The 72,089-nt window shown below is 32.3% G+C and overlaps 4 protein-coding genes across 15 annotated transcripts in view; 1 reads left to right on the top strand and 3 right to left on the bottom strand.

Annotated features, from left to right (window-relative positions):
- LOC102669375 (F-box/kelch-repeat protein At3g23880) overlaps positions 1-1,084 on the bottom strand; it is a 1,161-nt gene extending 77 nt beyond the window's left edge. Inside the window, exon 1 of the mRNA XM_014778533.2 lies at positions 1-1,084. This exon is cut by the window's left edge and continues 77 nt beyond it. Within this exon, the coding sequence (XP_014634019.1) occupies positions 1-1,084 (1,084 nt within the window).
- Positions 1,085-6,633: 5,549 nt separating this feature from the next.
- On the bottom strand, positions 6,634-7,815 carry LOC102661597 (F-box/kelch-repeat protein At3g23880). The gene has a single exon (XM_006586537.3). The coding sequence runs from the start codon at positions 7,813-7,815 to the stop codon at positions 6,634-6,636; it is 1,182 nt and encodes a 393-aa protein (XP_006586600.1).
- Positions 7,816-19,527: 11,712 nt separating this feature from the next.
- Positions 19,528-29,319, top strand: LOC100780520 (phosphatidylinositol/phosphatidylcholine transfer protein SFH9). 8 transcript variants are annotated; one of them, XR_003267976.2, is made up of 16 exons: positions 19,530-19,769; positions 20,607-20,649; positions 20,770-21,070; positions 21,604-21,703; positions 21,953-22,219; positions 22,310-22,387; positions 23,016-23,117; positions 23,198-23,247; positions 23,349-23,448; positions 23,549-23,638; positions 23,748-23,840; positions 26,209-26,296; positions 27,603-27,985; positions 28,076-28,150; positions 28,750-28,916; positions 29,009-29,319. XR_003267976.2 is itself a non-coding variant. In XM_014779503.3 (15 exons), the coding sequence occupies exons 2-15, from the start codon at positions 20,643-20,645 to the stop codon at positions 28,798-28,800; spliced, it is 1,785 nt and encodes a 594-aa protein (XP_014634989.1). In that variant the 5' UTR covers positions 19,529-19,888; positions 20,607-20,642; the 3' UTR covers positions 28,801-29,319. The 8 variants fall into 8 exon arrangements, 2 of the variants coding, with proteins under 2 accessions (XP_014634989.1, XP_040873634.1); XR_003267975.2 differs by having other exon boundaries at positions 19,530-19,888; XR_003267977.2 differs by lacking the exon at positions 19,530-19,769 and adding an exon at positions 19,910-19,981.
- A 15,831-nt stretch (positions 29,320-45,150) lies between these two features.
- On the bottom strand, positions 45,151-67,951 carry LOC100779997 (chromatin modification-related protein EAF1 B). Of its 5 annotated transcripts, none has more exons than XM_006586181.4 (23): positions 67,406-67,951; positions 65,247-65,435; positions 65,088-65,142; positions 64,902-64,999; positions 63,357-64,761; positions 63,145-63,264; positions 62,734-63,006; positions 62,155-62,346; positions 61,468-61,548; positions 61,229-61,286; positions 60,569-61,080; positions 60,403-60,456; positions 57,107-57,164; positions 56,810-57,006; positions 56,656-56,709; positions 56,466-56,546; positions 53,909-54,046; positions 53,446-53,565; positions 51,826-51,917; positions 51,412-51,624; positions 50,945-51,320; positions 48,877-50,609; positions 45,151-45,540 (listed from the first exon to the last, which is right to left on the bottom strand). In XM_006586181.4, the coding sequence occupies exons 2-22, from the start codon at positions 65,387-65,389 to the stop codon at positions 48,960-48,962; spliced, it is 5,970 nt and encodes a 1,989-aa protein (XP_006586244.1). In that variant the 5' UTR covers positions 65,390-65,435; positions 67,406-67,951; the 3' UTR covers positions 45,151-45,540; positions 48,877-48,959. The 5 variants fall into 5 exon arrangements, with proteins under 5 accessions (XP_006586244.1, XP_006586240.1, XP_006586243.1 ...); XM_006586177.4 differs by having other exon boundaries at positions 48,877-50,666; positions 67,406-67,949; XM_006586180.4 differs by having other exon boundaries at positions 48,877-50,666; positions 63,357-64,704; positions 67,406-67,949.
- Between the last annotated feature and the right edge of the window lie 4,138 nt (positions 67,952-72,089).

Here is a 72,089-nt window from a genome sequence, read left to right as displayed (position 1 = left end):
CAATATCGTCCATTCTGTTATCTCTCTTATTAACCAGAACAAATTCCTTACGTCCATAGCTTGCCAGCAACATGACATCTTCATCTTCAGACATGCACAAAGGTATCATTGAAGTAGATGGGAATGGAAATTGATCAAGTTGAAGATGCTCATAACTTACGTTCAACAATTGAGTCCAAGATTTTTCAACTCCAAATTCCCTCATTAGCCAAACAACAAAATGGGTTCTCCCATGATCACAAGAAAGACAGAGGTAACCCTTCAAAATCCCAAGACGAGGCTCAGGAAAAGAGACTTCAGACATACCATCAGGCTTCAACAAATATCTGTATGTCTCATTCTTCATATCGTACGAAAAAATTACTAATTCATATCTCCAAATATAATCAGAACTCAACTTTCGAAGTGCTAACCAGTTAACGGTGCCATTCACAAACTGTCCATCGCACTGCTGCAGAAAGTGAAAATCAAGGCAAGTTAAAATCTTTCTCCAACAAGTGTCACCCAAACAGTGAACTCTCACCTCCATTTTCTGTGATTTAATATCAGAAAGGACTACGGCCACCTTGTAAGTTTCACTCAAATCATCATACCCAAGAGCACACTTCACATGATACCATTTTGTTTTATAATTGGACGAATGGAGACGCAAGGGTGGTGAATCTATGGACATGACCCTTGTGGCTGGGTTCCAAAATCGAAACCAATATTCCTGAAATTCATGTCCAGCAAAAGAATCACGCAAGCAAACCAACCCATTGCAAACGCCAGAGACAAGGTAATTGGCATTGAATCGGTGGCAACCATGGTCAACCGTGGATGATGGGTTCTCAAGTAAATGACGTATCGAACAGGGTGCGACACAGGCAACGAGTTTATCATCCTCCGCGTTAATGTCCTTATACATTACTAGGATGTGGCTGTTTTTGGATGACCTATGAAGGTGCAATTTGACGAATGTAGGATGTAAGATGAGGGAATTCCAAGTCTTAGAAACGCACCTGAATTGCATGAGAGCCTTCACCGGAACCCATGACAGAATTTCCGCAATGAGTTCCTCAGGGAGTAAAGAAGCATTAGGCATTTCAGGATACACGAGTCCAATGTGAGAAGAAAACCCTAATTATATAAACTTATGGTACCCAATCTTTGAAAGACTAAGAGCAAATACACTCTGCATTTTACTCCTATTAAAAGTATTCCTATATTTCTTGTAACTAAGACCAAGAAAATATTTCTTTCTTTATTAGGACCGGATGTAATACGAGTAAACCTGTAAAACACGGTACTCTAAAAAATAAGAAAACATTAAATTGGAGTTTTTTTTTCTGAATCTTTAAATCGGAGTTAATTGTATAGGAAAATACATTTAATAATTTTTGAATAATTAATGAGGGAATTAATGTAGTCATTTAAGAGGATTTAAATTATTAACTTCTCTTTGAGAATAACTTTACTGAAAACTTTGTTTTTTTTTCTTTATCAATGAGTTTTTTTTCCAAGCACAAGTGCTCTACCATGTGCAACCTTGTTTGTTTAGTTTACCAACAAATTGCTAGTTCGAGTTTCGAGTTCAATCCTTGTAATACTTAGCAGCAATGCTATGACGATCCAAAAACATTGTTTAGTTTTATTTTATTTTAATTTTTAAGCATCACCATTTTATACTGTCAATCAATAAAAAATAATACTATTAATTACTATATATGATCTTGATTAAAAAAATAAAATAAATTAGTATGACTAGATATAATTATTGTAAAGATTAATAAAATTTTATTTATATATATATATATATATATATATGATAAATTATTATGAGTTTAATGTCTATTTTAACATTATAAAATAATTTTATATATAGTATCATCTAATCACAATTAATATATAAGAAAAATTACCATTTTAAATTACATTAATATCATTATTTAAAAAATTAATAAATTTATCATACATAATAGATTGTGATTGAATGAATATATAAAAAATTTACACAATTAATATATAACATTTTAGCTCAATTATTATTAGATTATAATGTGAAAAATCTTTGTATCATGCATTAATTTATTCAAACTTATAGTAAGACCAATTGTTCTAGTTGGAAACGTCCAGGATAAAATTAATACATCATCATTTCTTAAAAGTTCTTTAAACAATAAATATTACATTAATGAATGATTTTAAATTATTATAAAACTTTATATATATATATATATATATATATATATAGAGAGAGAGAGAGAGAGAGTATTCATGGACACATAATATGAAAACATTAATTCAATGCGTTATATTAAATGTTTTGCATCACTTAATTTAGTTTATAAGAATAAATTTATCTTAAATTTATAACATTTTTCAAAATTATTATTATCATTAATAATCATCTCTTTTAATGTGGGGTATTTCTAATCTAAAAATAATTCATGCAAAAAATACTATAAATTCAATCTTATAAGTAAACATAATGAGTCTTAAAATTGAAAGTATAAAGTAAACATTAAATATTTCTTAATGAAAATTTTATGATTTTAATTTTTCAGTGTGCTAGTGGGCCCACCATGGACAAATTATATATAAATATTTAAAATAATGATAAAAATATAAATTAAGATAGAAAAAGTTAAGTTTACGAAGAGATAGTTTAGGATTCGAATTTTTATTGATGCTTATGCTATTTTGTTTATCCAACAAAATAAAATAAGTAAAATTGATGAAATAAACTTAAGGTACCTATGAGCACACTGATCAATCCATCACATGACTTCTTACAAGTCAAGTGCATTTTTTTATAAGCAAGTTACACTCACGCGCTCCTTAAGTTTTATTTATATTATGGGCGATGCTTCTATGTTTTTTTTAAGTCATGTAAAAATCATATATTAAATAAAAATAATTTATTGCTCAAAGTGAAATTAATAATTTATTTTGAATAAAATAAATAATACAGTTGTTACTCAAAGAGAAATTAATATAATTCAAAACCTCTTAAATAACAAATTCAACTCTCTCACTGATTTATTTAAAAAGTTATTAAATGCATTTTTCTATAAAAGCAACTCTAATTTAATATTTTTGAATAAATTATCACTTTCCTTCTGTGTAAAACAGTAATAATTTAGTTGTTGAAAAAAAATTGATATAATCATTTTTTTATATTCTAATATAATCATTGAAAGTGTAAAAAGTATGTCAAAAACACCCCACCTTTAATTTAGAACCATAACTATTCATAATAATGATTTATGGTGATCAAATAATATTCTCACATTTTTAACAAAAATCGAATTCTACAAGTTTGTATGTATGCTTTCCTTATATGAAAGTTTCATTTTCACATATTTTAACTCATTACGAACTTAGTTCCAACCATCCTGAATGCACCATATTGTCATTATTCAGATAGACAAACTAAAAATTCTCACTAGAATTTTGTGATCAATATCATCTATAAAAAGATATGTACAATTTCTACAGAAATGGGGCATTACATATGTTAAAATATGATTAAAACCATATCTTAGATTTTTCAGATATCTCTACATACATTATCTTCTACTAGATCAGAAAAAAAAATCACAATACAGTAGTATAAAATATCTTTGAAGGAGAGGTAATTATTTCAGCAAGCAAATATATTTAGTCAAACATTGCATGCATGATTTTTTAAAACTCATGTTTTTAAGCCCAATCTTCACCATCAAAACAAGAACTGATTCTTAAATCAATTTTCACCATAACAGATCACTGATAAGCCAAAAGAAAATTAGCTTTAAATTCACATATATCAGTCTTTACATCAATATTCTACCTTAACAGGTCAGCTAGAACACCAAAATTAAAAGGATAATATAAACTCTCTCATCACAGCAGGTAGAGCAGATACATACTATAATCTTATGTAGACCATGTTTCTTATATGCATCTTTCATACTTTAACTCATTATTAACTTAGTAGTAGCCATCATGACTGCATTAGGATTTTTTTTGGTGAATTCATGACTGTACCAGCTGATGTCATTATTCAGCAATACAAACTGAAAATGGTCACTCAAATTAATTTCATCATCAATGTCATCTAAAAACGACAAGAACATTTTCTAGAGAATTTAGACATTACAACAACAAAATCATATATCTCACCGGGTGAGGTGGGCTACACGTGACAGAATTCACACATTTCATTTAATAAAAATAAGATGAAAACAATCAAATCTTAGACTTTTAAGATATCTTTACATACATTAACTTCTACTGGATCAGCGAGAAAATCATAGTACGGTACTATAAAAAATCCTAGAAGTTCCGTCAAACTGAGTTAAGTATTTCATCAATAACCACAAAATTAAGTCAAACATTCCATTGCATGCATGTTCTCCTCCACACATTAACTCGATACACTATAAACCATGATAAAATTGGAAGCAGTAATACTTTACCAAAATCACAACTCTTAATTTGTTTTACAAATTCCTAAGTTAATTGGAAAATGCACTACACAACTCTTTTTGAATTAGGAGCTAAAACTTGGACTCACGATACTACATTCCTTAAACATTCTATATCCAATGGACGCAACCTGTTTGGTTGGTACATATCAAGTTATGCAAATTTCAAGTTTCTCCACAAAAGCAGAAAATTACATTCAATAAAGCTATTACAATGTCAATCTAAAACTGGGAATGACTCTTAGCTTATATCTCCTGGGTGTGAGAATTTACCATTGTATACTAGACAGGACTACAGCTTAAGATTGCTGAAATCTGAAATTCCTAACCAAAATTATGATCAATCAAAAATATGTTTTCTTAAGCAATGAATGTAAAAAAGAAAGTGAAGAAGTTACAGAATACCTTTTCAATGGAAAATGACTAGTTTGTAAGAACTGTTCTCAGAGATGAGATACATTACCCTATTGACCAAAATGCATGGTTCAAAAGAAAACAATAACTCGTGTGGTTTGAGTGGGTCAGAAATGTATGTTCTTATCTTGCTAGTGTATGGAACTTGGTTGGCCAAAAGGGATGTGTTTTGAATGCAAGACCCTAGACCATGAGCTGGTTATTCACGAGGTCAATGGCCAGGTTCAACTAGCTAGCTAGCCACATGGAGGCCAATGCTTTGGCTCCACAGTCACCAAATGGGTCCTAAATGCACAAGGTGAAAGTAAAACGTACCGGGCTTATAACTCTAAGCGAGAGTCTTTAAAGTTAAATGTGGCAGAAATCAATGACCATGAAATTGAAATTCTTGCCATACTCAGAAGAGGCTGATCTGGCTCTGTATTGACAAATGCACGCCGCACGGAAAACAACAAAGTTTCTGTTTCTAGAGTTTCTGAAACTTAAGGAATGAGATGGGGTTGGGGTTAAGGGGATCTAATTTAATTGGTTGATGGAAAATTCATGAGATGTTGTAAACACTTTAACACTAGTGACGGATAAAAAAACCTTATAAATTAAGGGGAGCTGAATATTTGTTTTCATCTTTTATAATTATTTAAATGTCTAACTCTTAATAAATAATAATTTTTAATAAATTTATTATTTTCACACATAAAATTAAAACTAATTTTATATTAAATGATTATTATAATAAACACATGACTAATTTTACATGAGTTCTCACTTTAAACATTAAAAAAAATACAATTAATTTTATATAATTTTATACTAATTAATGTTAATTATTATTATAATAATTACATATAAAATTAGTTTTATACTAATTAATTTTAAAATATATACATGAAAAGTTCGAGAGGAGATACTCGACCCGTGTTTGCCCCCTTTAGATCTGTTTGACATTGTCTTCAAGTCTCATCGTAGATAAGATATCTTGGAAGTGATTGTTGTGATATATGAAGGTTAACAGAAGCCATCATATTTCGATATAATAGTGGTGGATTGTGTCACCCCAAGCAACCTCTTGCATCAATGTCACTACCAGAAAGGTAAGAAAGTTACACATATTATAGCTATTATATTGGCCACGTTAGATGCTCAATGTTTAAGCAGAATGAAGTTAGTAATACTTTTTTTACTAGATTCTGTTTGAATCAGATATATTTGGAAATAAAAAAGGTTAAAAAAGAATGTCCATTTTACTGCAGAAAAAAATATGGATTTGGCTTGTTTTCTGCTGTTTAGATGTTTAATCGGAAAGTTCATAGTAAAGAAGCCTTTATTAAATCTTCAACAGGTGGAATGCAATTAAAATGGGATGAAACATCTAGAAAATATTAACACAAGGCAAATACAATTTTGGTATTCCGATCCATACAACAAAAAAATGCAGAACAAATGACAATATTATTAAGTAAAGAATTAAAATAACTGTCTTTTTTTAAAAAAAATATTACAAACCGAAGAATATAATATTTCAGAATCAATTTTGTTTTGGTAAGATCATGTACTAGCTTACTACTATAAATATAAATTAAAATAAATTCATTCAAACCAAAGACATTCAACCATTTGCAATAGCCAATATAATCATCTGACAAAGTAATCAAAGCAAAGAACCACCAAAATTATTCATTCTCTTGGTCCCGTCAATACACTTAGTTACAAGGTTTTGAAACCACTTACATGATTAAACATAGATTCAAATAAGCAAATGCAGGATAACTTAATTTGGATACGGAAAAACCAAGCTTTGAACATAATCATAAGAAAAAAATGAAAATTTGCCGTTCTTGAAACCTTCAGTACACTGTACTCTATTATCTTTCCGATTGTAGACAACAAATTCCTCACCTTCATTGTTTGCCAGCAAAAAGAGATCATTATTTTCAGTCATGCACAATGGTATCATTGGACAAGATGGAAAGTCATGAACTTGAAGATGCTGATAACTTACATTCAGCAATTGAGTCCAAGATTTTTCAACTCCAAAGTCCATCATTTGCCAAACAACAAAATGGGTTCTCCTGTGCTCATGAGAAAGACACATGCAGCCCTTCAAAACCCCGAGAATAGGCTCAACATGAGGGACTTCAGAAAGACCATCAGGCAACAACAAATATTTGTATGTCTGGGTGTTTAGATCATACGAAAAAATCACTATCTCATTAACATTAACATCTTCCCATCGATAATAAGAACTCGACATATGGAGTGCTAACCAGTTAACAGTGCCACCCACAAACTTTCCATCAAGTTGTTCCATAAACGGGAAAACAGGACAAGTTAAAGTCTTTCTCCAACGAGTATCACCCACGCAGTGAACTCTCACTTCTGTTCTCTGTAGTTTAACATTCGAAAGGATTATCACCACCTTGTAAGTGTCACTTAAACCGTCGTAGCCAAACCCACACCTAGGATACCCACAGACCCAATCATTCCGCCCAGTTTTATATTTGCGCCAATGGAGACTTAAGCGTGGCGAATCTTCGAACATAGTCCTTGTGGCCGGGTTCCAAAATCGGACCCAGTATTCCTCATAGTCATCCCTATCAAGAGAATTAAGCAAGCAAACCAAGCCATTACAGACACCAACGACAAAGTGATTCTTGTCGTTGAATTGGTAGCAACCATCCTCAACAGTGGATGATGGATTCTCAAGTAAACGACGTATAGAGCAGGTTGCAGCGAAGGAATAACAGTTATCGTTGTTCCTGTTGTTGTCCTCAAATGTTAAGAGGACGTGGGGGTTTTTGGACGACCTTTGGAGGTGCAATTTAACCATGATTGGATGGAAGATTAGGGATTTCCAAGTCTTGGAAACACACCTGAATCGGATCAAAGGCTTCACGGGAAGCCATGACAGAATTTCTACTATTAGTTCTATGGGGAATGTTTCTTTGGCCATTGTTGACTACAGCTTTACTGCTATTCCGAAATGCTACACAAAGACAAAGAGGCCCTGTGAATTTATAATTTTTATAACTCAGTAAAATTTTAATTTGTTTTTGGTACATGAGGAAAGTAAAGAAAGAAAATTTAGGCATCTTGCTTTTTGATTTAGATAGTAGCAAGTAAAATTTAGAAAGAAAATCTTTAGTTCCTTAAAAAAAAAACAAGAAAGAAAATCTTTAGTAATTAATTTGGTTCCAAATCAACTATACTGTGTCAATAAAATCGATTAAATATTAAATGAAAGATCAATTAATTACCAAAATTGAACAATTAATTAAAAGTGGAAGATCCACTAGTTTAACTTAATAATTTAAAACAATTTAATTTTTATGCACTCATGGTAATATAATTTTACACCATCATTTAATCACAAAGTATTATTTCAATTTAATTAAAATAATTATTTTATATGTCAACAAACTTATTATACATGAGTTGTAATTAAATAATTATGTAAAATCTTTTACAATGTTAGTATATAACTTTCTTTCTCATAATTTAATACTAGTAAACTTTTTTAAAATTAAATATGAAATAAATAAATAATAATATTTCTATCGTAACTTTTTAATTTTCAGATTTTTAAAGAATTTTTATTCCTATTTTTGTTTGGCGTGTCAAGTTTAAGATCAGGTTAATTGTTCTTTTATAAACTATACTCTTACTTGTTTCTTTATGTTTAATTAATTTACAAATATATTATTATAGAGTGATAACAGAATTGAAAAGACTAAAATAGAAAACTCAACAAATATTCCATTAGAATCAATGAAATTTATAGTATTTTTAAAAATAACACTAAAAGATAAATAAAAAGGAACGAAAATAATAATAATATTTTACATTTATTATTATGATTATTATTAAAAAAAGAACAAATATGAATTGCAATTAATAAATAGACTTTTTCTTCTGCTTTTCCTCTTTCATAATTGCTTGTAACGTAAAAGTTACACCCCACTTAATGAACAGATATGAATACCAATTAATATACATATAGTTTTTAAGGTGGAAAACATTCTTTTGAGACATGTAATCCTCATGTAAGTGCCTCCACTAGTAAATATTCAATTAGTAGTTTTGGTTCGTTTTCCATTTTAGGAATAAAGTGTTTGTTGATTTTTAAAAATTTTATATTTAATAGGGACAAAAATTACTATTTATTTTTTATATGAAAATTACTGTTTATTATTTAATATTTCTAATTGTAAATTTCTTTTGATTGAAAATCTATTATGCATTTAATATAATATTTTATATATTTATTGTATCTCAAATAATATTATATATATATATATATATATATATATATATATAAGTTTACCTTTTTTTTGGGAGAACAACCTCTCTCCAATGACAATAGAGCTTACTCTCTCTCAAGGCCAGTCCTGATATTTTTAGTGTCTTGGACAAACCAAAAAAATTAAGTTATCATAATTATGAAAATATTGTCCACCTTGAAATTTTTGTTGCAATAAAACTGATTAATAACCTATTTATAATCAAAATTATTTAAAGTAATAATAACATAAATAGTAAATTTATTTAAATCAAAGTAAAATTAATTAATCTATCTTGTGACATAATATATCACTAATAGAATTTTAACATTTTCAATTTGGATATTCTCTACCTTTTTGCTTTGCTGATATTTTCTTAGCCAGAACAACCTCTCACCCCACCATAATAAACTCATTCATTATGTTGCTCTCACTCAACCAAGGTAATCTCTTGCGCTAAGCAAGAACATCTTGTTAGAAAATTTAAATAGTTATGATATTCTCTTAATGTCTCACTACGCGAAGATCATCTAGAACCGAGAAACAAAAATTCTACCAACTGCAAAAGTTGCAAATCTATTAGCTATAGATCTAGGGCAACTCATGGCCCACAAACACTCCTTAGCACTTCAATGAACCTCAATACTTATTTAAATTTATAATTGATTAAATTACCTAATAAATCCATTAATCATGCAACAACAAAAAAAACAAACCCAAACCTAGGGTACAAAGGGAGAAAAAGGGAAGAAGAGGGGAAATCCTGCAATCAAAGGGATATCAATGTATAAGAAGAAAACACTACCTCAAGGATCCTGCAATCCAAGCTTTAGGAATTAGGGTTTGTGATCTTTGTTGCTCCTCCTCTTCTTCTCTACCTCCTTCTTTTGCCTAAATAGTGGTGTGTGTGTGTGTGCGCGCTCTTTGGTGGGCCTCCGCCTACTTAAGTCTTTTCTATTCCTACATAGTCTTAAGGTAAAAGGACCTTATCTTTTGAGTATTTAAGTTTGTGCATTCATTTATTGGTTATTGTTAATTTATTAATTATATTTATGGATTTTAATTTTTAAAATAGAAATATTAAAATCAAGTAATAAAAAAATGTTTTATAATGAAGTCAAAATAAATTAATATTTATATAATTACATGCATTTAAATCTATTCATTTATTTAATATCTTTATGAATTTTAATTGTTTGAAAATTACTATTTATTATTTAGTGTTTCTAATAGTGAATTTCTTTCTATTGAAAATCTATTATGCATTTAATATAATATTTTATGTATTTATTATATCTCAAACAACATATTATATATATGTATGCAATATGGAAGTTAACTTTTATTTTATTTTTTGGAGTAGTTATTAGATGAGTGACATTTTGTAAAGTTTCTTAAAAAACGTGAGTGAGGACAAAGTCCATTAAAAAGTCTCGTATTGATTTGTGAGAATAATCATTGATTCTGAAAGCAATCGAAAAAAATTGTCGAGGTCTTAGAAAGAGCTACACCTACAGAGGGGGTTCTGACCAACAAGAAAGTTGAGTAAAGTGTTACCGTGTTAAATTTCATAGGGTGTGAGCTACCAAGACATCAATAATCAAGGGCTTTACAAATGGTATCAAAGTAGACCTCTCTGAGTACATTGTGGTTTGAGGAAGAACTAGACAAAAGCTAGTAGACATGTTACACCCTATGCGAATCACACTGAAATGAGAAGGATTCAAAGACTATGCAGGTATAAGACTATACAGTTGATGATAACTAAAAGAAATTAATTGGTATTACATATACCAATTAGATGCATTTACTTTTTGATATTCTATCACTTAAAAACTCCACAGTTAAACATGTTTGACCTAGAATAATTATGAAATTGGTAACCTTTTGGGAATGTATGAGTGAAAACAAAACACGTTAAAAAATCTTGTGTTAGTTAGTGGAGACAGTCATTCATCCCAAAAGTAGGTGAAACAGATTGTCGAGATCTCAAAAAGAACTACTAATGAAGAGTTCTGACCGGGGAAGGATTTTGATCAACAAGAAAATTGAATTTTTCTTAAAGCAAAGTTGAGTGAAGTCTCACTGTGTGAAGTGTCATATAGTGAGTCGCCAAGACGTCAATAATCAAGGGCGTTACAATATACATACCAACTCAATGGAGAAAAGAGAGCAACAAATGGCCAAAAGATATATTTCCGTAAATACAAAAAACACCATCTTCCATCACTTTGGCTTAGAGCCTGCCAACAATGAAGGACATGAAATCATATTACACGTGAAAGTTTAAATTGCAATTGCAACAACAAATCTTAATTGAATTGAAGGTCCTATCAACATCAATAAGAAGCACATAGAAATTACAAGTCCGGTCCTGTTTACATAGAAGGAAGTGATCAAATGCTGGAACAAACAATAACGAAACAAAATATGAAATTGCAGCATGCAGGTAAAAAAAAAAAAGATGACCCCAAAGGATAGACATTTCAACTATGAGGTGCTTGAAAAAGAACATTTGGCATATTAATGGCTTTTCATTTAGCTTGCTTCGTGCTTTTTAATTATATTTATTTTTGAGGCATAACTAATCATTTAAAGAAATATGAAGCAGTTAACAGTTAAATCTTTTGTGTCATTGTTCAATTCCTCAAAGTTAATTGTATAATATGCTTGATATATAATCAGGAATTTGTAATTAATTTTGCCATGTATGGTCAGAAACTATGAGGTCATCTCAAAACAAAGCGAATAATCTATTTTTCAAATATTAAGGATGGTCTTCATAGCTAAAAGTCCAGCAGGAAGCTTTACAGCTTTTGATATCCCTTTGGTGTGTACAGCTTCTTTCACTGTTTCAACTTGCTAATGCTTTATATGCTAGCAGGTTTTAAGTTTTTTTTCCTGGTTTATATTCAAGAATTTTTGGCTTTACCATCTTTAATTTTTGTTTATCTGTATTCTACTGATTCAGTAAAAAACGTTGTGGAGATCAAGGTTGAGGACGATGGAGATCTAGATGACATAATCCTGCACTATCTGTTCCATGGTCACCTGGGTTAAGTTTAACAGTAAAGCTGCATAGGATCTAATTCAACAAAATTGAAATTATAAAATTGTAATGCTTTGTACGTCTCAGAGAGATGGATCAAATCTGAAGCATGTAGCTTACATATTTGAAATCTCAATTTTCAAGTTCAAGCTACGCTCTTTAGTCCCAATTATTTTTAAATATGACTGATTTTCAGATAAGTTGAACTGTGAAGACCAAGTGGTTCTAGCTCAATTGATTGAGTAAGGTACATGAATTGTTGTAAATTTCCTGGTACTTATCTTCAATTCCTACATATATAAAAAAAAAAGTTGAATAGTGAAGAATATAAAAAATAGTCATAAAAGGGATAAACTAGCTAGTTATTATAAAAGGAAATGGTTGATTAAATATTAGGCTTGAAAAGTTATAGATGAATGGTATTAAAATGTTACTTAAGTCAGTGATCAACACTTTTTCTCAGTTTTATTTAGAGTTTGGCTCCAGTTGACAGCAGCAGCAATTGAAGAAACACTTCCAACCATAGTGAAGCCTCGGCCCATTTGATCATCTAGCCTGCTTTTGTAGCTCTGCCTATGCATGTATCAGGTTTTTATCAGAATTCTTAAAGCAGTGAAGGCCACATTTTTTAATGCAAGGGTGCCTTAAGCACTGCTACACAGAATTGTTGTGTTCGGCACTCAACCAATTGGTTTATGGTCCAAGCAATCCTAGCAAGGAGCATTGACAAAAATCGGCAAATTGGGTCCACGTGGGTATTAAATTTATTTTTCAAGATCATTGGATCCGGAGTTGAAAACACTTATAAAGACTAGCTACTAGTGCCTCTTCTCATTTATCTCTGGAAGCAAAGAGGATTCAGTTCATTCACTGGTTCATAACAAGTGGAAGAGTTTATATACTAAATAGAATGTGGAATATGCAATGAATTGCGACATAAATTTTACTACAAGATGCTATTGATTCTGGGAACTGAAGCATGATTATTCAAGAGTGAAATATTCTTGAACAGCTATATGGCCTTCTACCTAAGATATATCGCATAGCTAGCTACTTTTTTGTATCTCTTTCTTTGATGGATAGTAGCACTTTTGGTGTGTCAAAAATTCTGTTCTGATAGCCATCTGGTGATGGGTTTATAGCTTCTTTTTTCTTTGCCTTGTTTGCAATGTTTGGTAGCCTAAACCTTGGCACTACACTACTGGTGCTATTGTTTAGTCTTTATCAATAAATTTATTTTGTATATAAAAAAATGTTAGCAGTGCAATTCTGAACTTAATCTTACAAAGGGTAATTATAACACTCTTGTCTTCCATGTTTGGGAAAATGACACTCAACCCCATCCAAGTTAAACAATGTAATTCAAAAAAAATGGTTGCAAGAGATCTGTTTCTTACATTCAGTATAAAAGCCGGGGAAAGCCTTTACCGTCTCTGAATACGCTGGCCTGTAGTTAATTGCCAGTATAAGGTTAGTGCCATATAAAGCCGGTAAAGGGAATACTAATGGCCCCAAAAAGCAATATGTGGTGTAGTGAAGAAACAAAGTGATCACATAAAGTGGTTGCAAGAGAAGAAAAACAGGCATGTCTAAGTTTATTAGTATGCTTTGTGTCATATTTTGCTGTCTTTGAGAAAATATTCTGATTATCTGATTAACTTTGCATTTTGACATTTCAATTGGATATCATTTTATATTGCTATTAGAATGGGATGAAACCCATAATCAAAGAATTTCGTTAAGTTTGTAATCACCATTGCAAAGACTTGGGACATATAGGATTTTTTTAAAGGAATAACTAATTAACTACCCATATTGCTATTTGAATATGCATTGAAATTTTCAAAAGTATTTTCTAAACTTTTATTTAAACAAGCATCAAATAGTTGATTTAGGTGGAATTAAACTTGGATCATGTAGTTAAGAGGAAAAATTCTATTAAAAGTGATTAGACAAATTTTTCAATAAAAATTAGTTTTGAACAAAAACAGTGAATACTTTACACATAAAAATAGTTTAAAATGATAAAATCATTGATTTTAAATAATTATTTTAAAAGCTTATATTTATTATTTAAGATCATTTTTAATTGATTAATAATATAAAAATCTTTACTCCAACCATACATACAAAAGAAAAATTAAACTAAAAAAGATGTATGAGTCAAAGATAACGTGGGTCAATAAATATTATATTATACTAGTGGAATGTTCTTTGTTCACATTTCTTTTTCTTTTTGAAACAAAAATAAAATAGCAAGGGAGGAAGTTGAATAAAAATATGACAGAATGTACAATTATATCTATATTCCTATATATAGCAATAAAAGGTCAGTAGTGCACATTATCAAAACGATATGCCATCTTTTTTTCATTATTACTACTAACTTATTAGATTTCTTCTAATTAAGTAGAAGATTTAGGAATTTTGTAAAAGGTTTTAAGTTCAAATCACAATTGAATTATTTAAAATATATATTATATGATGCTATTAGGAGTAGAGATAAGTCGGATTATTCAACAAAAACCGATGACATGACATACATTTGACCCAGGTCATACTTTTTGAAAAAAGAAATCATAAAAAAATATTATTTAATTTAGTTAAAAAATAAAATCCTAGAAAATCAAAAAAATTTAATTTTTAATAAATTTCACAAAATAACTGACCGTGTTAAAAAAGAGTGTTAGAAAAATTTTCATTTATAAAGTTATCATTTAAAAATACATGTTAGTATGGATTAGAATGAAATAAGCCACGGTAAATATAAAATTATTTCAATATAAATATCTATAATTATATATATGCACACACACTAAATATAAGTTTTGTAAAATTAAAACTAATAAAAACAATATATTTGTATCCTATATAGGTACTACACTAATAAGAGAGAAGATTATAAAAAGTTACACTTAAATACACTTTTTATTCAAAACTTTTTACCTTTTCACAAATTTTGTTCCTTCACTTTTAAAAATCCTAGCTACGAATTTAATTTGTCCTTTGTCATATGTGTCTTAAATTGCAAATGGTGCTAACACTTTATGACGATTAAACGCTACTAAACGAACATATTTAAAATAAATGTTTTTAATATGATGGTGGTTTTAGCCGCCACTATAATTATTTTTCCCCTATCCCAATGATCGTCGTCTTGCTTCTTCCGTGAGTCGTAACTACTGGTGTCGAATGATTTTTGGAGCTCATGATACATGTGAAGAGCCCTGTTGGGGTCTTCGATCGTCGGTGCTGTTGCCAGCGAGGATACACCATTGAAAAACTGTGGTTGTTTGTTTTGTATGATTATGAGCCCTTAATTATTTTTCAACACCTCACCTTTCTCGCATCTATTGGTGTAACCTTCGTTTCCCGTCTCAAAAAACAAAAAGCAAAAAATTACTCAAGAAGAGTGATCGCATTTCCTTTCAGTGACAAATAACCAAGCACGTCTTTTAGCCTTTGTCGAACTCAGTTTCCTTAACTATGATACACTTGTGTTGCGTTGCGTCCTAAAATCTATAATTCAGAAGTTCCTCCCACTTCCCTGCAATCTTCAATGTTTGGAATGGAAGATGATATGAACAAACTCGGTGAAGAAGAAGGATTAAAAACTAAGCAACTTTGAAGCAACACCTTCCAATGCTTAAATTCACACTCATTAATTGCATCTTCTTGCTTAAAATCGGTGAGACTAAAGTCTACAATTTTTGCTTCCCAAACAACGCCACCACGTGTCGGTGTCATGTAGCCTCACTTGTGACGACACCGATGAAGACCTCGTCAAGAGGGTTCTTCATATTGTCGGAACCTCCAACAGTCCTCCGACACCAGCAACTATGACTCGTAAAAGAAGAAAGACGATAACAAAGAGGGGAAAAGAAAAAAAAAATAAAACATAATAATAGTAGCAATTTTTAGCCCTCAAACGCGTGCGTTTAGTGACATTGGAAAACAACTAGAAATTGTTAATGTTGTTTGCAATTTATATAATGAAGATATGGCATAAGGTAATTAAAATTTGCAAGGTTTTTAAAAGTAGTGGCTAAAACGCGCCAATATAATTTTTTGTTGGGAACAAAATTTGCTTAAATGTAAAAAATTGTGGATGAATAGTTTAATTAAACCTAAAAAATATTATAAAAACATATTATGAATATACCACTGTTCTAAAACTAAGTTTATATTTCTCTAAAATGTACATTTTGATTTCTTATATTTTATTTTTTTATAGACTAGCTTTTGATTTGTATTTCAAAATAAAATGATTCCATAATTTTTTTATATTCAATTTTTTTATTTTCCTGTTTAAAAAGTCTTTTGTTAAAATAGTATATAATTTAAATAACATTACGGTAATTAACCCTTAAATCATCTTTTTTTAAAAATTATTTAACGAGTTAAAGTCAATGAAGGAGAGTTATGACATGGTTATTTTATTATTATTTTTTAAATTATCTTAAAATGAATTATTTTGATATTTTAAAATTAATTAAAATTTGATAAAAACAAAACATAAACTCTTGATAATAATAATAATAATAATAATAATAATAATAATAATAATAATAATAATAATAAGTATCATTATTATAGCGTTGTTGACTAAAAATATAAAAATAAATAAATTATTACAAATTAAATAGCCATTCAAATAAAAACAAATCAAATACATTCACATATATAATACTGTATAAAATATTAAAATTCCAATTTTTATGTAAAATTAATGTTATAATCAACGACTAGAACCGTACTTCTCTTTTTTAATTTTTAAAGCACGTCTCCGTACTTAAACCTAATAATAGTTGTGAAAAAAAAAACTTTTCATTCGACCTCTTGGCTAAGTTAACACCAAAAGTCAGATTGAAAAGTGTTCACCAAATATCCTTGATTGCCCATGACCCTATGTCTAAGACTGATGATTTAGAGAAACCTAACCATTTTTGTTACATGTGAAATTATTTATGATATAACTTTTCTTAAAACTTATTTTTACACTTTGCTTTTCTGAAACATTTTTTTTTACATGTATGTATCATTCCTGAAAATTCTTTGGATCACGTAGACCATTTATTCATAGTTCATACCCCATCTATATATCCCATCTCAACGAAATTTGAGAGTGTATTTTTATTTTATTTTCTTTTTCATTTCACAACCTGAAATAAAATATTGTAGGGTAGTTGATGATTCGCTATTCCACAACGTCACCGACCAGTTGTTGTGGGCCACGTGGAGGCACGACGCCGATGATGATATTAAAGGCAACTCTTATGTAAAAGGGTGCAAAATTGCACATTATGTGGGTGACCTCCACGTGAGATCAACCCTTTACTGGGACCCTCTTACCATACTCAATTATTAATAACAAATGAAATATAAGAAAGCAAAAAAATAGATACTTTTATTTGACTAGTGCTGTGTTTTTTTGCGTTTGGCTTTTGACTATTACATTGTGTTTGTTCTTCGGATCTTACGCCTCACCTCACGAATCTAGGTGTTGGCAAGGGATATGCTTACATACTTAGTTAAATTTTTTAGTTAATGTTAATCCAATAAGTTGGCTTAAATGGTAAGATTAGGAACTTTGACGTCCAAGACTAGGAATCAAGTTGGGTGATAGAGATGGCAAATTTTTTAACTGGTCTTCAAGTGGAATGTGACTGAAAAAATCACCTACAAACACTCAAATAAGTATGTGTAGAGATATAATGTTGATTAGTTAAAAACAAAAAAAATTAAAAAAAAATCAGATTTAATATCTTCTGTTAACTTAACAAATTAATAATTAATATTTATAAAAAAAAAGTAAGCATTAGAATTAAGAGAAGAGCAGGGTCAAAATTATGATTGGTATGTATTGTTAGGTCCTCCTTATAGATGATATAAATAAACTTTAGTTGTTGTTGTAGTTAATGGACTTCCATTGGAAATGATATGAGAGCTTTTCTACATCGGTTTTTGAACTCATGTAAATAGAAGGACATGCTAAAGGGGTTGTAAAAAGTAAGACCTTTTACATTAGTTGTTCACCCGAAGTAGTGTTTAATTTATAATTGAGATTATTTGCACGATGGATATAAAACAAAATTAATCAAGAAGGGTGAGAAGATGGAGGAGGGTGGGTGCATTTAGAGGGTTCAAGGTGGATGAATTACACATGGTCATATTTATTGTTCATTAAGTCATTAAACTCCATTATTTTAGCATGTGATAAAATTAATTTGTATCAATAAGTGCAAGTTTGGGCTTCCAAAAGAAGTGCGTGTTTGGATTTCAACCAAAAAGCTCAACAATTTCTTCCTTCTTTGTTTTGTATTTTGGATTTCAAAAATCTGCATTCAAAAGTATTTCTTAACTTTTATTTAAACTTGCACTAAATCGCTTATTTGAGCGGATAAAATATAATTGAACTCCATTAGGAGGAAATATTCTATTTAAAGTGACTAGACAATTCAAAATGAATACTTTATATTTATAACATAATTATAAATGATAAAATTGTTAATTTTAAATAATTACTTTAAAAAGTTATATTTATTATTTAAGATGATTTTTGATTGATTAATAATATAAAAATCTTCACTCCAACCATACATACAACATAAAAATTAAAGTAAAATAAAGGTACGTGGAAAAAATAACGTGGGTCAATAAATATTATATTGTATACTAGTGGAATGTTCACTGTTCTCATTTGTTTTTCTTTTTAAATAATAATAAAAAAGCAAGGGTGGAAGTTGAATAAAAATATGAAAAAATGTACACTTATATCTATAGCCTGTAGCAATTAAAGGTAAAAAATGCACACTTATTACTACTATTATATTATAAGATTATAAAATTATAAATAACTTATAAGATTTCGTCTAACTAGAAGATTTAGGTAATTCCTAAAAGTTTGAAGTTTAAACTCTAATTGAATCAATTACTAAAAGATTTAGTTTCATGTAATCATGATTTTTAATGTTCTAATGGAATCTCTAGATATTTTTACAAAATTATATATTCTTTAAGTTGATTTTGAGATTAATTTTTTTTCAGGACTTTATCGTTATTTCTTAAGAATAAATTTTATTAAGAATTAAGCTTAAATTTTTTTCTCTCAAAGTTTAACTTGCATTACTAATTGAGTTACACCAATTAAATAAATAAAAGATTTAATTTATAAGTATATTTTAATTATTTAATTTTTTTTAATTTAGGAGTGGAGCTGAGCTGATGTTATTATTATGAAATTTATTAGAAAAAGCACATATGTGCTGGGAGTGTAATAATAAAGACCAAACAAAACAACAAAAGTCTCTCAACTTCTTTTTATATTTATTTATTCCGTTCCCACGCTCGTATTCTAGAATCGCCAGCACCCGATTCCCCCCTCCGTTAACAAACGGCACTACCAGAATTCCACCAACAAACAAACCAAACAGCCGCCGTTAGCGCGTTGCAGCAGATCAGAAGCGGCCGTTGCACGCCACTCCTAACGCTTTTGATAACGACGTTTGTTCCTACTTCCTACGTTCCCTTCTCTCTCTGCGTGTCTCTGTCTCTGTCTGCGGCTCCGTACGGGTTTCGGTACGTTCCATTTTTTCGATCTCACACAGAAAGCGATACCCACTTTGCCTTTTTCCTCTCTCACTCTCCTCATCTGCATCGTTGTTATTTATCGTTGAACCGACGTCGTTTTGATTCGGGTACGTGAATGAATGCAATGCCGTTCCTTGTCTCTCTTACGATCTGAAATCCGCCTCGATTGATTCGTTTGTTGATTGATCTGTGATTCTTCGGTTCTGACTTTTTCCTTTTCGGGATTCCTTTGATCCAGCTTGGTTGTGGTGTTTCGATTTAAAATTAAGATTTTGTTTTTGTTTTGTTTGGTTCTGATGTTGTTTTATTGGATTCTCTCGAAATTGCTTTTGTTGTTGTCAAATGTAGGTCCTTTTCTTTCTTGGTGTTAATGTTTTCTTTCCTCTTCTTTATTGATTGATCTATGGTTTTGGGTTTTGATCATTTGGGGAACGGATTCAGCTGCACAATCGTGTTTTTTATGGATTTCTTCTAGTGTAAGTCTCAGCTGTGGAAAGTTCTAGATTCCCTAAAGTTTGGGATTGCTGTTCTCTGTTTTTCCTTGATGCAGGGGTAATCTGAGTGATGTTGTAATCCAATATTAGTCTTGTTGTTTGGAGGGTAAAGGGTTTAGTTTGTTGATTGATCTGTAAACTTGGGTTAGTTTTTTATTTTGTATTTTTTTTTTGGATTTTGTTCCCTAATTTAATCCAGTTGAATAATTTGATTAATTGTGTTATACATGAATGCTTGATAAAGGTTGTAATGGCTTAGCTGGTGAGTATTCTTGATCCTGGGTTGGATTTGTTGTTATTAAAGGTGGTTCTTGTTTTTCCCTTGGTGCAGAGGCAATCTAGGTGCAAATTGCTTGTCTTGAATAGAATGCCAGGTACAAAGCTGTAGTCCTGTGTGGCGCTGAGATGTTGATTTTGGGAACATATTTTTGTTATTCTGGTTGTGTTTTTGGGACTGTGGTTTAGGTATTGACTATTGATTTCTATGGGTTTAGGAGAAGAAGTATTAGCTCAAGAAGATGAGAGGGGTAGATGTTTTGAGCCTGAAACCTCTGAGGATGAGTGGCGGAAGTCTCGAGCTAGATCTCTTAGGAGAAAAGCAATGACTGCTTCAACCAGACTCGCTTATAGTCTCAGGAAGCGTAATACACGTGTAGCAAATAGTGACTTTGCTTCAATTTTCATAGAAGATGTCCGCGATGCTAACGAGGAAAAAGCTGTGAATTCATTTCGTCAGGTGCTACTTACAAGAGATCTGCTTCCAGATTCCCATGATGATTATCATGAAATGCTGAGGTAAATGAATTTGTCATAGAAGTTTCTTTTCTATTTGTGTGCTTTTTCTCTTTTAACTGCTCAATGTTATTGCTTTAGAGGTGTTAAATAAATGGAATATTATGGTCTATGTTGTTCATATCCTGCACTTAAGGTAAAATAGAAACTGCTCAATGTTATTGCTTTAGAGGTTTCTATTTTACCTTAATTGAGGAATATTAATCATGCAAAGTGCATCTAAAACATTGTCTGGAGTGGCATTTTGTAGCGTCTTCCTCAATAATTTACATGATTTTTCTTTCTTTGAAGTATTCTTTATCTTTTCAATAGAGATCCCGATATTTGATTATTATTGATGTTCATTACAGAGATTCAGTAAATGCGCTATTAAAGGATTGTTCGTCTAAATTGCCATTCTTTGATGTTTGAAACCTTTTTTTCCTACAACTTCTGGCGAAAATTAAAATATGTATTTTTCTAGACATGTTGTTGTACAAAAGAAATATTTTTAGACTTGCAGTATATTAAAGGCTGGTGATGTTTTCATGCTGCAGGTTTCTGAAAGCCAGAAAGTTCGACATTGATAAAACAGTCCAGATGTGGGCAGATATGTTGCATTGGAGGAAGGAGTATGGAGTAGATTCTATTTTACAGGTAAAGTTTGGTAATTGGTTGTTTACACCTTTTACTTTTTAAAGAAGCCATTGTTTACTAATTGTTGCAGAAAGATTGAAGGAGCTTAGCAGAGTTTTGAACTAACAGCCACCCGTAGTGTGTAATTCTAGAGAGGAGAAACCCTGCATATATCCCTTTTGGAAGATTTTCCAACATTATTTGTTTGATCATGAATCACTATAATCTTTCAATTACTGAATCATGAGTTTTGTGATAAATAATATGTAGGAATTTGTATATAAGGAGTATGAAGAGGTACAGTGTTATTATCCTCATGGCTACCATGGTGTGGACAAAGAGGGCCAACCGGTTTATATTGAAAGACTTGGCAAAGTTGAACCCAGCAAGTTGATGAGTGTCACGACAGTTGATCGATTTTTAAAATATCATGTTCAGGGATTTGAGAAAATGTTTAAAGAGAAATTCCCAGCATGTTCTATTGCAGCAAAGAGGCATATAGATAAAACAACAACAATACTTGATGTGCATGGAGTGGTAAATTCTATGCTTACAACAACATATCTGAATAATTAAAATAGCATTATGAAGAAGTCTAAACGTTTTATTACTTGGTATATTTTGCAGAATTGGGTCAGCTTTAGCAAAGTTGCACATGATCTTGTTATGCGTATGCAAAAAATTGATGGTGATAACTACCCTGAGGTAAGTAAATGTTATAAGAACTTGAATCTATCTTGATGAACAAATCATAGTTTATGCACTTCCTTTTTTCTTTTTTTCTTTTTTTTGGTTTAGTGATCTTTAAAGTGACATTCTCAACTTAAGAATTTGATTCTGAGATCTTTTAAGGAAAATTCTTAAAAGAAAGAAAGAAAATTAAACAAGTTTATGTTTGTTTGTAAATGGAGAGGAAAAAGGAGGCAAGCTATTCATGACAGAGGAAGGTGAATTTAGTACTAAGTAGGCCTCTGTATGTGGGTGCTTCTGCATATTCTTTTCTTTTCCTCCAAAGTTCAGTTTTTATTTGTTTTTTCTTTTATTTCCTTAAACATGCATATTATCGTGCAATATGTTCACAGGGTGCATGCATGTACATGAACTCAACTGCATGTAGGATTTAGGTCTGGAACCTGAATTAGGGATACAAATTGCAATTGTGTTCAATGAACCCACAATGCCATCCTAACATACTTCCTACAAATACAATAATACAATGATAATACTTAAATCATAGCATGCTCTGTAACCCCTACTGCAAAAACAAGGTTGCCATAGGTAATTTAGGTATACAGTCATTGTGCACTTCTTAAGTTGCTCATTTTCTTTTCAGACATTAAACCAAATGTTCATTGTTAATGCTGGTAGTGGGTTCAAGCTACTATGGAATACTGCAAAAGGTTTTCTTGATCCAATGACCACAGCCAAAATACATGTATTTATCTATTTTTCTTTGTATCTTTTCTCTTTAGAAAGGAACAAGCATTGTATAAATGATTCATGCTGAATCTACAGGTTTTAGGCAACAAGTTTCAGAGCAGACTGTTACAGATTATAGACTCAAGGTTTGTGTTTATGTTTGTACTGCCCCAGTTAATTAAGGGCTTCTATGTCTATTATAATGCCTATCATGTGAGCATTCCTTTTTTTGTCTTTTTTTCAACAGCCAACTTCCAGATTTCCTCGGCGGCAGTTGTTCGTGCCCAAATGATGGAGGGTGTCTTAGATCTGATAAGGGACCTTGGAATGATCCTGACATTTTGAAAGTATGGTATTATTAGGATTATGTATCCCACATTTGTATGAAATCACATTTAAGAATTATTGCTCAATTGCACAGCTAATACTCCCTTGTTCTATTTACAGCTATTGCATTCTAGAGAAGCAATGAAGCTAACAAAGTTTGGAAGTTCTTCTGTTGCTGATGGGGTTGATGTGAAGTCATATGCCAGCAAGGTCACACATAAATTTAGTGCCACTGCAGTATTTTGTTGTACAATTCACAAGTCTTATTCATACTCTTTTGCATGATGTAAAGATTTACTGATAGGTTCTTTCTTCATAGGTTAAAAGCACTGGAATATCTGAACCTCTATCAGCGTCAGAAGTAAGATTGAATCCTTCAGCCTTCGTACAATCTGTTCCTTCAAGTGAAAAAGTGAGCTGAGTTTATATTTCCTTGTTTTTTGTTTTTATCTTTCTTAGTTTCTTATATATTTTATATGTTTTAGTTTTAAATCCTGAGCAGTTTTTCTTATATCCCAAACAAGAGGCTTTACTGACTGACTAGTGACTACTACACATTTTATACTTCTTTTTAAAAGTATTTTGCTCATGCCATATTGAAAGGAAGTGAAACAAAGATTATGACTGATTTATGTTATGACATAGAGCTGACAATAATCTGAACTCTCCAGCTTGCTAATATCTAATCCTGGTGATTGGAGCCTTGACCAATCCAATGCAAATATTTTCTTGTACTTTTGAGAGTCTCATGTTTTTATAGGTTCATGGTCAAATCAAGTATCTTTAGTATCAGGTGTTGTGTTTTTCATACATTATGCCTTGCTTGAACAACTTTTGTAGGTGGAAATTATGCATTAGAGACTAGGAATTAATTTTGATGCAACACAAATTACTTACAATTAACCAATGGTATAATTAGTAATATCCTCCATTAGAGACTATGTTAATTGAATTTGGGTTAATATGATGCCAAATTTTATGCATTTTATTTTTATTTGCATAAATTTTTTTTGTATGCATACACGATATATATCATATATTTCAGCTGCTATGCGACTTCCTCTAGTTATCCATGATGCTATCCGTTATATGATATAGCAGATTATTGGCTTTCCACCATATTTGTGATCTGCAGTTGATAACACTGGTATCAAGTAAATTTCCAGTAGAATCCTGTAAATGCTAGTCCATTTTTAAAAATAAAAAAAATTGTACAATTTGAAAATGAAAAATTCAATGTGCATCAAAATGTTGTCTGTGCATTTCTGTAGAGCACTTCATTGCATGTTGAAAATGGACTATTTTTAAATTCAATCAATCTAGAATACAAAGATCGTTTTGATTCCTGTTAGTGGTCCTTTGTTGATACTTGAAAGTAGGTCATTTGTAAGTTACACTGTAAATCCTGAGGTTCATAGCATGTCTCTATATTTACACTTATTTCAAGCTCACCCTCTCTAAATTTACATTCACGACAAATTGAAAAAAATCTAGAATATAGAGCATTCAATATCTCAAAATCCGAAAGAATTGCAAATGTGATTAACAACTACCATGTCTATTTGCCATGAACAAAAATTCACCAGTATTCGTTTCTTACCCATGATTGTAAGGCAAAGGAATGCTGTGGTAAACCTTAGCTTATTTTAGTGAAACCAATGAAGACGGAACTGATCCAAATGAAAAGGAATTTTATTACTATAGGTGTAGTGTTATGTATATTTGTACACATGTCATCTTTTGATCACAGCAAGAATAATTTCATCACAGTGCTACCAAATTATGGTTGTGGATGTCAAAACTGTAGTATGAAGGTATGTATGTGATTTAGGGAACAAAATGGGGGATGGTTGATGCTACTGTGAGTTACATGCTTCATCGGTTTTGAGTTTGTGTAGATACTATTTCATTTTGATATTAGCATGTGAATCTTAATGGTTTACTTATCCAAAGCTATAGATATCTGTTAAATTCAAGAAAAACAGATTTGTTTTCTTTCTTGTTGAACATTGAGGTTCTGCATCTTACCTTTTGTCTTTCAGTTTCTTTGAATGAAGTTGGTTAGTGAAGCACTTTCTTGGTTCCCACTTCAGCTTAGTCTGTCATTTGGGATAATTTTTATGCCATTTTAAAAAGTTGAGGATAAGTTAAACCACAAGAAATAGATTTCAAATAAAATAGAAATTAGTAGCTTAAATATTCAATTGGTTATTTTTATATTGGGTTTCTCTGAATAAATTGATGGTTAATAGGCTATTTTCTTGGGCTCCATACCAGTAAAGTCATTTGATAGAGATATGTCTATGTAATACCATAGATACCAAATTTAAAAATTTTAGGATTTGATTGATTAAACTTTAAACTTAATTGAAATAAACAAAATGATGCGGAACAAAATTGGAAGTCTATAACATTTACTATTTAAGATGGTTAAGGGAACTCTTAGGTAAACTATTTAATTAAGAACTTATTCTATAAGCTCTGATCAAATTAGTGCTTATTTACAAGTTTAACTTTGGAGCTTACTGAAACAAGTTAAAACGAGTTTATTTGGATTAGGTTCTCCATGAAGCTTATTTTAATAAGCTAAAGAAAACTTACAATAACTAAGGTCACAAGTCATTTCCATAAATCCATATAAGCTTGTATAAATGCTCCCTAGAAGATAAATTTGAGGAACTTGTCTATTTCTCCTTTTGTGTGATTATAGTCTTTTATCTTTGAACTTTTGCTGAACTATAGGTTATCTGCAACTCATATGATATGGAACCATATTTCAGAAAAGGATGAGAGACTCTGCACCTACCGGCAATGTACTTGAGCCTTTAAATGCTGCCAGAGAAGTTGTTGGGGATGTTGATTCAATAAGTATGTGATTCCTTATCACAGCTTCTTTTTCTTCTTCTTCTAATTAGGGGTTGATCTCTATTTCATTCTTTTTGCATATATTTATTAGAGGATGAACTTGTTTTAAGCTTATAAATGATGATAATAGAACTTGCGGTGTAACCTGTGAACAATATTGGTTTAGATGCCTGACTTTAGCCATGAGAGCATGAAAGGAGAAACATGTAGTTTAAATTTGTTAGGCAAATTATTTCATTTTGTCCATGCTTAACCAAGTCACACCCACAGAATGAGAGGTCAGGATGGGATGGAAGTTCCTAGGGAAATCTGTGTTTCAAGTACGGGATTGATATTTGTTACTTTGTTTTTCTTAGTGCCAGAGACTTCAATTGAAATCTTAGTGTGTATGTGTGTAGTTTAATATTAGGCTCAAATATGTTTTTTGTCCTTCTAAAATTCATGAAGTTCGGATTTTGTCCCAGCAAAATTTTTCGTCTGTTTTTATCCTCATAAAATTATAAGGCTTAAATATGTTTTTGATCCCTAATAAATATCCGATTTTGGATTTACTCCCTAATAAATTATTGTTTAGCAATGAGTCTCTAATAAAACAACAATTTTACTTTTGATCCTTGACACTTATTTTTAGCCCCTCATAAATTAGCAAATTTTGTATTTGCTCCATGATAAATATTTCCCATTTGTTGTTAATACAGACTAAAATAAAATTTGCTAATTTATTAGGAAGCAAACACAAGATTTTTTAATTTATCAGAGACACAAAATATCTAGGATAAAAATAAAAATGTTATTTTATTAGGGACTCAACACAAAACAAAAATTTATTAGGAAACAAACACATAAATCGAGTATTTATTAAGGATCAAAAACATATTTAAGCCAAATTATAATATGACATTTTTTGGCCAAGAGCAATCTGAATCTATGTGTATAACTTTTTTACACTAGTTATATGCATAACTGATGTAGAAAAAGTTACATTTACATTGGTTATATGTATAATCAATGTAAAAAATCATCATCGTAGGTTTGGATACAAGCAAACCTTGCTCCAAGACAAAAAATGGCACATTATAATTTTATGAGGATGAAAACGGATGAAGTTTTTTGTAGGGACGAAATCCAAACTTTAATAATTTTATAAGGACAAAAAACATATTTTATCCTTCATATTATTTGTTGCTGAAAGTTGTATCTCACAACTTTATCACTAGTTTGAGGCATTTGGAATCTTCATTTTGTTTCCTTTTCTAGTAAGGAGAATTTTGTATTCTATACTAAATGTAAAAATTGGTGAATCTGATAGGTGATTCAAACAACAATCATCTCAGAAGACTACAGGAGAAGCCAATTCCATATATCATAAGTATTTTGGCTCAAATCGCAGTCAAATTGTTAACTTGTATTTATGTAGTATTTGCGGCATTGGGGAAATGTTTTGTGGTTCGCTCTGTAGACAACCAACCAAGAAGCCATGAGAAAACCAAATCGGCTCAATCCAATTCCGAGGAACAATTAATGACTCCGGCGATAAAAGAGCCACTTTGGCAAAGAATTCAGAATTTAGAGGCAGTGGTAACTGAGATGGCTAATAAACCTAATACAATTCCTCCTGAAAAAGAGGATATTCTTCAAGAGTCATTGAGTCGCATAAAATGTATAGAATATGACTTGCAAAAAACAAAGAAGGTAGTGCCAATCTACCACAATTGTTCACTTTGGGTTTCATGTTTAGAGATTTTACAGTATTGTGTTGATTGAGTTTTCTGCTCATGTTAGGCCCTGCTAGCCACTGCTTCAAAGCAAGTTGAGCTTGCCGAGTCATTGGAAAGCTTAAAGGAGAGTAAATTTGACGTAAGTTGCTGTTGCCCCCCAGTTTCGGTTTGAAAAAATATATAAATTTAATGGACTGTCTTATAATGCTGCTTTGATCCAAGTGCATACCTTTCTATTCATCTGATGAAAAACAATGAATTACGTTTATTTCTACTGAGTGAGTGTTAAAATCTTTTGCCCGAGATTTCTCTTTAGAGTACACAATAACTCCTTTTTATATCCTATCCTTCTGGTAAAAATTGCAGAAGTCCTTCTCACATAGTTGAGCTTTCAGTATTAAGGACACATAAATGCTAATTTGTATAGGAAACTCTTCCAAGTGGATTACGATTGTAAGGATCCAAAAGTAAAGCTACATCCACCACCACCATCATATTCTCCTCACTATACCTTAAATTGAGGTCCTTGATCAATTTGAGTTGTGCACATCTCTGCATTACATTTTACTAATATATTACTCAGTTTGAGTTGTGCACACATCTTATTGTATTGTTTTAACGTGTTATTCTCAGAAGATGAGGTCGTAAATGGGTTTTGGTGATAAGCTTTTCTATTTATTTGAATGCTTGTATATAGTATATACAGATGATAAATTGATAACTTTTCCTAAAAAACAGGGAAGAAATTCATGTTGGCCTAAAAATAGAAGTTATGCCCCAGGAAGATGAGCCCGTTTTTCAGCATCAGTTTGCAGTCCATTGTTTTTGATACTTTACAGCTGAATCACTACCAGAGCTAAACTTCTATTGGCTTATATAAAAGAATTACTCTCATTATCATATAGGTGACTTTCCTTCTATTTATATAAATACAATTTTATACTCTCTGACTCCCTGAAAGAAACACTGGTATCTTGTAATATTCATTTCTTTTCAGGCTTGAGGAATGTGGGCTATGGGGAGTGCATAGCCCCAATGTATAGAAGGCAACAAGAATTTTTTATGAAGATTCTGGACTCCAAATACTCCTTTTAAATGTATAACTGAGTGTGTTAACCACATTTATTTTCTTATTGGCTTTTCTGTACAGAGGACATATACACAAAGTATGCTACTCAAATTCAGATGTATTTTAATACCAGATGCATATATGCACAAAAGAAATATTTTCTGTAATACATTGTAACAAATAGCGAGCGCTTAACTGTAAATCTTGGATTTTACTAGAGGATGTGCTTTCCCCGGAAATTTTTAGTTTTGGATTATCTTTGTTACTCTAGTTTTTAGAGAAATTACTTTTCATGGACTTTATAATGGGTCATTTTGTTTAAAACTTAAAATAAGTAATTTTAGAATAAGTTTTTTTTTCTTTCTTTCAAAAAATGCTTATTTAATAAGTAAATAGGATTTGCTTATCCAAATAAGCAGAAAAATGTTTATTTTAAGTAAAAAGTAATTTAGACAAACACATTAAAAATAAAATTAAAAAATTACTTATTTTATTAAGTTTTTCTTCAACAAATAAGTTTAAATCAATTGACCCAATACGAAGTGTCAACGGGCATGTTATTAAGCCACTATATCTTTTGGTTTGCTTGTAATTACTCCCCTTCTCATGAGAACAATGCTATTGAATTTGGTAGAATTCAACTGAACTCAAGAATAAGAGTGAAATGTGGTTTGTGACTCTTAATTAATCCTGATAAAAGGAGTGATCAAGTAACTGCGAGAGAAATTCTAGAAGAGTCACTCTCTATCCTCATCCTTCATATTTTAGTATAATAGTTGTATATAAGTTACTTATTATAAATGGAGAATTGAAGAAAACTCTTAGAATATGTTTGAATAGAGAATTTTAACTGAGGAAAATAATTTATCAGAGAATTTGGATTTTTGTAATGTAGAATTCATTGTTTGGATGTTTTATGTGAAGAATTTAAAATTTTGGAATTTTAAATCAGAATTTTAAACAACTAAAAATCTGGAATTTCAATTTCCTTCTAAAAGGTGAGAAAATGAAATTCTCTCCTTACCGTCTTCTTCAAGAAACACTGTTTGAGATTGTGGAACATCGTTCGGACTTGAAAACGTAGAGGAACACACGTATAACTAGCACACCAATAATATCTTTTCTTTTCTTTTTCATTCATTTTTTTCACCCTCATAATTTTAACTTTTTTTATCCAAACACAGAATTTTAAAAATAAAAGAATTTCAATTGAAGTATTTGAAATTCTTAGAATTTAAAATTTCTCAGAATTTTAAATTCCTCCATCCAAACACACTCCAAAGGTTATTCTTTATAATGATAAAAACTATTGGAAATCAGCTCACTTGAACCTTTATAAAAACTATTGGAAATCAACTCACTTGAACCTTTTAAAATAAATAAGGGTCTTAGTTATGTGTAGCTTGGGAGTATTGGCGTTACAGGGACGAATCCAACTCTCTTGAAAATTTTCATCTATATAAATATATTTTTTTAAAGTTAATTAGTATAAAATTATATAAAATTAGTTTTTGTATGTTGTTACTCTAATACTAGTTAATGTTAATTAGTATAAAATTGTGTAAAATTAATTGTGTGCTTGTTATTATAATAACAATTAAGGTTATCATCATCTAATAAAAAAATTTAATTTCAATTTTATGTATAAAAATAATTTTGTTTATAAAAATTATTATTTATTAAAAGTTAGACATATAAACAATTATAAAATTATAAAGAAAGAAAAAAAAATTGACATTAAGAACTTTAATTTTTATTTCCTTAATCTAAAAGGTATTAACTGACATTTGCCTATAGTTCGAAACTTCTATATACACTGAAAAGACTGAAAAATTCACTTTTAAATTTTAATAAAGCAAAAAATCGGCAATTAAATCCAAATTTGTAAACACTCAACTGATTCAATCTAGTTTAACTAAACATAACGTTCAAATTATGAATTTATAATTACGTTAAATATTAGATATTAGAGGAGAAATTGTAACACACATAATAATCTTATCTAACTTAAATATGATTATAATGGAAAATATACTTGTCATTTATAAAAAAAAATTAATCTAATTTTCATGTTAAAACTGATTTTGACTGACTTTGGGATAGTAAAAAAGAATTCAGCATGTGATTTCTTTATTAAATTAATTTTATTAAATTACTTTTTCAAGGGTTGATCAGACTTGATTGCCTTAACCCGTGGATTGAAAATTAGTGTTGAGAAGTCTAGAACTTTTGCTTCCCGAAGATTGTCTGGGGACATCAGAACGGATATTTCAGATATTACTCAAATTGATTTCACAAACAATTTGTAAAATTGTTTGGGATTCAAAATGTTCCAAGGAAGGTGGACTCTCTTGGCTGGATGGAAATGAAGGTTCCGGGCCGTTGCAAACTCAGTTTTGGCAGCACTCTTGGCCCATGGAATACACATTGTTGGAATAGTATTAAAAAAAAATTCAAGTGTCACATCAATTAAAATTAATGTGCCAAAATCACATCTTAAGTGGGGGCATGTTACCCAACCAAAGAAATATGGGGGCTTTGATGTTCGTATAGCAAGACACCAAAGCTGTCATATTGGATTGAATTTGGAAGACTAAAATTCCAGCTAACTGTATGCATTTTTTTAACGGCAGATATGCCATGTTGCTCTTCCAACTAGCTACATCAATTCTCTATCACAAGACGGGTCATCATTATTATCCTCATGATCTTTTTTTGACCATTAAGATAATAAAAAATTAATAAATTAATATTTGTCGATAAAAAAAAAAAGAAATCATGGCCAGATCGTGAAATTTCAGTATCCAACACACGTTGCGAGAGGAAAATGTGTGCAGATCTTTTGGCTAAGCTTGGTACTTCTACTGAAGCTGAGTTTCTACCCTCCTCCTGTCCTGACATAGAATCTCTAGTACAGCTGAAGGATGTTCTAGGGTTCTCGATCATTCGGATTCAGTCTTTGTTTCTTGTTTGTTCTTTTTCTTGGTTTTATCTCTCATTAAAAAAATATCAATGAAAAATATGATGGATTATCTGGTTTTCCTTTTTCTGGTATCCGAGAAAAGATAATGATTTTCATTGGTCTCATTATTCAGGATTTGGATTTGTACATTTTTATTGGTTATTATCTATTCATTCATTATATTAGTAAATTTAAGTTTTTTTTAAATAACAATATTTGATGCAAAAATAAAATAAAATGATTAGAACTAAAGGTATTAATTAATAATTATTATTTCATTTATCATTTATAATTATGTGTAGTGTACAAGTATTATAATGTTTTAAAATTTATTAATATGTAATTATCGCTAATACCATATACAATACACGTCTTCTATAATAATAAAAAATTGTATAAAAGATTTCATTACATTCATGAATTATATGTAAAAAAGATGGTATGACAATTAATCAATTGAAATTGTTTATTATATAAAACATAATAGTACAATATATTTTTTATATAATTGTTGAAATTTTTAATATACAATTATCATTTTTCTTCAAATAATAGTATTTGAAACTGTGCAGTTAATTAAAAAAAAAAACACAATGAGTGGGGTTTGGAAATTAAATTTAAAATATAAACTAAAAGGTGGAGGGTATTGTATTAGAGACTTGTTCATTGTCTTATAATTTCTCTGTCTCAAAGCTGCCGCGCTTTGGTTGGCACTTGGCAAGGGGAGTTGATAAATAGATTATGCCTAAGGTTGATGCTCAAGTACCAGACTGGGTGCAACAACATACGTGGATTCATGGGATTCAAATTCCCATCACGCTGTGGGTTGTTTGGAGGGCTAGGAATAAAAGTATTTTGAGGAGGAGATGGGGACAACTACTCAGTGACATGCGCAAGTGTAGTCTCTTGTGCATTATACTAAAAGTTGTGTGTTGGGGAACATGTTAATTTGCATGAGCAAAGCAGATGGATTTGCTGGGTGAGACCTCCTTTAAGGGCGGTGACATTGAAGGTAGATGGTAGCATGATGGGTAGCCCTCCTAGGGCAGGGTTTGGAGGACTTTGTAGGGTTCACCATGGAAGCTTTCTTGTGGGCTTATATGGTCATGTTGGAGGGCAAGAGATCTTATATGCTGAGATTTAAGCATTGTTGTGCTTGCACAGGTTTAAATTACAGTTTGCAACCGCAATGCAATGCAATGATTTTTCGACTCACCACAATACGACCGCAACTGCAATTTAAAACCATGGTTGCGTTGTTTGAATATTTACTGGGACTCACCATAATACAACCGCAACCACAATTTTTCGACTCACCCTCATTCATTTGAGTAATAATATGCCTTTGTGTTATAACATGTATAAAAATGAGATTGGGCTTATCAAGAAGTTGATGCCTTTGTGTGAGGTGCAGCACACTCTCCATGAGGGAAATCAGTGCGTAGACGTGTTAGCAAAACTGGGAGCTAATTCTTTGAGTCCTCTTGATGCTTTGCATGATCCCCCAGTTGCAGGCAGACGCACTGAGGGTTGTCTTCCCAAGGCTGTAATTCACTTTTAGTTTGTGCTTCCCCCTTTAACAATTAGAATTCCTATCTATGTGTTTGCATGATTGATTTTTTTTTAAAAAAATGGACTATGATTGGAAGAAACATATCTAATTTTTCTTTTTTTTTTCTTAAATATATGTCATAAAATTTTAAAATATGTTGAAGAATCTGATGATAAAAACTGTGAGAAATATATTTAATCTTTCTTTTCTTTCTTAACCCAAATGGACAAAAAATGTTATGTGTATTTGCCTAATTTATTTCCAATTTTATTAGAGCAATTATTAAAAGATTAAATAAATTTATCTCTGAAATAAAATATATTCATTTATCGAAGGGTTAAACCCTAGAAATATTGGGACATATATATGTGGATTGTTCACGAAGGTGCATGTCTTGATAGGTACAGAATTTGGATTCAGTGTGTTTCGGCGCTTCGCTGAAAACCACAGAAACATGCGATCAGAGAAGAAACCATGGTCGCCACTCCTCTGTGACGAACTCATCGAGGAAATCTTGTCTCGTCTTCCCGTGAAACCTTTGATCAAATTCAAGTGTGTGCAAGGAATGGAACTCCTTGATGTCAGAACCCTATTTCATCAAATTGCACCTTAGCAAATCTGCTGCGAAGGACGATTTGGAACACCTTCAACTAATGAAAAATGTATGCCTCGGATCCATCCCTGAAATCCACAGGGAATCGTGTGATGTAAGTTCGTTATTCCATTCCCTACAAATTGAAACGTTCTTGTTCAATTTCGCAAACATGCCAAGTTACCATCTGGTCGGTTCATGTAATGGGTTGTACTGTGGGGTTAGCGAAATACCAGAAGGATACCGTGTTTGTTTCTGGAACAAGGTGACAAGGGTGATATCCAAAGAATCGCCAACGCTGTCTTTTTCCCCGGGCATCGGTCGTAGAACAATGTTTGGGTTTGGCTGTGATTCGTCAAGTGACAAATACAAGGTTGTAGCAATTGCGTTGACTATGCTCTCACTTGACGTATCTGAAAAGACTAAGATGAAAGTTTATATTGCGGGTGACAGTAGTTGGAGAAACCTTAAAGGTTTTCCTGTTCTTTGGACTTTACCTAAAGTTGGTGGAGTGTATATGAGTGGAACCCTTAATTGGGTTGTTATTAAGGGAAAAGAAACCATTCATTCTGAAATCGTAATTATTTCTGTTGACCTGGAGAAGGAGACTTGCAGATCATTGTTTCTTCCCGACGATTTTTGCTTTGTTGATACAAATATTGGAGTTTTTAGAGACTTGTTGTGCGTTTGGCAAGATAGCAACACCCATCTTGGCTTGTGGCAGATGAGGAAGTTTGGAGATGACAAGTCTTGGATTCAATTAATAAATTTTAGTTATTTACATCTTAATATTCGTCCTTATGAAGAAAAATCAATGATTTTACCATTGTGCATGTCTAACAACGGAGACTTCTTCATGCTGAAATTCACTAGAAATGCTGATGATGAATACCAAACAATTTTGTATAACCAGGGGGATGGTAAGTCTCAAGTTTCTGTCGTTCCCTCATATAGTTTCAGAACTATGTTGAGGCGCAACCTCAAGATTTTTACCAAAAGTTTGGTCATACCTTATTGAAATTCTACAGATGTAAGTTCTTGATTACCCTATTTAATTGGCATCATCTAATTTCTGTCTTTTCAATTATATAATGATAATCTCGAACGCTTTGTCAGATGTTTAATTCTTTGTCACTTAATTATGTGAGATCTAATCTATATCATGTATTAACATATATTCTTCTTTGGGTTGTGAATTACTACTAGAAATGTAGCATCTGGTAACTAATTTATTAGCATGTAAAGAAATATTGTGGATTCTAATAAAATGTCATTTGTTAACATTTATACTGCAAATTGTTACTGTTGCCTGCTTCTCTTTTGTTATCACTACCATTATCAAATTAGTAAGCTGATATATCTGTGTTGGGCATCATATTACTTTCCTTGATAAAATTAGATATTAATTTCATTTATAAGAAAATCTAAGAAAAGACGTAATGAAACCACTGCATGTGAATTCAAGGATTCATTCATCAGCGTCTCAATCTTAATCTGTGCTATCTTTGTCTGATCTCTCCGACCTATGCTCTCTCTCTCTATCTTTCTTTGACATGTTTTCTCTCCCTCTCTTTCTCCAAATGCGAGCTTCATCAATCTCTGCGACACTAGATCTGAATATTTGTGCTATTTTTACTGTAGGACTTTAGCTTTGAACGATTTCAACCTATAATCACAGGTTTTATACTTTTTGATATATATGTCGATTTCTATTTTGCATAGGCATTCGATCAAAGCAATCTTTTTTGTGATTTATTCTCTGTCATTCACCTCTTTCATTGCTTTGTAAGTTTTGAATCGTAATTACAGGATTTTAGTGAAATAGAAGTTAGATCATTCTACAGATCCTTGGTCATTTCATATTTCATTGATTCTTACTTCTACAATTTCATTCTACAGATCATTGGTCACAGGTTTTATACTTTCTGATATATATTTCTTGCATCGGCATGCTACATCTGTTAAACTTTGCTTAACCAACTTTCTAAGACTTTCAACTAACAAAGTATTTTTTTGCAGGTACGGAGACAAAAAGAATGGTACATTATACTGTAGTATTTATGTCGCTAGTTCTTTAAATTGGAATATCATCATTGAGAAACAGATACTGATGCGTTGTTGTAACTGTGACAATTATTAGCACTATGGCTAATATATTTCAGACATAATTGACTTTATATATATGTTCAATTCAGTTGTCAATTTATCAGGTTGCAACTGTTCCTTGGAAACGATACCTGGCTATAATACACATAGTCTAAACTCTTAAGAGATTTCTGTTATAGCTGAATCCCTTAGATGCAATGTGATCTTGCTGGTCGAGTGCAACCTCGAGTTTCTTAGAGGTTGTATCAAAAACTGATACTTGACACAATGCCTCAATTCAATACCAATTAAGCTGAAATTCTCCACCCACTTTGCAGGTGGTTATACACATAGATGTATTCTTAACTCTTAAGTTTATTTAATTTTCTAATATATTAAATTTTTCTTAACTCATATTATAGACTAATTAGTATACTATCTTTTTTATTAGAGCAGTGCTACTAAATATATTGAAAAGATTGGAATTTATGTGACACCAGTACAACGCAATTATACACTAGCAACTTTCATAAAAGCATGCTGAACGAATTGGATTCAAGCCTATATATAAGAAGTTTTCTAATAAATCTCCTTTGCTAAAATGATGTAAATAATAATTTCTAGTATTTTAAATCATGATCCAGTTATAGAAGCAGTTACTAGAAGGTAGTTCAGTTACAATTTTCACCCGTCAGGCAAATTTTTGTTGCTGTCTGCTGAAATGGCTTCCAAAATTAGCTAAATCTGTAAAATTTCCCTTCTCAAGACAATTTGCTTGACATTATTTTCGAACCGTGATGAAGCCTTTAGTTGATCGATCCAATTGACAGATTCATTTGTCAACAAAATTTAGATGCCCCGTGAGCCCAAATAGCTGAAGACATTCAGAAATCTGAGGGAGAGAACATGGAATCTGGTCGGGGAATTCGTGGATTTTATTGGATCATTTTTGAAGCAAAAATCATCTAATTTAATCACTTTAATTTTTTAATTTATCATCTAATCGGTTTTGTTCAAAACTTTAATCCTATCTGATCCAATCCAATTTGATGCGGTTTGAATTGGATTGAATTGATTTTCTTTTTTAATCATACATTTATTTTTTATAGAAAATATTATATATTAATGTGATAAATATAATAAAAATTAATTTAAAATAATAAGTATTTTATTTATATAACTATATTTATGCATCTTAACTCAAATAGTAACTAAGAATGATCTTAAATTAAATATATTTTTTAAAAATAAATATAAGTTATATAATAATTTTATAAATATATAAGAAATAAGAATATATAATGTACAAGCTCAATTTGTATTGGATTAGTTTGCAGAATTAAATTTGAAATTCAATCCAATCCGATAAAAAAATTCAGTTTTTCAAATTTTTTATCCACTGGGTTTTTTTGTTTATTCTGTTTTTGGTTTTTGTTTTGGGATTGATTTTTTTTTATTTTCATTTTGGATTGAATCAATTCACAAATATCCCTAGAATATGGTCAAAAGAAAAGTGATTCACACAAGGAGACCTAATCAATTAGCATTGTTATGCTTACTTGGCAATTTCTATTACCTAACCAATACAGAACATGCCTACACTAATCCGTATGTCTTTTGTCAAGGCAAATGCACCACTAATAGAGAATTGATCATGAGGGCCTTCTTTGAAAAATAGCATATCAACATCGGGATACAGAATTGATCATATGGTTCACAACGAATTTCATCAGGTTAAAGAATTTGAGAATAGCTAGACATGGGAAATTTGGAGAAAATTCTGCTAGGTCATCAGTACTTGCATGGGTATACAGACCAACTAAACCAAGGCCAAATGATTTTGGTAGGAAACCCATAGGTATCAGCAAACACTCAGGCATGATCTTTACCACAGTTTCAACCAAGTGGCTTTTTGGCAGAATTGGTACAACCTAGCCGGCCAAATTCAATTCAGGCAAGATTGATTCCACTAGTGCAGCCGAATTCAGGTCAACCAGTTTAGCTAAATTCAGTTAAGCTAGTTCAATCGATTTCAATTCAGTCAGTTCAACCGAATTCGGGTCAGTTATTTCAGCTGAAGGCAGTTCAGCTAATACAGCCGAATTCAGTGCAAGCAGGACCTTCTTGGATGGTTCAGCCAATATGATTCAAGTAAGACCAACACCAATTCAGTTGTGTTATGCTCAGGCAAGCCAGGCTTTGCAAGTCCAACCAAATTTCACTCAACATGTACCGTATAGCCATTCTTGGCCCAATCAGGTTCATCCGCCACTACCAATCAATTGCTTGCTTGAATCGCTGTTTGGAGGTTTGGAGAGCGAGAACACCTGTTCACGGTACAGGCTGTTTTTGGGTTTTTTAATGTTTTTGTTTTTCATTGTATATGTTTGTGCACTTTTTGCATGTTTTGTGCTTGGCTTGATTTTGATTATTGTATGCACTGCATGTGCACTTGAAGACTCTTGTGCCATTAACTGATAATAATGGAGGTATTTCTTGTGTCCTGTAATTTTCTAATATTGTCAGTTCATTCACTCAGTTCTGTAAAGACTTAACTACATCTAGTAGCCATTGGAAAGAAGCCTCTAATACGCTTTGAGAACCCTAAAAGAAGGCTCTCATAACCTAATTTGCACTTTCGAAATAGTTGTTAATAACTTGTATCCACATCCTTGGAGATACTTCTTTTAGTTGAAAGCTTCTAGGCATTTTTAGAGAATCAACTTTTAATCTTTGAAGATCAGATCAGAGTCTCAGAAGTGTACCTTGAATAAAAAAATTCATTGTAAACAGTTGAACCATTTGTTGCTAGAGAACTCGATTATCTTTGATTCACTGGGTTCACTCGGGCAGAGTTGGCTTTAACAATTTACAAAGAAGTCTTTCAACATTGTATCAGTACAAATATTGGCTTCACGTGAATATATATATATATATATATATATATATATATATATATATATATATATATATATATATAAATAAAGTAGATGTGCGGACATTTTTGTAAAATCAATTTTCCTTCCTTTTTTGGTCTCTACTTTAGTAAAATTGCATCTCATATTTTCTTCAATAAAAAATGAAAATTATAAAACTTTATAAATATATGTGCTAATTAATGACATTTAAAAATTTGTTCTCTCTTTTCACGGCTGTTTACTTTTAATCCAATTTATACGTACGTTTCAAAATAGTTGTTAATCACTCGTATTCATGTCCTTGGAGTTACTTCTCTTAGTTGAAAGCTACTGGGCGGTTTTAACCTATCAACTTTTGAGCTTTGTTTCTGTGTAAAGGTGTAAAGGTGTGGAGGAGGGAAAGCATATCTCTTGGATCAAATGGGAAAAAAAAATTGTCTTGAGAAAGAGAAGGGAGGACTAGGAGTAAAGGATGTTGCAATGTTCATGGAATTGCTTGCGAAATGAAAATGAGGAAAATAATTAAGGATGATGGGAGTCATGGTTTTAAATAGCGGAGAACAGCCGTAGTTGCGGCCATATCAATCGCATTTTTTCGCAATGTAAAGGTTTTCTGGCAGACCGCAACCTCAATTTAAAACCATGACGGGATTCTTTGGTGCAATGTTTTTAAATCAAAGTATGGGGGCTGAAGGGGATTGGGAAATTCAGATGTTGTGAAGAAAGCCTCCCTTTGGTGGAGAGATTTGGCAAAAGTATGAGGTGGCGAGGATCCAACTTTCAAACATAGAATATTGGAGGCTAGGGAGTTGTAGGGATGCTAAATTCTGGCTGGACAACCGGAATGGTGATACAGTTTTTGGGCTTTGGCTGACAAGTATAGCAGGTTACTCACAAATTCTTGTAATCCGAATGCCGTGGTGGATGAAATGGGATATTGGGTAAATAATTGGTGTCGCATATGCTTTTTCTCTGTGAGTTATCTGATTCAGTTGGGAGAAAATGTTACTATTGGATGGGGCTGCAGGTACCCTCCCAAACAAACAATGTTATTTTTAGAGGGGCCAATGTGAATTGGGAAGCTGTGTTGTGTGGCCGCATGGGATCTGGTAAAACATAGAGCTTGGGCATGGATTAATGCGAAACGGAAAGGAAGAAAATTCTCTTATTGTGAATGGGAGATGAATCCCAGGGCTTGTTTGAATTGTTTAACGTTATGATTGTTTCGATCTCTTTGTGAAGGAAAGGAGATCGATTGATATGATGATACAGGACTTATGTGAATGTTGAAGGAGTTGGTAAGGGTTGGCTTTTTTGTATAGCTTTCTTATTTGCTTTACACTTAGAAATATACGCACGAAGGGTCAACAGCAGATGATGTTGGGTTTCATGGTTAAACTGTATTTGTGCTGCTGGTATAGATACACAGTAACCGTGTGAGTCCATTATTCCTTGTTGGTGCACGACCTTGTATTTATGTTGTTATTCCTTATACAAGCTTCTTTTATATATATATATATATATATATATATATATATATATATATATCGAATGTTAATTAGTATCCTTAGAGTATTAATTAAGGAACTAAAGGAGAAAGATTTTCTTAAAAAATATACAAAATTATTTTATTTATGACTTTTTTTACTTTTATTATTTCTATTATAAATATTTTTTCATTTAGTGTCCTAAGGTTAGCAAGACCATATATATATATATTCCTTTGGCGGATCGAAATAAATAAAAAATCTTTTGAGCCTTGTGGACGAGATTCTAGAGGGTAATTTGAAGAAAAAGATCATTGTAAACAGTTGTAGCATTTGTTGCTAGAGAAATGATTATTTGGACTCACCAGGTTCACTAGAGCAGACTTGGCTTTAACTTTTTCAGACAGCTTCAAATTAATTCCATTTTTCATTATCAAATTGAATAAAGCACATGATCAAATCTTTCACAGTTTTTATTTTTATTAGATATATGTTTCAAAGTTTTAATTAAAAAAATCAACATGTCATTATTTATTAGAAGAATCTGATGACAAAATTGTGAGAAACTTATCTGGTTTTTCTTCGTTTTCTTAACCCAAATCGACAAAAAATGTTAAGTGTGTGCTTTTTTTCTGCTTTTGCTACGGCTTTCCTAGTAGGTAGGCATTTATATAAGGATTTATTGCACTAAGTTTGTTAAGAAATCTGCCTTGTTTTTAGCTCTGCATCTTACGCCTGATTTATTTCCAATTTTATTACAGCTTTTATTAAAAGATTAACTAAATTTATCTCTCTAGTAATATATATATATATATATATATATATTCACTATTCAGGAAGATGTGTTGAGAAGTACAGAATTTTGATTTAGAGTGTGTTGTCACTTCGCTGAAAGCCACAGAAACATGTAATCAAAGAAGCAACCACGGTCGCTAAAAGGAAAGTGTAGGATTCCAAGTTAAGGAATCGGAGTTGTTAAATTATAGAGCAATGCATGAGGTGTTAAAAGGAAAGTGTAGGATTCCAAGTTAGGAACCTGAGGTGTTAAATTGTAGTGTATTGTATTAAACATGTTTGAAAATAAGTGTGAAGTCATGGGTATTGTATAATTCATGTGCAGTGTCTGTATGTAAAAGTTTTAGGAATTGGACTTGAATCAGAAAAGTGAGACCCTAATGGATTCTTCAGAGTCTAGGCCTTGAGGGTAAATACATTCGGTTTGAGTGCTCCTTTAAATCTATGTTGATCTCATATGGTTAAAGCATTCTCGCTAAACAGAATAACCCTAACTGATCACCTTATGATTTCTCTTAGTAAGAGTGACCTGACTTAACCATTGTGTGGTGTATCTTGTTATGTACTCCTAGGCGCCCTAGTGTTATTTTTCACTTACAGGATACCGCATTCAATATAAGATTGAGTCTTAGTATATATGTTGCATAACGTTTGTGTAATGATCATTGTGACTTGCTACGTGATGGTGGGTAATGAATTGTGTGTGAGAGATGTTGTGTTGTACTTGAGATGTTTTGTTATGAACATGTGATTAATCTGAAGGTGTAGAATGTGATTTTGTGATTAAATCCTTGGGACAAGTGATGCTACACAATGATTGGTAAAATGATGTGAATTAGGTTAAGTTGAGCTTGTGATACTTTTACTATATATGTGTGTCTTCGTTTATCTCTACCTGTTTAGAAATATGATAATTTACTCCTCATGTGTTGTTTGTGTTTGAATCATGTAATGATTTCAAACCTTGTGTTTGTGAGAGCAAATGACTAGGTGAATTACTTTAACCTTGTGATGGAGGACTCCGAGACACAATATTTCGATAGGATCTAACATTGGAGCATGAGTTTTTGTTTTAATTGCATAATATTTCAAACATGTCATTTTACTTTATTTGATAAACTTGAACAGCCTTGTTTTAAGTCATGAATATTTCTAAGAAATTTTATTTGATAACAGTGAAGCGAATGTGAACATTTTACCCACGTGGACTTACTTATGATTTTATTGAATAAAATTGATTTAATTAGATTCCACATTTTATATATTTTTTTTTCATTTATATGTATGTTGGAATAGAAGGTATCAGAGACATCTTGTTCTTTATATTTCTAATAAATATAATAGTCATTGTTTAAAAGTTATTAACAAACCTCAAGTTCTTCTAACAAACAATGTGTGGCTTCTCTTCTCTTTTTGCTCTTTTTTTTGCTTTTTTCAGTCCCTCTTCCTACCAAAAAAAAAAAAATCTTCCAGCTGCAATTGAAGTTCAACATGATGAATTTCCCCCTCTTTTGTGGATGTCTCTTTTATAAAGCAGACAAGACAATCACACAATTTATTCAGTTTACAGAGGGAGGGAAGTTCAAGATTAACAGGGGTCACAATTGGAGACAACAATGGTTCAAAGATTCTCCACACATTCTCAATATCAAGCTCGGTATCAACGAGCATGACCCCTGCAATGCTTTCCACCATGTCCCCAAGAGCCTGAGCAAAAAAAATGCATCGATGATATGAATTTTACAATCAGCTAAAAGTACCACAGTATAGCATTTAGCTGGTAGAAGTGTAAGTTGTTCTATGAATTGTTACCAATATACCATAAGCGGATGTTTCTAACATACATCTATAAATTTCCTATTTACTTGTGTTTATGTCAATATAAGTAGCGATGTAATTCAGAAATTAACCTTTGGAGCTTTTACTATTAATTTGGGGGAGTTCTTACTTTCCGCCATTGAACTCATGAACTTTGTTACTCGACTTTGAAGAATTCTGGAACAATATTGAAGATGAGGTTGAAGATTCCTTTTTATACAGCATTGAGCAAAGTTTTCATTGCTAACAGCTTCAGATCATAAATCAGTTAACAAGCCAGGATCAATATGAGGGTAGCTCTCATAAAATGTTGTGTAATGAGAAAGCCCAACACTGAATCACCTAGAAATTCAAGCCTCTGTCCATCAATATGAATGGGGACAACAAAGAAGAGAAACAATTAGTAAAAATTCTGAAGGTCTTATAGGACATATCACATTATTGTTGTTATTAATCTTTAGTACTACTAAACAGTTATCACCTTATTTTCCTTAATATCAGAACCATGTGGACAAATAGATAGCTTAATTTCCTTGACAGTAAAAACAAGGAAATGGGGTATATAAGCATGGACTTGTGATTTTTTCAGAAATGGGGCTACTCATTACTCATTAAGAATGATTTCTTTTTTTTAGGTGAATGAAAAATTATTTCAAGTAAAAACTTTTACGTCCATATAGAATACCTATTGATCTCTTATTATAAATAGTTTTCTGATATCAACAGACGATAAAATTAAAATGAAGAAAAATTGTGCAGACAGAAATTAAATCAATTTTTTTTACTAAAAAGGTTCAAAAGAAATGTAACACAGAAATGACAAAAACATTAATTTTAGGATCAAGCTGATTAATCACACTAGACAAAAAAGTTAGAATTAAAGTTGAAGTTTAATTTTTAAATATTATTAGTGTAAAAAAATTATATGATTAATTAATTAGATATTTTCTTAAATGAAATTTTTTAAAATAATTATGAATAATGAGATCAAATAATATCAAGAGTTACTTTTAAAAAGATGGTTTTCATCTTCACCCTTCATTTTCTTATAATCAAATGATTCTAATGAATAACTCACTTTTCATCTTAACCCTTCATTGCGTATACAAACATGAAATTCATACATCAATAAAACTATTAAATTGCATCAAAAACTCAAATACATGCATTGCTTTTAAAACATTACAAATACTCACAACTGTATTATTACTAAAAGTGACTTAAAATTAGAATTACTCATTTTTTGAAATTAACTATACTTTTTCAAATTAACAATAATAAAAATTTAGATTGAATAAGTATTAGAAATAACCAAAAAAAAAACTATCAATAATTTATAGTCAATGTTAAAAAAATATAAAAAATGACAAGTTTTATATTAAACTTTTTAAGGCTCAAATTTTCTAAACAAGCCCTCCCCTCAGCTACACCATTATTTTCCTCTTGCAGATGCAGATGTAATACCTAAATATAACATACAAATCCGTCACAAATAAAAATGCACTGTACCATATCATCTGCTACTACAAAAATATAAGCATTTCATCAGGCAGAACTCCAACCCCCCAACAATATAGGAGTACAAAGCATCAGCTCCGCTGAGACTAAAAAAAATAAAGTCGAAAAGGTTACTGGCTCCTTCTGTGAAAGGATTAAACAAATAAACCTTACCAAGAATAATTTCACATCTCCATCCCTCCCAATGGTTCCAACTAGTTACCTGCTTTTGCACTAAAAAAAATTGTTTCTTGATACACAAGGAATAAGATAAGGTGATATGGAACAAGTGAACGTGGTTGTTTTCTCCATCACTGATTTAAAAATATTTGCAGACACCAATGGCAGATGCATACACCAGAAATTTTGTATTCACAAAACTTTGAATTGGCTTTTGCTCATAAAAATTACTCCTATCCCAATTATCTAACAGACTAATAATACATTCACTAATCTAGTAGAACAAAAAATAAAGTGTTCCTCTGCACAAGGGCAGAGAGAACGAGACAAAAAAAAAAGAAAACAAAGGAAAATTACAAGGAAAGAAGAGACGATCCTGTACACATGCCTCTATATTCGTCTCTTACCAAAGAAAATAGTCTAAAAACAGTGGTAATATACAAGACCTATGAAACGAATGAAGTAAGCAATAATGCCTACCAATACAATTTTTCCTAATCTTTTGACAGGACCTACACAAAACAATGGATATCTATCTCCATATTACAAAGCCCTCATGTATGACCAGCTTCGTCTGCACAAAAACCATAACAAAGTTTAAGTATTTTTTTCATTCTGCCATGAAAAAATAGATAAATACACAGAAAAGAAAAATCAAAGGCCAGAAAGGAGGGAGAGGGAGGATATAGAAGGATTATATAATGGGGGTATCAAAAAATTGGTATTGAATAGGCTGAATGAACAAGCTGGTTCTTCCTCGGAAAAGGGGCTCTCTAGTTCTGTTTTTTTTTTTATTTTCTTGGATTGCAGTCTTGTAACAGATTTATACCCCTACGATACAGCTCTAATTCAGTATCAACATTACTTTAGTTTTACCATTGCAATATCAAAAGAAATATTTACATCTAAAAAATACCATGGTTATTTACATAAATAACCAGCATCATAGTTATTAATCTCGGATAATGGTACAACAAAGGGACTGGTCATATTATAATACAAACTAAATAATTTATACTGCACATACAAAATACAAATACTCAAAAATAATATACCCAAAATTAAATAAATTCATGATAAATAAGTCACAGTTTACACTCAGAATCACCATCAATCAAGGAGCAATAAGAATGTAGAATGAAGTCAAAATATGAAAGATGATGGTCAAATTATCAGGGTAAAAAAACAGAAAACACATTAGATAAAAATTACAAAAATGTGAACTGTTGAATATTAAGGAAGAAAAGAACCCCAAAAAGGAGAAAAAAAAAAAAAAAAAGCAGACATTTGTGAGCTCTGAAATGCTAACAGAGTGAGCTCTAATGCAAGAACAGAAACCTGTGATTGGTCATTGGCCAGAGAGGTCGGGCCAGGGCAGAAAAAGATGCTAGCAATGATATCTATTATCTATCTATTACTATATATTAGAAGTTTTCCCCTCCTCTCTCTCTCTCCCCCTGCCACATGTCATTATGTGGTTAAAATTTTCCCGCCAAGCTACAGTACACAACTAAGGAGCTTTTTTTGGGTACTCACAAAAAGCTCTATTGAAACGGAATCAAAACAGCATGGTTAATATTTAATCAAATATTAATTGTTTCGACTTCTGACCATATATAATTATTGCAAATATTAATTACTTTACAAAATTAAGAAAGTATTTTCACTGAACTGATAGAAATATTCTTATTTAATAATTACTCATAAATATTTTAACTGATCTTGCATTAATTAATATTTTTATTAAGTGTATATTATATTAAAATATAAAGATAAGAAAATATAGAAAATTATTTTTAACAAAATATTTCTCTAACATTTATGTTTGTAAATAGTACTAATTTTGCTGCATTTCATTTTTGTTGGAAAAGCCCTCCTAATTGTGGACACCCCTTAGCCTACCTTACTTGTGGCCTCTTTGGGTGGTGATTTAGTCCAACATGGACTAAAGATAAAACCAAACTAAAATATATAAGTGTGGGACAAACTTCACCTTATAAGCCGATTTTGTATGATTGAGTTAGGCCTATAACCCACTTTCTAAAATGGTACTAGAGTCTATTCTAAATCCATCGTTGGGTCACCTGCATTTGGCACACTCCAGGCTGAAAGTCCTGGGAGTGATGTGGAGTATTGGAAAAGTCATCTTCTTAATTGTGGACACCCCTTAGCCCACCTTAGTTGCTGCCTCTTTGGGGTTGCCTGAAGTGAAACCTTGAGGGTAGTGCTTTAGTGGTTTAATTAGCAGCACACTCCTCCCAACACACACCCTATCATGGTTGAAATTTAATAAAATATGAAAAATTATGAGTCATTAAATAATATGTAGGGCCCACTATCTTTTGTAATTTCCAAAACAAATTAACAAATAAGAGAGAGTGTGCTCAAAAGAGTGTGTTGCTAGCACTTCTCTTAGTGGTTAGTCCCATGCCGACTAGAGATATGATCAAATTAAAGTATATAAGGAGACAACCCTCATCTTACAAGCTGGTTTTGTAGTGTTGAGTTAGGCCTATAACCCACTTTCTATGAATTTTAGTGTGTCGAATTGAATATACTTTATAATTTTTCCTTAATTGTATATTTTGTTTTGTTTATGAAATCACTGCAGAGCGATGTGGTTTGAATTTAACCATTTCTTTGAGTTGGTTCCAAAGTTATTATTATTAAACTGTGTTTCAGCAATATACTTCATATATTGTATTCGGTAATGATTTTTACAATTGATACTTGTTATTACCTTACAGTAAAGATAAAATTATTATTGAACAATCAATTAATCAACATTTTGTTATTGTCTAAAGTAACATTTTTGTATGTATTTTTTTTTTCCATTCAACTATTATATTATTACACTAGAATCAAATATATATTTTGTTTTCATTATTAATTATATGCATTTCCATATATACTGTATATAAAATTTTTCCCTACATTATCAACCAACTACATCTACATGCCTTTTTACTAGCTGAGAATGCGATTTGTGTTGCGGTTCTTATTTATATAAGAATAAAAGAAAATAAATTTTTAATCACTTATGCTATCTGTTTACAATATGCACCATGGCATCTTTTAAAATATGATACAATTATAATATTTTGTTTACGTTAAAAATATAAGAAAACTCCGTACTGAAAATATAAGAAAATTATTAGTAACAAATACTATTTCTCTAACATTTGAATTTAAAGTGCCAAAATGAATATAGTTTATAATTTTTCCTTAATTGTCATTTAAAATTTTATATATAAATTAAATATATATAATTTAATAAAAAATAAAGAACTTAAAAAATATTTAAGAATTAAATTGTAATTTAAGTTAAATGTATAATTTTAAATTTTTTATTTAATTATTCTTATTATTATTAAAAATTATTTATTTAACTATTAAAAATAATCCATTTATATTTTGAATAATTATAAAAATAAAGTATGAACATAATTACATAATTAAATTTTAATATTTATATATAATATTTATAATAATATTATTATATAAAAATTTTAACTAAACAATTAAACTAATGATCATAAATATATGTATATGTATAACACGGCATATGCGGGCGGGGGACAGGGGACTAAATACCCGAATCTGAACCCATCCCCTATTTATTTAACAGGTATTCACAGGAAATTTTCCCTATTTGTTTTAATAAAATACCAGGTTTCTATCGCAATGCCACTGTCGACCAAGTTAATATATACTACTGAGATTACCATTGAGGAAAAAGCTTTTCACAAAAATCAACACCGATCAAGAAATTTCAAAGTACAAAATGTTTCATATACCACTAGTGAAAAGCTCACAATTTTACCCCACCCCTCAATGAAAAAAATTTAATAAAATATGTACTTCAATAATGACTAAACTTTTGAAACAAGGCCATAGAACATAAAAATACCTGTACAATGGTGACAACAGGGCATACAGATTCCAACCCTGACAGAACCAAGCACACTCAGCTGCTTCATCCATTACAAGTCATCATTCCACTTTAGAATTGGGTGGATGGATAAGCAAACTGCTCTGCCCTGGTTGCATATGTTGCACTTGTTGCTGTGATTGATGTTGCACAGCTAAATCTGTGGGAGAATGTTGCTCCTGCTCCTGTTGCTGCTGCTGATGTTCTGAAGGCTGACATGATTGTTGGGATTGGATGGGTTGAGATGAAGTTTGTTTTTGAAGAGTCGGTGACTGCTGCTGCTGCCACTGCCCCCCAGAATTATGTGCATGAGAAGGTAAGCTAGTTGATAACTGTTGTGGGCCCAGCTCTTGAGTAATAGTTGGTAGCTCATTTCCAGCAGAATTTCCAACAGGTGTGCTCCCCAGAGAGCTCGCTTGAGTAACTGGATTGGGCACATTGGAATCAAATGGTGATTCTGACGTTTTCCACTGAGAAGATGCACTGGGAGGAACAACAGTTACACTAGCTGCATCCATACAAACAGGAGACATTGCAGTGTTTGTACTGACTTGTGAAGCACGGTTTGCAGGATGTTGATCAACTTTAGGTGAATCAGATTGAGACATGCTTGATGACTCAGACTGCACCTGACAGTTTTGTTGCAGCATTCTCTGAACATTTGATTGAGTCTGATTACTTTGCTTATATGGTGGCTGAGATTGTAGCGGCTGTTGATGATGATTAGAAGCAACAGCTGGCTGTGGAGGTGATGCCATATGGCCTGCAGTAACAGACAAAACATGTCCTTGAATGCTATTATCAGAAGGAGATACCACTGGCTGAGGTTGTTTCAATGTAGTGTTTGCTGGTCCAGAATGTAGCTTTTGCTGCAACTGGGAATGATTTGAAGAATGGGCAGCAACCAATGGCTTGGATGGTTGATTTGGATTACCAGATCCAGGATATAAATTTTGACCTTGCATCACGGGCATGATTTGGTCCACTTTCTCAACAGTTTGGCTTCCTGGAGATACAGATAATCCATTTAGATGAGATGGATCCACAGAGTTGTTTTGTTGGATCAACATGTTTCCTCGTCCTAGTCCTTTCAGAAGTTTTGCCTGCTGTTGAGACTGTGCATGCTGTGGCTGATTAGGATGCTGCCTACCAGGCTGTGGATACTGTCGCTGCTGTGGCTGTCGCTGCCGTTGTTTTGCTGTCTGATTAGGCAACACACTAGCACCAGGATTCCTGCTGAAACCATGTGGTAGGTGATGTTTCTGCTGTTGGTGCTGAGAAGACATGGGAGTCAATGGGGATGTTGGTGTTACAGGGGAAAGAGATACTTGCTGCAATGAATTTTGAGGTTGTGCTTGTGAACTATTTTGCAGAGGTGATGATACAGAAAGCTGGGACTGTGGCTGAGCATGTGGACTCAAAGAACTCGATGCAGCAAGCTGTTGCTGTTGTTGGTGCTGCAGATATCGCTGCTGTTGGTGCTGCAGGTGCCGTTCCTTTGCCAATCGAATTGCATAGGCCTGTTGTGAATTAGTAGCATGATTTGGACCTTGAAGAGAATGGGGATTGCTGAGATGGGACTGTTGTTGAGATAGTTGATGTGGCTGCTGGGCATGTCCTGGGTATGACTGAACAGGTGGTGCTGTCTGATTATTAAAGGAAGAATTCATCCCACTAAAAGCAGGAATGCCTTGGCTGTTCCCTTGTGTGACCTGCATCGGAAGTTCGGGAACCATCATTTGTCTTTGGTGTTCTTGGTTATGGCCAGGCTAAAGAAAATGGGAAGAAAAATCATTGGTTAAAATAAATAGGATCACCATAAATGTTAATTGATGCACAAAGGCAAGATCAATCAAAATAGAACTGACTTGCTATGAACTTATTGCCCAACCAAGTTGAGAAACTATTGGAAACATTGTAATAACTGGGATGCTAAATTGGATGGATATTAAGTTTCATAGCCAAAAGCAGAAATTCCAACCCCAACATGTTAATTATCACCAATAGAACCAATTAAATTCAAAGAGAGAACCAGAGCACTTCTCACCCTCATCATATGTACAGTCTCCCGAGGTCTCAGCATTGAGTTTCCTTGTCCAGCACCAACTCCAGCATGCATATTTACAGGGCTTGGAATCCCCACCATACTAGAAGAAGGCATGCCTCCAGAACTAAGCATAGATGATGATGGCACTCCCTGAAACCCTGGTCTAATGCTTCTGTTAATCCCACCCAACATGCCCATACCATTTCCACTAGGCAACATTCGCACACCACCAAGATCACTTCCTGAAAGAGATCCTGGAACAGACATGGTAGATTGCGGCATGTTTCTGCTAGATATCATCTGATTATATTGTTGTATTCTCTTCTGTTCGTCAACTGATAAAGGTGGAGTTCGTGAAACTCCATATCTACTATCCCTGAAAACACATGCAGTCCCTAGCATTGAATAACTAATTATGTGTATTTAATAATTGCTAGCAAGAATCTCCAGTTATAAAATGTGCTAACCTGGCAGGGGCTGCCAATGGACCAGATGATGTTAAGTTATTGCTAAGACCAATACCAGAAGATGATGGAAGTGATGAATTTAGCCCAGCTGAAGGATGCACAGATGAAACAGAACTATGATTTGACATTGGTAAACCACCAGCAAGAGAGCCTTGATACCCAAGAGACAGGACATCTGGGCTTGTTTGATTTGTATCACAAAGATCAAGTGGCCTTCACCAGAACTCAAAAATGGTTAAGATACTTGTGATTGTGCCAAAGAAAACAATAATGTACAACCAGAATGTGAAAAATTCAAGGTAACCCTAGTTGTGGCATAGACAATAATACAATAGTATTCATAACTTTAAAACTTCAATGCTAACCACCACCACCACCCAACAAAAAAATCAAATCAAATCAAATAGAACTTACGTCAAAACATTTCCATTCAAGTTGTTCGGGCAGATTTGGGAAAGAGCAATCCCGTGTGAATTATGGACAGGTACTAATGGTTGGTTATCATTCTGCATTTAAACAAAAGAATTTCAAATCAGCTGTTATTAAAAGGTTTTAAAATTCTTACAGCTACCACCCTGCTCATAGATACACATCAATAATATTCTTCAAAAATAATTACACCAACCAGCAGTGTATGTCCCATATCGGTAAGATATTACCATACAAAATCAGCAGGAAAAGTGCCAACAGGATATAAAAAAGTTATGCTGTTTGCTACATAATCACATTAAAATCAGAATTAAAAAAATGACAAAAATTATGATTAAATGTCTGACTTCTTCAGAGGTAACTGCACTCTAGAAATCAACCAGGAAATAAACCAATAGATACAGAAAAGTCCAATTCTAAAAAGGTTACCATTAGGACCGCAGGAAGGGGGAGTTAATTAAGGATAATTAGAATATTAGTTTTAGAGTTAGTTAGTGACAAAAAAATAGGAAGACTTAAGGTAAGGAAATTCATTCAGATCTGCCAGTTACCATTCGTAAATTGAACATTAGTTTGCTGTGAAAGGAAAAATCCTTTGTGAGGGGGAAACCTTTGGAGGACTTTGTTCTGTTCTTTTCCCATCAATCAAGAAATACAATCTTTTATATTCTTGCAAGGTTTCAGAGTTGAAGCACAGGCTGCACAAGCTATTGAGGAGTGAAGAAATGTTCTGGGAGGACTGGAGACTGGATTGGAGAAGGCTTGACGATTCTTAGTTTTGGGAGGAAGGGTTAACGTAGAGAAGTTTTGGGAGGAAGGAAGGATTTAATGCAATAGAAATAAAAACTCAAAAGGAACTTGAGCCCAAGTTAAGGCACTTGAGTTTTAGTAGTAGTATGAATAAAACAAAAGCAAATCCGAATCCTTATATTATGTTTTAAAAAGGCACGTGAGCCCAACCTACTCAGTTTAACAAAGCAGTGAGACCAATTTCCATTTGAACCGCAAGCCCAAACCAGACATCTCCTTCATAACCCTAATCTGAAACTGCCTCCACGATTGTGGACGGAGAAACTTCTCCCCTTCGCAAGATCCACAACACGCATGACAGCCGAGAGGAGCGAAGCAGCCACGATTGCCTTTTTTGCGGCTTATGCAACGCGACACCATCGCAATCGTGTGAAGGGGAAACCCTTGGAGGAGAGTTCTCTCTTCTTTGTTCTGTTCTTTAGTCTTAGAATATGGGTTATGGGCCTAACTAAAAGTCATTGACTGAGGGTTGCCCCCCACTTATATATTTTATCTTGGTCTTATCTCTAGCCGATGCGGGACTTGGGTTTTTCCCAATACACTCTCTCACGCACAATGTAATACAATCAGGCCATTGTAATACAAGCAGATCTAATCTTAAAATGGCATTCATACAACTACAAGCATCACTAAATTCAAGTTTCAACTGTATATCAATTAAGTTTGTCGGATATTTGAATTAACTAAATCATATTTAACTAGTCATAAAAGTGATTGACATATAATAAATACCATTTTTAAATGTCACTGCAATTGTATATTAGAATCCACCTAATATAAGATTTTGATTAAAACCTGATTCCTGTGGTAACGTTGCTTCTGCCCAATCTTGATAATTTTATCAAAATGAGACTTCAGAGTATCCTCCTCCATTGGTCCTTGCAAACGTTGAAACAACTGTCGGGCACTACCCTGCTAAAGATACAAAAATGTAAAACCAATCAAACAATGAGGATCTACTAATATGTATGTGTGAACGCATAATAAAAATTAAGAAATAATAAGGTTTAATTAATCATTTGGTCTCTCTATAGTTACAAAAACTTTCCCTTTTAGTCCCAATGCTTCAAAGCATCCCCTTTTAGTCCCTACACATACCATTTTTAATCCCTGTTAGTCCAATCAGGACTTAAAGGGATTAAAAGGATATGTGTAAGGAATAAAAAGGATTAAAAAATGTGTAGGGACAAAAAGGGAAAGTTTTTGTAACTATAGGGACCAAATGAGTAATTAAACCAAATAATAGAAGTATTCATGCCTTTGGAATTCCAGGTAGTGTAGACGGATAAGACTGAGAAGACCCTGAGTCTTCCGCGCTATCTGCACCATCCCCAGAAGTTCTATCCATTAAAATTTTGTGACGCTCCTTGCACTCTTTTGGTTTCCGAAAGATACACTGGAAATATTGCAAAATTGTATTCCTTCAATTACAGATCCATGAGAAAGATAGCTGAGAAATAAAGGAGAAAAGAAAGAACAGTTCAGTCATGATTGACTGAGTGGAAAACAGAAAAGGGAGAATACTCCTTCCAAGGATTTCCCCTTCTACAACTGCTCAGTTTCCCAATCAAGGTTTATCAATAGCAAATAACAGCCTATGGCGGTGAGCTAAAAATCCACAAATCCGCAATACACATACGGCAGATGGCATGATGGCCTATGGCAGAAGCATGGTAATTGAATCGGGATACAAATCAAGAATCGGAAGGCCAATTTTCCAAATCACAAATCTCAGAAAAAACAGTATAATAATAAACTAAAATTCAAGTAAATATCATAAATCTAAAAAAAAAACAATGTCATAACAATTATCAAAGTCTCAAAATCTCATCACATAAAGTCATTAACATAATTCTTAAAAACACCAAGGTTATCAATAGTGGATGGCAGCTTATGGCTGTAAGCCAAAAATCTGCCATATACATATGGTGGACCTATGGCAGAAGGAATGGTGGACAAAAAAAAAATATAGACAAAAACTAAAAAAAAGCATAAATAAATTTCAAAAAAAAAAAACAGAAGAATCATATACTAAATTTCAAGAAAATATCATAACATTCATCAAAGACATAATGGTGATTAAAAAGGATAGTTATAAACTAACAATTAAATAACAGAATTAGAAAACAATTAAATATATCAGAATTTAAAAAAGGATACAAATAATAATAGTTTTTTAAACACAATTAAAGAAGAATTAAAAATATAAAACCAAAATAATATTTATAATGAACAAAAATACAAAACTTTATAATTAAAACACATAATAGAACAGTAAAACAAGAGAAGCAAAGAAAAAACAGATAAAAAAAGAGTGAAATAAAGGAGACAAGTTTGTTGGAGACGGTCATCGCCACCAGAGATGATCACAGCTGCCAGTGATGGTTGTTGCAGGGTCACTGGAAGAGTACCTCAGTATTGCTGGGGTGCAGTGTTTAGTTTAGTAATTGGTCACAATTTTATATCTCGAGAATACAATACTTTTATAAGGGTTTTTCAAACATTTTGGGCTTTGGGTCTGATCAGATCATGGTCCAAACTCAACTTTTCTTTTTTCCAAGGGTTTTTAAACGTTGTGGGCCTATGGGCCATGTCATACAGGTCAGGTCATACGACCTAAACCCTTCTCTTTTTCTTTAACTAATCTCTTGCAATTTCTGCTATAGCCACTGCACACAACACGGACACCACATGAAGTGAGTGCCATAACTGAAATGGTGGAGGACACCATAAAATGCGATATGGCAGATGGCAAATGATGGAGGCTCCAAAATGACACACCATACCGCTATGGCGGGGCCCATAAACATTTCTCAGCAACATTACTCTTACCCAGCATTATTTGACAGACATTGAAACTTTATCAGCTTTCCTAGTATGGTGCAGGTGCAATTGGTGAATGTCAATAAAAAGAAAAAAAATTAAAATGAAGATTTTTAGGTGAAGGAATGTCACTAGGGGTGTAAATGTGCTGAGCTATTCATGAACTATTCGAGCTCAACTCATTAATTACTAGTTCAAGCTTGTTTGTTTAATTAAATAAACAAACCCAAGCTTAAGATTAGGCTTGATTATTTATATGATCCGAGCCCAAGCTTTCAAAGCTAGACATTAAGAGCTCGTGAATAGATCGTTTATATATATAAACAATTTTATATATTCTAATAATTTATAAAAAATATTTTCTTACTATTTATCATTTTTTAGTTGAAATTAGAAAACATGAAAGGTGTTGTTGTTTATGTTTCATTGAGGTCTAAATGATTTAGTTGATAAAAAAATTGATGAAGATTTTATTGGTCTTTGTTATTTATATATTGATTATGAAAATATGTAATTTGAACTTTGTTGAGAATGTTAAATTGATTTTGAAGTTTCTTTTTTGTAAAGGTCAATAAGCTATGAACTATTTTAATAGTCTAAAAAAATTTAATTCCACATATCACATGTTAAGCACATTTTTTAAGTAGTAAATAATTATCTGGTATTAAAATAATTATCAAATGCTTAATCGATAAAGTTAAAAAATAATTTAACAAATTGTAAAAGCAAAAATCATAAGTTATAAATGAGTTAAACAAGTCAAGCTCAAGCTTCTTTTTTTTAACAAGCCAAGCCCAAGCTTTCAATTAGTTAGGCTCGTTTAAGTAAATGAGCCAAGCTTGAACAATCAATTTATTTTACAAGCCTAAGCTTTAAGAGCTCGGCTCGACTCAATTACACCCCTAATTGTGACAACTATCATTGAAGATGTCCTTCTGTCCAGCAACTATAGCACCTTTCCTATATGTGTAATTATATCTGCATATCATTACCTTGAATTGTATAGTACTGTTGATAGCATCACTAACAAGCTCCCAGTTTGGACCCATATCATGCACCAGGACAACAAGAGCCTGCAACATTGGATAATAGATAACAACTTTCTGTAAGTCACTAAGTTCAAATATTTACTCCAAAACATGACAAGAGTTAAGTTGAGATAACTATCGAACAACAGACAACCTGGTCTTCAAATAGTGACCAAGGACTTCCAGAACCAGGCTGTCCCACAGAAACCTACAAAAATTATTAAACCAAAAATGCAAATAAATAGATCAGCACGGTGACAACAGACACTTTGCTACCACACAACCATCTAAGTTCCCAGCAAAATTACCTTAAGTGCTTTGGCTTTCCTCCCCCTATCTCGTCCACCACTAATGATTCTAATAAATTTACTTGGACTGGACATGTTACTCATTTGCGAAGCAGCAGGGGAGGGAATAGAATTAGCTATTGGAGCAACATTGTCAAAATTATCAAGGGATTGTTTTGTTGTCTTCAGCTTCTTCACACTATGCTGGCCATACAAACCTTCAAAACACGACAGTTAAAAACATCAAGCATGAAAAAAATATAATACTGACTACAGAAAAGTTTTCTAAATATATTATCAGATAACAGGGCAGTTTACCGCTACTTCCATTAGGTTCAAAGTGATGACTATCCAATCTCTTCTTGGCATGATCCCTCTGTTAAATACATAAAAACACCATAGGATAAGCGCTGAAGAAAATATTGTGAACAACTAAGAAAAGGAAAAGCATAAAAGTAAAGTTCTCCAATGTCTACTTCAAAACAACATAAAACATTATAAGTTCAAAACTCCATATCCCATCTAAACATTATTGACTTCTATAGGTGTGTTTGTTTTCATGTTTCAAATGCTCAAACTGAGGTTTGACCCAAAGCAACAACACACAAGCTTTTCCATTGAGGTGCCTTGAAAGTTGTGCCAACTACAAACCAAACACACACTTTATCCCACAACTAAGCAACATTCAACTAGTTTTTACAGTAGAAAGAGTCTCTAAGGTTTTATTTGAATTGGTGGAAGGAAATGAAATGGAACAAATTGGAGTGAAACAAAACATAATAGAATAAAAGTTCTATTTCATTGTTTAGATATTTTATAATGGAATGGAAGAAAGTTCTTGATCAACTGTTTGGAAAGTGATCGGATGAAATAAGTGATAACTTTTTTTATTCCCATATTACCTTTACTTTAAAAATACCAATATTTTATTTATATTAAAAAGGAAAATAATTTTAACAAAATATCAAAATATAAAGAACTAAAGGGTCATGGAGTCATAGACTAATAGTCTAATATTCATTTTTTATTTTAATTACCTGATTTGTGTGATTGAAATAATAGAGAAAAGACAACTACAGCATGGTGCAGGCAAGGTGAGAAGTGTAAAAAACGTAGCAGTAAAAAGCATAGAAGAAATGTGTTGCTGAAACAATTCATTCATTGATAATCAGAGGGTAAGAATAGAACCATAACTTCATAATTTATACAAAGTTAGACCTTTAGCTCCTCTCATCCCCCCAAATTGGGATAGGTTTCACTAGTTTCCATTATATTTAATCCTCATTTTATCAATCCAAATAATGAAACATAATAACATTATATTCCTTCCCAACCTCTTCCACCAATCCAAACAGACTAAATCTAAAACAGCATAGGTATCATTACCCCCAATTTCAGTTTACCTCAATGAAATCACAATTCAGAATTGTTGGCAATTGCTCTGTCATCCCCATATTATATTAGAGAACAAGGAAGCTTTCAGTTTTCAACCAAGATTTACATCTATCAAATACTAATGAGGTTGTCCTCAAAATTATACACACACACACACACAGACACTAAACTTTGAAATTGGCTAGTATTAATTTCCATTTTAAATTACAAACAGGAAGGAGACAATGAATTAGAATGCTTATCAATTCTTTCCGCATTTAGTGCTGCATTTTCAGTTCTATATTAATTTCCTTCTTTCCATTCCTCTTCATATCAGATTTCAGAGGGGTAACAAAATTCATCATGATGGAAAGAAAAGTACAAGGAGATGAGGAATATGAAGGATAATTGATCTCCCTTAGCAAAAGAAAATGCAAAGTAAAGCAGCAGAAAAACATCAATGGAGCAAAGCTACCAAGTCCCTTTACAGACAGAGCAAAGAGTATTTGAAGAGGAATCTTTGGTGGAACAGGAGTTGAGAGTGAATGAATTTGAAGGGTTACAAGATAATCCCCATTTTCCTTCCATCATTTTCAACTCCCACCCCCAAACAAGGGAGTGGTTTACTTGGAGCCATTTGATTTGAAAAAAGCACCTTCAGTATTCATTTTTATGTTTTCACTTTTGATTACAAAAAAAAAAAAAATCATCTTGATTTTAGTTTGTATTCTATTTTCAAAAATTTATATAGAAAATTGTGAAAATAACTTTTCATTGTCTTCTGGTTTCACTATTTCCTATACAAACTTCCAAAAACAGGAAACTTAGTCAAAAACAGAGTGACATTTTTGTAATTAAAAATGAAAATAGAAAATATTTTCTCAAAACAAACAGTCCCTTAAAACATTCCCTCATTTCCCTTTCCAAACCCCACCCCCAACCCAAACATAGCCTTAAGAAATCCCCCTCAAAAAGGCTAAGTGTTTTGCACCAAAAGAAAAACCCAATCAACTTATCCATAATCAACTTCCGAGCTGATGAGACATCTTTGAAAACAAAGTGTGTGTGTGTGTGTGTATATATATATATATCTTCCAACCAAATTGAAAACAAAGAGTTTTTGTTTATGTAGGAGTAGAACAAAGTTTATGCATAATGCATTGCAATTTTAGTAAGATACGAGGAAAATGACTTGGAAGTAAAATTCTGAGAAAATGTCATACCAAAAGTTCCATTGTTTTATCTGGGATCAAATTACGAAGACAGAGAAATTAATGAGGATGTCACACGTAAGACACAATCAGAAAGGTTAAAATGAGAAAGACATCGGTGTTACTTGTGATCGCAAAGTACCTATCAAGTTCAAAGGAAAGTTTTACCGTACTACTATATGTTTGGCTATACTCTTGGTAGTGAATATTGGGTTTTAAAATAAAAGAAAAGGTGGAAAAAGAAAAAGTAAGAATGCAGCACGCCAACACAAATACAAGAGATATTGGAGGAGCCCTGATTGAGGAAAACACGACAGAAAAATGATTAAGGTGGTTGGGCCCTGTGAGAAAAGGGGAAAGCAAACCAAGGACATTAGACTGATTAGAGAAACTTATTAAGAGAAATCTCATAGTAAAAAATATCTATAAAGGATTTGGTCTCTAGCTGAGCCTAAAGGTGTCATGTGACCCATGTAGCCAACTTCACCTAATAGAATTAGGTCTTTGGTTTTGTTCTTATATGTTCCGACCAAGTACAGTAAATTATAAAAATATATCTGCTTACACAAAAAGGACAAAAATATGCCATACAAGGAATAAGATAACCTTCTAAACTGGAAACAAAAATATATGTTTCCAGTTTTGGTTCCCTCCGAGACTGCTGTGTAGTCTGTCTTGGGAACCATCCCACTGGTTTTTATTGTAATCACAGTACCTCTGGTACTTGGTTTTCATTCATATATATATATATATATATATATATATATTATCTTTGCTGACCAAAAAAAAAAAAAAAGATAACCTTCTAAAAAGTGTGGCCAAATCACTTTAGTGGAATAGCATATAATGGAGCAACTGCTACACCAAATATAACGGATGCAATGATAAAACTTCACATTAATGTGATACCATATTTCCAAATACAGCATATTTAGACAAAATTAAACAATCAGAACTTGAGTTTAGTTTCATCATGAACAAGTGGAAAGATGAATATCATGGTAAGGAAATTTTATATAAAAGAATAACCTGTTCACTCAGGACAACAGAATCCAATTGCCATCCTTGATCATATGAAGAACCCTGCACGCAAAATTGTTTTAGAAACTACAACAGAAATACAAATTATTATAAAAAAGATCCACAAGTCTCAAAAGTCTGCAGACATAGTTACATAAATACAGATTTTGATTACCAGATTCTTGGACTTCTTTTTCTTTGTTTTAACTGATGTTTCTCCACAGTCATAAGCTACTTGCTTTTCAAAATCTCCAACTGACTCCACCTCCAAACTTTTCTGGATCTGTGATCCAACATTTAAAGTACTCTGGTCATCCTGAAAGGAATTGGTGTCTCCACTAGAAGCATCTGTCTTAGCATGAGCCTGTACTGTCCCAGAGATCACAGCAAAAGGACTGACAACTCTCTGCCTAGAAGCTGTACGCATGCGTTTCGTTGGAATTGATCCAACATTTAAACTAGCGGGCCTTCTTCCAAATAGCACGGATGGCTGAGCTCCAGTTGAATAACGCCCATAAGGCAAATCAATTCCAATTTCACTGGACTTATGAGTGTAAGACTTTATCCTGTTTTTGTGTTTTTTCTGAAATGATTTTGATGATCTGCTACCCTCATAGACACCAGGCAAATAATAAGTACTATTTTCTCCTTCATCCTCGTCATATGCAACCTCTTCATGCCCAAACTCTACATATAAATTTTGAAAGGAAAAAAAATATTGTGATTGATTCCAGACTGATCAACAATACACGTATAAATCAAATAATCTACATGTTCCCAATACAACTCTCTGCCTAGAAGCTGTACGTATGGGTTTCGTTGGAATTGATAGTACCTGCTGCAGCATCATACATAGATGTTTCAACTTCCTCTTGAATGCTACTACCAGTTTTCTGAGGCGGAAACCGAAATAGTGTCATCAAAAGTATAAGACATAAGAGATAAAAGAACAAGGATCACAAGTCACAGCAAAAGTATCTTCAAACCAATAAAAGTTCAGCGCTAGTCATGAAGCATTAAACCATCCAGGAAAGTAAGCTAGTAAAATTAGAGCATATACAAGCATAAATTTACCTCATACTGTAGAAAATGAGATTCAATAGACTTTCTGTATGCTTCCATTGCAGTAGGAGGAACTGTATAGAAAAGGTTTTCCTGGAAAGTAAGATGCAACATGTAAAACTGATATTTGAGCTAAAAAAATTTGCTAATCATAAACTAATAGCAAAAGTAAACCAAAGTAATCAATAACTATAAAAAAAATTATTAGTGGTGTTATAATTGTTAATATTTAATACTCTTATATTTAGTCTAAGCAGTTTATATCAATTTGTAGATACATTATTTTCTCTTTACAAATTTAAAAGTATATAATATAATTTAATATATAATAAAATCTTATATTTCATTAGGTTATTTTATAATAAAATCATCTCTACTAAATTTGAAAGTATATAATATAATTTAATATATTTTATATTATTAGCTATATTTAATTTAATTTCACAGTGCAACGCACAGGTGATATACAGCATGTAAAAGGGCAGCCTGGTCCAATGAAAATTGCTTATTATAACAAACAAACAAACAGCAAAAGTAAACCACAATCATCTATTAAATCATATTGAAATAGCCACACAGTCACATACAATGGACTTTAAAACAAGATTTTGATTTGACTAACGGAGAAAATAAACAAGAATCACTACCGTACAAAATTTATAAGCTAATCAAATAAGGATAAGGTAACTTGATCCATACTTCTGTAAGATGATCATCCCATGACATGTCAACAATGCCTGAGTCAGATATTTTATCGGGAGTTGTTGGTGCTTCTGCTTGACTGGAAATTCCCAGAGATCTACTATCCTTTAAAAATCTCAAAGCATAACTGTGCACCTTAAATACCACCTGTTTTCTGGGATTTTGTCCATCCAGGTATTTGCTTGTTGCCTGACCAAAACCACCAACATTCAAGCATCAGTAACAAATAATAGGAATACCTAGTTAAATCAAGCACAATAAAGTCCACCCATAACCCAATAGCTGATACATAAAACAAATCAACAACAAACCAGAACACAAGCAACGCACTAGGTTCAGGATTCCACAAAGCATAATATCTAGGATGGCTTTCAAGTTTACATAATCTCATAGTACATTTCTAAACGCAAACTAAATGAATTTATTTTGTTGCTGTTGAGAGAATATTCCTTTTAGAGTAAACGAATTTGCATTTGTATAAAAGTAAAGTCCTATCACAACACCAGCCAATGTGGTGGCAAACAAAGAAAGATCACTTTTTTAAGAATGGGATAATAAAAGGACAGAGTATATAACCAGCACCATCTTCGAATTGCTCCTCCTGTTCCCAGAAGCTTCATCTGAATCAATGTTCCCAGATTCAACTGAACCATCAATGCAATTACGCCCAGGAACATCATTGTCTAGAAGGAGCTCAATTGAATTCCAAAACTGCATGACAGCCTTTGCCATGTTGTGAGACAAAATTTTCACCCCAAGATGTTCGCTTTGTTTTTCAAATCTTAACCGAGAAGTAAAAGATGCCTGATGAGATAATTGTGCAGCAGCAGTTATCTTCCAAAGACGCTCCTACAAACACATTTTGGTGGGACAAAAAAGATGTATTGAAAATAAATAAATAAATATCAATTAAATTTAACAAGGGTTAGTCTTCAAGTCCAAATGATGATAGAGCAGAGAATCAAAAGTAGGTCTAAAAAATAATACCTGTGCAAAATCATTCGCCAACCATGTCATTTCCTCAAGGACAAAACCCCAGTGAGACTTTCTATGGATCTGTGAGGGCAATGTGCGAACAGATAACTCTGCAATCCTCTTCCGCTTGACCTGTGTTAACATATGATGTCAGAAGTTTATAGTTTAAAGACAAACCCACAAAATAAGAACAATCAATAGAAATGGAAACAAAAATTTAAAACCTCTATAATTTTAGCCTCTTCCAAAATAGAATCTTCAAGAGCCTTGTCTGGTAACTTCAAGTTGTGTGTAGAACATGGTTGACAGTCAGAGGCAGTAGTAGTAGTAACCTTTTCAACCGGAGCAGTTTGAGTTGTTGAAAATGATACATCCATAGGAACTTGAAGTCTTTCACAACTGTCTTCCATGATACAATTAGGATGATCCATCAGGCCAACACTTTTCTCTTTATCAGCATTTGATATGGAACTTCCGTTGTTGTGCAGTCCTTTAATATTGGGAGAATCTTTCACCTTGTTTAGCATGCCAGAACTATTAATATGGATGTCTTCCTCACTTTTGACCATATTACCACTACCAAAATGGTTTTCGTAACCAGTAGCATGTTGATTGTTTGAAGTAACCCCACTTTCACCAGCATTGGTATTACTACTTTCTTTTACAACTCCACAGCCAGTTAAATTGAGCTTCTGATCAAATTCTGATGTTTGTTCCACAGTATTTCCATTTGCATCAATATTCTTCGTATTACTACACATATTATTATTATTATTATTTACATCTCTAGCTAAACTAGTCTGTGCACAGGAGAACTCCGAATAATTCTTCATGCCTAATGCAGCACTGCAATTTTGGTCTCCATTTGGTACACCTACCCTGTCTAATTTTATGTTTCCAAATCCATTTGGCTGACCAGAACAAGATTCATTTCCAGGTTGTTTAGTAACTGCACAAGGTGAAGGCTCAAGATCACCTGAAGTTCCCAGGTCCCTTTCTCCAACTGCTTTAGCTTCCCTAGAAGCCAAGACAACTGAATTTTGTACAATATCATCTTGAGAAGGTACAATTCGTTGATCTTCTTTGAAGTTTTTATTCATGACAATATCCAATTTGTCTTCAGGAACACTAGCACTGCCACTAGCTGTTTGACAAGCTCGGACACCAACCAACTCATTACCCAGTGGATTATTGGACGTTGGATCTTTAGAAAGAACCTCACCGTTTGAACTTGTAGGCTTTGGCTTAGAAACAGAAAGAACATTGTGGTCCTTTTGTTTGTTTGTATCAGATATTATTCCCTTCAAATCCCTTGAACCCCCACGAGGACCATGATTTGGTTTGGACCTATTCCTTCGCGCATATGGCCTGAAAATAGCAGAATCTTCAGTCTCCTTTGCATTTTGATTCCCACCAATTCGAGAAGATTGTTCTGAAGGAGCAATATTATTCCTTTTATTTGAATGTAGAGACCTCTTTTCGCCTTCAAGCAACTCATTATCACCATCAAAAAGCAAGAGGTTGTCAGCGGTATTTGGTTCACTAAGAGAAGGGACCCCTGGTCTAGCACTACTGTCGACAGAGTCACCATGAGGGGAGGCAGTCAATACAAAACTACCTTTTGCTTCACTGAATCATATTAGAAGAGAGGAAAAGAGAAAAAATTGATAGGGCATCATTAAACGAATTAATACACAGTAGATATTCATAAACAAGTAACACGTACTGGAGACAAAACAAAAGAAAAAGACAAGAAAATAATAGTCAACCTGGTCACAAACTGCTCCTGGTGCTGATCAGTGAGTGAAGTAGACTGAACACTAACTGAAGCACCATTCCCTAACTTAAAGTCCAAAGGATTCCCTCCCTGCAATTACAAAGCACCACCGAGCTGGTCATCATTTACATGGAAAAATTGTTTAAAGTAAGAATGCAGAAGAACAAAGCTGTCATACTTTTTCAAGAAATTGTAGTTCCCTTCTTCTTTCTTCGCGCGCATCATACTCCAGTCTGTATCAACATGCATGAGTTATTCTTCAAGCATAAGATTACATTGGCACTCAAAAAACACAATCAAACAAATAATGCAAGTACACAAACAGTTTTCCCTTCACCTGAGCTCTGCCTGGGCCTTCTCAATTGCTGCTCGGCGCGGAGAGGTTTTCAAACCAATACCAACTCCACCATCAACAACACCCCCCATGGAATCAACCTCAGCATTTACAAGGAGAGCAGATCCTGAGTTACATCCATGCATCCCACTCTTAATAACTAAGAGTCTCACTTTCCATCTATCAAAGAATCTGCAAATTTTGTAAAGAAAAGAGGGCAAATTAGGATGTAAATCCAAGTACAAAGCAAACCACTAAGGACTAAAAAGTTCCTCACTGACCAAACATTAGAAAAGTTAACAATTAAACAATACTTTACAAACAGACAGTAACTTTGTGTATGTGTGAGAAACGTACTCCAAAATAGTAAGTTGATATAGGTGAACTAATTTCCAGCAAGATTTAATTCTCCACATCAAAAAAATTCCCCAAATTAAAAATGGGGCTCTACTCTAAGCAAGACTGTTAAATCATGATGTCTAGAATTTGGATCTCCTAAATTTCAGATACTGCATGTCATGCAGTAAGTGTTTAAAGTTTAGACGGCTCAAGTTTTTTTTCCAACTGAGTTTAAGATCAATCTTGATTGTAAAATAATTTGGATGGTTTGAGATTGTATACAGTTTCCTAAAACACTAAACCATCTCAATCCAGGATGTCTATATGCCCCACTTACAAGCATGAGCTGCAATGGTTCCATACTGATTAAATATAAAATGGGAAATTGGGAACAGGTGAAGGAAACATAGGTATGTTATGGAATTATATATATCAATCAGGAATCATGTTTATATTTCAAAGCAATTTATAAATAATCTCTCATGGGAACTCAGTACTTTCCTTGTTTTATTTATTGAATATTATTAAACTATTAAATAATAATATACACCAAAACAAGAACAAAAAGTGCAAGCAGAAAATGATATGATGAACACTTCATGGATAAGTATCATGCACTGCATGACCATTTAAAATCCTTCAATTTTCAATTTTCTATTATTATATGATAGGGGGGCTCCATCCCAGAATGTAAACTCTTTTCATCACTTTGTAATGAAAAGCTAGCATGCGATAAAAGTTTCAGGTCCTGTTAACTAATTGCTCACATACATTATAATAGATTTTTTCATTTCCATTACAATGGAAATTCAGACAATTCTTTAGCACAAAGGATATCTGTTTCCACTGAGTGGGTAACCGATAATTGATAAGAGATAATCATTGCAAATAAGCCACGGGTAAATATCACTTTCAAAAGGAGATGTAACCCAAGTAGAAAAACACACTGATCTATACCAGTTACTGAGGAAAAGCTTCACCTTATAATCAAATTGCCCAAAACATTTTGAGATATATGCTAGAAAATTTCTACAACATAATGGTATTAACGATCATCCTCACATAAGTCACCAGATTATATCAATCGTTTAAGAGATACAAATAACATATATACGACTCAACAGATTAGAGGAAAAGCCAGAATAATGTCCAAGTTGAAAGCAAAAGCTCCCCAACCCCAAGCTTAAAATGTTTGCACAGGAAAGGAAATCTTTGACCAGACAGAAGCAGCGCACTAACAGCCCACGCGCGCGTCAATTTAGAAAGATACCAACTAACTAATAGCAACAAACTAAAAGTTATGGTAATTAATATGTAGCGTTCTTAACACGTTAACAGCACACACACCCGACACGGGCGTCAATTTAGAAGGATACCAACTAAACTAATTGTAACAAACTAAAAAATTATGGTAGTTAATACTCAAAATTTTGAACACGTATATTCAACAACCATATTACATCGCATGAAAAGGTTGCCGCCAATGATTCCCTTAAAAAATTTGAACTGACATCACCAACCACACATTTACACTTCAAATTACTAGCTCCCCCCTTAAACATAAGCATTCTAATTCCCTTGCCGGTAAGTGTCAAAAACAAAAACTCACATTTTAGTAACACAACAATGCAGCACCCCATTAACAGACACAAACCCATACACATTCCATTCCAACACAATGCACAGCACAAACATCACTTCCCAATTCGCCCCATCATTCAAAACCCTAACCGCGCCCATTTCCCCATAATTCCCCCAATTCAAAAATTCTAGGGTTTCGAGGGAATGCCAATAAAACAACAATTAAGGCGAGAGAAGAGCACCTGAGCGCGAAAATGCAAACCTAGGGCACAATTCAGGCGCGTCCCGAGTCGAAATTCCTCTCTCCTAGGGTTTTGGAAAAGGGGGGGGGGGGGTCCCCGAACAACAACGAAGGGAATTGGCCCTAAAACCTAACGTGTACGGAACCGAATGCGAGAGCCATGGAAGAAGAAGAAGGGTTGGGTTGGGTTCGTTTCGTTTTGTTTGTTCCCTCAGTATGGGTGGGTGGAGCAATTGGGGTTATTTCGTTGCGTTTCGCTCTCTATAATTTGAAGAAAAAAGGGTCGTTTTGGTGTTGGGGGTTGTCGTTGGTGATGTTTCGAAAAGAGAGAAAGAGAGAAAGAAGGGACTATGCAACCTCTGGTGAACTGTTGTGGGCTTTGGGTCATGAAGACGACGACGCGCAGAGGAGAGGGCTTGTTGTGAGAAACTGGACGTCCATTTTGGGCTTTTTATTATACACTCTTCCTCTTTCTTTGTGTATGAGTGTGATTCAATCAGATTAAAAATGAGTTTAACTTAATTTGGTTTAATTGCACTAATTATGCTTGTGAATTGGGATGTTAGCAATTAGGAGAAAGGTTTTGATTTGGTTTTATTGCAAGGAAGAAGACGATGTGATACGCCAAAGCAACATATTTTTTTAATATTGATTTATTGTCATCCAATAAAACAAAATACATTGTTAGAATGTTTAATTGAAATTCAAACTATTTTGATTTTTTATAACATTACTTATTTGATTATGAACATGAAAATGTTTTTAAAGAAGAAATAAAAGATGAAAACATGGGTTGAAAATTTGAAAACATCTCTAAAAATTGAAGTTTTGAATGTTTTCTTTAAAGATGTAGTGACGCGATAATAATAATTGAAGTATTACTTATTTTCAATTTGAAGTTTTGGTTATCACAATTTAACTTCTTTTGTAGTGACGTGACAGCAACAATAACAAAGTTTAATCACTTCAACAAATTCTCAATATTATTGTAATGGATGTAAAGGTGAGGGTTTTCAAAGCAAGATAGATAGAAAGGGAGCATCGCATCAAGAACTCGAGTCCTCTAAATGTTCTCTGAAAAATAGAAATGGGAATAAATGAAAACATGATGGTAGTTTTTAGTGTCATTGTCATTGCTTTCCTTCATTGTTCAACAGATATCACAATTTTTCGCTATCATTGTGTTGTTTCTGCTATTATTTTTTACGAAGCTTATATTAGATATTTTCTCCTTGATTTCTTCCTTTGTTCTCTCATATAGTTTTTTTTCCTTGTCGAAAGTATTTGTCAGTAATAGCAAGACATCAGCAATGTCTTATCATGATACAGTATTGAAAAATCAATAGCCCTGTCTATGAGGGGGAAAAGTAATCTTATAGCACAAAAGTTTATCCAAATAGAGCATGAGGATGAAAATCTTAGTTCAAAAGTTGTATTTAGGATGAGAAAGTGTTTTAGGACCTTTATAGTCAATGGAAGGATGCTCTTGTGATCAAATTGTTAGGAAAAAAAATGGTTACAATATCACGAGTGAGTAACTTAAGAAATATGGCACTTGGACAAAGGTTTGAATTCTGCAATAAAAAAACAAAGGCTTGCAACATCTAACAATCAAGAAATGATGGAAAGCAGAAATTAAGGGTAGTGTTTTAAGAGTGAGAAAAATTTCATCCCTTACATTAATATGTAGAGAACTAGTTAAGAGTGGTAATTATGGAAGATGATGAAACCCTAAAAAAAGATGAGAAAGTAATTGCTATTGAAGCAGACAAAGATAATAAGAAAGAACCAATTTCATGCATTAAGCCTTATGGACAAGGTTGATTTTTTAGGAGGTGGTAATGGTGGGATTAGGGACAGTTGTGACAATTATTGACAAGAATTAGAAGCATTTACATATTATTAATTATGTATATTATTTTATTAGTTTCAACTATGTATTTTAGGAGTATTTATTTTATGCAGGGTAAGATGGTAGGCAATTATTAAGTTTTTAGGAGCAATAATTATGCATTATGAAGTTCTTTTGTTAGGTTTTTTTTTTCTTCCATAAGAGTCGTTACAATTTTGGGATAACTTTTGCTCTAATTTTTTGTTTAATTAGTATGCCTAAATCTCAAATTTTAGTTTTCTATTAGAGTGAGTTTGGATAAAAAAAAATTAACTGAGAAAAGTAATTTATCAGAGAATTTAAATTTCTTTAATCTAAAATTCATTGTTTGGATTTTTTTTAAGAATTTAAGTTTTTAGAATTTTAAAACAAAATTTTAAACAACTAAAAATGTGGAACTTTAATTTCCTTCTAAAATGTGAAAAATTGAAATTCTCTTCTTGATAGAAGAACCTTCCAAAACGTTTTGTGTATTTCCTTTATAACCTTCATCCTCTCTTCCACTTGAAAGTTCCCGAAATCTCGTTCTCGAACTCACGACTGTTCCCTCACGCCGATGATTCTCTTCTTCAAGAAACATCGTTTGAGCTCGCGGAGCGTCGATTGGGTGCGAGCGTAGGGGGACATGTAGAGCTGCATCCGCTAGTTAGGGGAGCAACTGTCGCTGCCTATCACACGGTGGAGGTGCTCACCGTTGATTGAATGTTGTGGTCGGGTATGATGGTATACGATGTCGTGTCCCGGATTCCCTGCAACTCCCCATGCTGCATCAATATTCTTTTCCTTGGAAGCACACCAACCATATCTTCTCTCCTCTTTGCATTCATTTTATTCCACCATCACAATTTTAATTTTTTTTTATCCAAACACAATTTTGAAAATAAAAAAAATTTCAATTAAAGTATTTGAAATTCTTAAAATTTAAAATTTCTTAGAATTTTAAATTCTCTCATCCAAACACACTTTCAAAGAATTGTGTTCTAGCAACAAAAAAACATAGCATGACATCTGCAAAAATGTAATGGAGAATAGCTTTCATTGAAGTTTTTGTTAAAGTGCTTACTTGTCATCTTTTTTATCATAACCCTATTTATTTTCTAGTTAGGGTTTAATTGATAAGTGTTAATTATGAGTAGATTTTGAGGTTAAATTATATTATAATTTGTAATTTTTCTCTCCTAATTCTTCTTTTTTGAGCAAATAATTGTTAAATTAACATCATTTAATTTTTTGTGCAAAGAATATTAAAAGTGATGAATTTATGATATTTAGTGAGTAAAATAAAGTCCAAGAAAACAAGAATAATTAAGGAAAACATGACTAATTAAGGAAATAAGACTAATTAAGGTAAGGAGACTAATTAAGAGAATGAGGCTAATTAAGGAAAACAAGATTAATTAAGGAAAGGAGAATAATTAAGGAAAGTAAAACTAATTAAGGAAATAAGAATAATTAAGGAAACAAGACTAATTAAGAAAATAAGGACTAATTAAGAAAAGTAGACTAATTTAAGAACAGAAGAAAAAGGAAAAGACACATAGTAATTATAAGAAAATATAATTCCTTATAAAAGACAAAGACTAGAAGAAGGAAAAACAAACATTGAGAGTCATTCATTCCCTCCATTCCCTTTCGTATCTTTCTCCTCTTTACTAAATATTTTTCTCTTGCAATTATAAAACTTCCATGATAATGAGAAGTTAAACCCCTTTTGCTGAGAACTTGACAGCCAACTAAGTAATTTTTCTTCCTATCCATTTATGAATATTACATTTACATTATTTTTTCATGTGCTTAATATTATTGTTTGTGACTTGATCATCCATTTGCACGGTAAGTTTTAGGGGTAGCATTGAGAAACATTATTTTCTAATAGAACTAGGAAAATGTATCTAAATAAAGTCATAACTAGGAATATGTTAATATTTATTTAGCCTATTATACATCTCTATTCTTAATGCAATTTACTATTTTAGCTCTACAAAGGAATTTGAGAGAAAAAATAGATAAATTAGGTTGTTTCATACGGGGATCAAAGTTAGAATATACTACTAGATACATTTAGGGACCAAAGTGTAAATTGAAATAATTATAAATAGAGAAAAATTATTAACATTACATTAAAGAGTGACTCTAGTAGGCTAAGTTCCCAACATTCTCATCTTCTGAATTTCCTTGTACAATAATATTGAATTTTCTCATTTCTTCTATCTTTAATTAATCAATTTAAAAATTCTTGTTTAATTTCTCTTCTTGTTTGTTTTAATTTTCTGTCAATTTAAATTACTATTTTTCTACAACCTTTCCAAATCTTTTTCTTAATCAAATATTCGTCTACATAAGTAAAAATAAAATCCTTGTGGATACAATACTCAAATTTTCGTTTTAACTTTATTACTTAGGATGAATTGGTGTATTTGCCAATTCATCAACATTAACCTTAATTGAAAGATGTACAGAGGGAGATAAATGGTCAACCTCTTTTAGTTAGGAATAAAATTAGAGATGACTCCTTAATTTTTAATAAATAAGTATTTGAGAACATTCACAATCAAAAAAGAAAATTAAGGCATATATCAGGGGAATCCAACAAATCTTAAAAAAGGTTGATTCGTAACTAGTTATTATTCGTCTAAAAAATACTTTTCAACTTGAATGCAATCATATTTTGTTTTAGAAAATTCATTAATATACAAAAATTACAAGAACAATGGATGAAATTAGGAGATAAAAATACATCAATTTTTTCATACCCAAATTGTTAAGAAGAAAAATAACAAATAAAAGCCCATAA

Source organism: Glycine max, chromosome 8, assembly GCF_000004515.6.
Source record: "Glycine max cultivar Williams 82 chromosome 8, Glycine_max_v4.0, whole genome shotgun sequence".
Taxonomy (NCBI): Eukaryota; Viridiplantae; Streptophyta; class Magnoliopsida; order Fabales; family Fabaceae; genus Glycine; species Glycine max.
This window is presented reverse-complemented; position numbering and strand designations above follow the sequence as displayed.

Coding starts and splice junctions, on each gene's coding strand:
- LOC102661597 (XM_006586537.3), bottom strand. CDS start 7,815: ATGGCCAAAGAAACATTCCCCATAGAACTAATAGTAGAAATTCTGTCA.
- LOC100780520 (XM_014779503.3), top strand. Junction 22,220..22,309: donor TACTTGATGTGCATGGAGTG/GTAAATTCTATG, acceptor TATATTTTGCAG/AATTGGGTCAGCTTTAGCAA. Junction 28,151..28,749: donor TAAAGGAGAGTAAATTTGAC/GTAAGTTGCTGT, acceptor CCTAAAAAACAG/GGAAGAAATTCATGTTGGCC.
- LOC100779997 (XM_006586177.4), bottom strand. CDS start 65,389: ATGCATGGATGTAACTCAGGATCTGCTCTCCTTGTAAATGCTGAGGTT. Junction 65,143..65,246: donor AAGGCCCAGGCAGAGCTCAG/GTGAAGGGAAAA, acceptor ATGTTGATACAG/ACTGGAGTATGATGCGCGCG. Junction 51,321..51,411: donor CCATTGGCAGCCCCTGCCAG/GTTAGCACATTT, acceptor ATGTGTTTTCAG/GGATAGTAGATATGGAGTTT.